This window comes from Sarcophilus harrisii, chromosome 4 (genome assembly GCF_902635505.1).
Source record: "Sarcophilus harrisii chromosome 4, mSarHar1.11, whole genome shotgun sequence".
NCBI lineage: Eukaryota > Metazoa > Chordata > Mammalia > Dasyuromorphia > Dasyuridae > Sarcophilus > Sarcophilus harrisii.
The window spans coordinates 218,911,271-218,983,359 of NC_045429.1; positions in this window are offsets into that span (position 1 = coordinate 218,911,271).

Genomic DNA, 72,089 nt, shown 5'->3' on the forward strand with positions numbered 1-72,089 from the left:
GTATTGAAAACAGAGAAAGAAAATTATAGACCAATCTCCTAATGAATATTGATGCTAAAATCTTAAATAAGATATTAGCAAAAAGACTAAGAAAATCATCCCAAGATAATACACTATGATCAAGTAGATTTATACCAGGAATGGGGGTGGTTCAATATTAGGAAACTATCAATATAATTGGCCATGTAATAACCAAATTAACAAAACCATATGATCATCTCAATAGATGCAGAAAAAGCATTTGATAAATCCAACATCCATTCCTATTAAAAACACTTGAGAGTATAGGAATAAATGGACTTTTCCTTAAAATAATCAGCAGCATCTATTTAAAACCATCAGTAAGCATCATATGTAATGGAGACAAACTGCAACCATTCCCATAAGATCTGAGGAAACAAGGTTGCCCACTATCACGTTACTATTTAATATTGTATTAGAAACGCTAGCTATAGCAATAAGAGCTGAGAAAGAGATTAAAGGAATAAGAATAGGCAATGAGGAAGCCAAATTATCACTCTTTGCCGATGACATGATGGTATACTTAGAGAACCCAGAGATTCTGCTAAAAGTTATTAGAAATAATCCACAACTTTAGCAAAGTTGCTGGTTATAAAATAAACCCACATAATCATCAGCATTCTTATATATCATAACAAAAATCCAACAGTCAGAGTTACAAAGAAAATTCCATTAAAGTAACTACTGATAATATAAAATATTTAGGAATCATCTGCCAAGGGAAAATCAGAAACTTTATGAGCAAAATTACAGACCACTTTTCACAAAAATTAAGTCTGATCTAACCAATTGAAAAATTAAATGCTCTTGGATAGGGCGAGCAAATATAAAGATGACAATATTACCTAAACTAATCTATTTATTTAGTTATACCAATCAGACTCCCAAAAAACCATTTTAATGACCTAGAAAAATAACAACAAAGTTCATATGGAAAACAAAGGTCAAGAATTTCAAGGAATTAATGAAAAAAAAAATCAAATGATGGTGGCTTAGCTGTACCAGATCTAAAAATTATATTATAGAGCAGCAGTTACCAAAACTATTTTATTGGCTAAGGAAAGATTAGTTGATCAGTGGAATAGAGTAGGTTCAAGGGATAAAACAGTCAACAAATATAGCAACCTTAGTCTTTGACAAAAACCCAAAGATCCCAGCTTTTGGGATAAGAACTTACTGTTTGATAAAAATTGTGGGAAAATTGGAAACTAATATGGCAGAAACTAGGCATTGATCCATACTTAACGTCAGACACCAAGATAAGGTCAAAATGGGTTCATGACCTAGGCATAAAGAATGAAATCATTAATAAATTAGAGGAACATAGGATAGTTTACATCTCAGACCTGGAAGGGGAAGGTCTTTATGACCAAAGCAGAACTAGAAGATCATTACTGACCACAAAATAGAAAATTTTGATTATACCAAACTGAAAAGTTTTTGTACAAACAAATCTAATGCAGACAAGATTAGAAGGGAAGCAATAAACTGGGAAAATATTTTTACAGTCAAAGGTTCTGATAAAGGCCTCATTTCCAAAATATATAGAGAATTAACTTAATTTATAAAAAAATCGCTCATTCTCCAATTGAAAATGGTCAAGGATATGAACAGACAATTCTCAGATGAAGAAATTGAAACTATTTCTAGTCATATGAAAAGATGCTCCAAGTCATTATTAATCAGAGAAATGCAAATTAAGAAACTCTAAGATACCACTACACACCGTCAGATTGGCTAAAATGACAGGAAAAATAATGATGATTGTTGGAGGGGATGGGAAAACTGGGACATTGATTCATTGTTTGGAGTTGTGAACGAATCCAACCATTTTGATAGTTTGGAACCATGCTCAAAAAGTTATCAAACTGTGCATACCCTTTGATCCAGAGTGTTACATGGGATTATATCCAAAGAGATTATAAAGAAGGAAAGGGACCTGTATTGCACGAATGTTTGTGGCAGCCCTTTGTAGTGGCTAGAAACTGGAAACTGAATGGATGTCCATCGGTTGGAGAATGGCTGAATAAATTGTGGTATATGAAAATTATGGAATATTCTGTTCTGTAAGAAATGACCAACAGGATGATTTCAGAAGGCCTGGAGAGACTTACACGAACTGATGCTGAGTGAAATGAGCAGGACCAGGAGATCATTATATACTTCAACAACAATACTAGATGATGACCAGTTCTGATGGATCAGGCCATCCTCAGCAACAAGATCAACCAAATCATTTCTAATGGAGCAGTAATGAACTGAACCAGCTATACCCAGAAAACGAACTCTGGGGGATGACTAAAACCATTACATTGAATCCCAATCTCTATATTTATGCACCTGCATTTTTGATTTCCTTCACAAGCTAATTGTACAATAATTCAGAGTCTGATTCTTTTTGTACAGCAAAATAATGTTTTGGTCATGTATACTTATTATGTATCTAAGTTATATTTTAATATATTTAACATCTACTGGTCATCCTGCCATTTAGGGAGGGTGGGGGGTAAGAGGTGAAAAATTGGAACAAGAGGTTTGGCAATTGTTAATGCTGTAAAGTTACCCATGTATATATCCTGTAAATAAAAGGCTATTAAATTAAAAAAAAAAAAAAAAAAAAAAAAGAAGGGAGGGAGGTTGTTGTTATTATCCCCATTTTATTGTTGAAACTAAATAATTTAGTACTGCCACAGCTACAGAGGCTCCTGTCTCAGCATATCCTTCCTTCTCCATCAGTCTTCTACAACTAGAGAGCACAGGTGGGAAGGTTCCATCAGTCCACAAGGGCCAGCTCCTGACATGGAGTTTCCTCTTCCCAGCAAATATCCCTTGCTTTTTAGCACTAGACATGAGAGGGACACTCTAACTTTGCTTCTTCTCTAGAATTAGATTCATAGTCCTTGTTGTCAGAGAATCCATGACCTGTAGTGGAATAAATATATAATCTGCACTGGGAAATGTCTGAAAAATAAATAATACCTCAATCTTGTATTGCCACTCAGTCCCTGGGGCTTAGGTTTGAATGTTTTTTTTTTGTCCCTAAACCTATTGTCATGCATGGAGATATGATCTAACTTGCCTTACTCTGCTTCACTGGACCATGTAAGATAAACAAGAATAAATCAGCCTCAGGAGCCAAAGCTCTAGGTCTCTCATCAGACAGTTTCTGTCTTTAAAGTTTATGCTCTATGTGCAAGATATTTTCTGAGGATGCATCATTGTCATCTTGGAAGGAATAAGAAGAAGAGACATGAGTGTCAATTCAGTTCAGTCCCCTAGGAACAGGATGATCATATTATTTAGAGGCCCAAGTTCCCAGTCCATGTAATAATGTTCCTGATAAAAAGTTCAGAGAAGAATCAGCAAGAAAAAAAGCCAGGAGGAGAATCATGAAGATTTGTTTTTGATGGATGTCCTGAATTATAGAAGTTTCATAGTTGTGGAGAGGGGTGGTTTTCTATTGACTTAGAGTCATTTTTAGCTTCTTTTTTTTTGAGAAGGGGAAAGAGTACCCAGGCTAATACTATAAATCTAATTAATGTTAACTATTTGTAATTGAAAATCCAGGATTCAGTGAGAAAACTTGACTATCAATAACCAGTGTTTCCCCTTTACGGGGATGTATTAACTGTAAAATAATACAACATATATCTGGATGATTGTAGATTCTTAAGGCAATGTGGAAGGCCACCAGAGAAAGATGAAGAATTGCCCTGGTTATCTGTAGACTTGGGTAAAAGTCATTTTCACTGAGCGTGAGTGGTTACATGGAAAATGAAGACCTTGTCCCATTTGTCATGGAAATGTAAGCACAAGTCAAGAATTTTATGATGCTAGCATAAACCTTGAATAGAAGTCAAATGGTCATACTTCCACCCATTAATTTTCTGTGATGTCTTATTTCCTCCATTGCCCTTTGGTATCTGAAATAATGATCTTTATTCTGTTCTCTCTTTCCTCTCTTCATAGTCTAAACCCAGTAATCTAACAGTTGAATTCTATATTGCCCTTTCTTCTGAAAGGTCTTGTTCTACTTCACCTTTACTCAACTTCACTCCTTTATTGCTCTCACCATTTGCTTTCTCTGTTCCAACTAAACCACTGAAGGCTTTAGTAATGAAGGTCTTTTGAAGATAATTAAACCATCCTTTTGACTATGATCTTGTGTTGAGAGGATGCTGAATCTATTTCCTTTTGTTCTTGTTCTATTTGTTTACTTGACTGAGTTTCCATGAACTCAGGTATCCAGGAACATTACTTGAACTTTTAAGTCCTTTAGTTTCAAGTCCTCCTTAAAAGTTCCTAAATGCAGCCCCTTTTCAACATAAAATCACTTGACATTTTTGAAATTCATGATTTACATTACTATTAAGAATTATAGATTTTTTGAACTCCTAGGTTATCATTCCTACATCATCTTTCAATTTGAGTACTCAAATATCACTGAAGACTCAATTTTAAAACACACATAATCTTCCAAAAATGGGTTTTCCTCTTCCAAGAAGGGAATTCTTCAAACAGGAAGGTATAATTTTCTTATCAAAAAAGCTATCTGAACATGATCCGTGATGAAAACCTAAGATTGGGTTGTTAAATACTAGTTCATATTGAATGTGGATTAATTTCATACCCCCTTAAGTAAAGGTGGCAATATAATAGTAGCTTGGGAGTTAAACAGTGATCTGTGACACTAGAAAGAATGGTCAAAATTATGGAGGATCAGAGATTTGGAACTTAGGAGAACCTTTGGGAACAATTAGCCTAATTTCTCTAATTTTACAGATAAAGAAACTAAAATAGTAAGTTGAATGAGCAGTAGCATAAGGACTGACCCTTTGATCCGGTAGTGCTACTATTGGGTCTGAATCGTGAGGAAATCATAAAGGAGGGCAAAGCAGCTATATGTGCAAAAATGTTCGCAGCAGCTCTTTTTGTGGTAGTAAACGAATTGAAAAATGAGTAGTAATGTAATAAATAATAAATAATGTAATGTAATAAGTACTGTAATAAGTAATAAGTAATGTAATAAATAATAAAGTAATGGAATATTATTGCTCTATAAAAATGATGAACAAACAGATTTGAGAAAGACCTAGAAAGATTTACATGAACTGATGCTGAGCAAAACAAGTAGAACCAGGAATACATAATAACAGAAAGGTTGTGTAATGATCTTATGAAAGACTTGTTTTTTTTCCCAGCTGTTCAGTGATCCAAGACAATCTTTGGATGGAAAATGCCATCTGTATCCAGAGAAAGAACTATGGGAACTGAATGAAAATCAACACATACCATGTTTACCTTTTTTCTATTTTTTTCTCTTGTGTTTTTTCCCTTTTGTTTTGATTTTTCTCTCTCAACATGATTATTTTTTGCTGCTGGCAATTGGGGTTAAGTGACTTGCCCAGGATCACACAACCAGAAAATGTTAAGTGTTTGAACTCAGGTCCTCCTAACTTCAAGGCTGGTGCTCTATTCACTACACCAATGAGCTGCCCCTTCCCAACATGCTTCATAAGGAAATGTGTTTTTTTTTAATGAATGTACATGAATAATCAGAAAAAATAAAAATGATTTAAATTTTAAAAAATAGTTTTGAGTTCTAAATTCTTTCTCTCCCTCCTGCCCTTCCCCCTTCTAGAGAACTTCAAAGTACATCCAAATCTATAAAAATCCAAATTTGATTAATCTGATTATTTACTAGCAGCAACAACTGCTCTTTCTCCTTTGGATAACTCAGAAGTATTCACCAGCCTGACATCAGTAACAATGTGCTGGCCCCAGCCTAGCCATAGTGCTGATTCAACTCTCAAGTTTCTATTGCTTTCCCTACCATGATACTGAAAGGGAGGAGTCAACCACCTCTTATTTCAATTTCCCTGTAGGTGAACAGGAGGGCAGGAGGGAAAATCAAGCTGTATGTAATTAGCTATTGATTTGTTCCAGAAGATTTTCACAAAAGTTTAATTTAAGAAATGAAGTCCTTAATATCTAAATTATTCTTCCAAAAAAGCTTTTCAAAACTTGGAAACACTATAAAATCAATCCACAGGAGTTTATTGATAAGCTACTACATCTCTAGCACTGTACTGGGTACTGTGGATGAAGAGGGGGAAAAAAGGAAAGAGTCAAATAAAACATCAGAAGAAAAGTAAATTCTAAGATGCAACTTAGAAAAAATTGACACCAATTGTTGCAAACTGAACACATTTCAATATTCTCTCTTTTCCTCTTTTATCCCTACATCATATAGCTGTATGTTACTTCATGCTATTCATCAGTATCAATGGACTCAAAATATGTCCTTCTGTCAATTAAATTTAATAAGTATTTATTATAGTTTTGTCATGAGTAGAGCACTATGTTAGGTACAGAGGAGAAGAGAAATACAATGATGACTAATGAAAGCTCTTTACTCCCAAGAGATTTGCAATTTAATAGGGGAGTTCCCACACATATAAAAATAATTATAATACAAAATAGAGTAAAATAAATTAATAAGGGAGACACCAACAAATTGTTATCCATATTCTGAAGAAAGATCATTTCCCATAGGAGACAATCAGAGAAGGCTTTAAAAATACATGTAAGTCCTTTATAGATTTATACAATTCTCTCTGGAAATGCTTCTGGTGCACTTAATAATTGCTTGATGATTGATTGATTGATAAGTGGTCTTTCTCTCCAACAAGATTCAATATTAATACGATCTTACATTTATATAACAATCTATGGTTTATTAAGCATATTCATACCCATTACCTCATTTGGTCCCCATGGCAACCTTGTGAGGTAGGAAGAGAGAAAAACAGAATCTTAGAGATCTCAAATGACTAGGTAGAAGTCACATAGAAAGCAATTAAAATAAAGGAATCAAGTATTTATTAAGCACCTACTAAGTGCCAAGTATTGTGTTAAGTGCTTTATAAATGTCATGTCATTTGATCCTAACAACAAGAAGATACTGTATACAAGAAGAAGATATTGTTATTATCCCTAAATTATAGTTGAGGCAACTAAGATTGGATGAGATTAAGTGTTTTGCCCAGGGTTATATAACTGGTAAATATCTGTGACTGGATTTGAACTCTATAGGCCACCATGCTCTTTTAAGAGGACACAATAGAATCCAAGTTTTCTGATATTTTCTCAGGCACTCTTTTCACATTACCTCTTATCAAATTGATGTAGTGGAAAGTGGAAAGCTCATAGGAGCTTGATTAGAATTTGAATAGTGAATGAATGCACATTTAATTTAGTGTCTGCAGTGAATCTTAGGATAAAGTAGAAAAACCAAGGAAAAGAATCCACAAGATGACATAAGGATAGCATTAGAATGCTAAAATATCAGTAAGGAGAATATCATGAAGGTCTCAGGAAAGGATAGAAAGTAACCAAAACCTGTGCCTTTCACCACATGTACTCTATAAATTTGAGTCCACTTTCTCCTGTACTCTACATACTTGTGGAAACAATATTTCAAAGACTTTTGAGGAAATAATTATTTATAGGAACTATTCTTACTATACCACTTTAGTAAATACTCATTTTCTAAAAGCTAATTGTGTCTAATTGAATAACTGATATCAACTAATAACTATGGAAAGAAATCACACTAGTGGGAGAGGGTAAATTGTGATATTAAAAAAATATTCCCCCAGTCTCTTACCCCTAGAATCTTGAGGGGAAATAGCACCTATGCTCTGGTAATTCAGTCTCCAATTATGTAGAGAGTTACAGAGTAATTTCAGAGCATTGCTTGTGTTTAGATACCATTTTTGAGGTCCCCAAAGTTCTTTTAATACAATTCTCTCATTGGATGCACACAAACTACTACAGATGGTATTCCCATTTTACAGATATGAAATCTGAGACACAGAAACTTTTAATGAATTGCTCATAATTACACAGCTAGTGGTTGAGGCAGGAGTAAAAAAAAAATCCTTTTGTTTTCTGACTGAGTCCCGTAGTCTTTTGAATGCCAACAGACTCATACATAACTAGGAATTCTGGCATCCGAGGTAAACTCAGTTAAGTTTTGCAAAAGGTCTGAGAAATGGGCATTTCTACTCATGGGTAAGGAAGGAATGGAGATAAAAGTCAGGTGAATTTAGGAAATTGGGGAAGTGGGTAATCAGTCAGCTGGAGTTAGTCTGGCAAAGATAAAAACTCCTCTTTCCCCCAAGTAATGACATTTTTTAAAGAGGAAAATGACTTCACAAGATTATAGATTTTGAGACTTAAGGGAATTTAGGAGTAATTCAATCCAATGCCCTCATTTTGCAGATGGGGAAACTAAGACATAGGACCACTAACCTAATACATTTCTGAGAAAAGAATTTTATCTCATATCATCCAGATTACAAGTTCATTATTTTATAGTCTACAAAAAGTTGGTCAGTTATTTGAGTAATGGTGACTTAAAGGAGTTTCTAAAAATCTTTGGAATTAAGGAAGGCTATGGATGAGTTTACTACTATTGGATGGGTATGTGAGAGAGGAAAGAAAAAGCATATCCTCCTCAGCTCCCCCTATTCCCTTGCTTCCCACACATGATCATCATCAGTATCTGGTCAAAGCCTGGAGACTCTAGCTCAGACCTAGTAGAAGTAGTCCTGGGCCTGAAGTCAAGTTCTTAATTCAAATTCTGCCTTACTAGCTGTATGACACAACTTCTGTTTGCTTCAGTTTCCACAGCTGCAAAATGCAGATAATAATAGCATCTACCTCACAGGGTAAGATCAAATGAGATGATAAACCCTTAGCACAGTATGTGGCGCACAGTAAGTACTCTATAAATGCTTATTCCCCTTTCTCCATAGGTCTGACTGAAAGCATCATTGCCTCTAAGTTCTCATTGTACCATTTTTCTATTCTGCCCCTAAAAACTTCATCTGATAATCCTCTAACTCAATGCACAGCCAACTACTCTTACAACAAATGCATAATAAAATCCTCAGTTACTTTTGGGCAAAAATATTTCTCTTTTCTTTAGGAAAAAAAAAAAAACCAACTCTGGCAGTAAACCCAGCCTACTATTTTCCCTTTCTCTGATCCCTTTCAAGTAATAGGTTTTCAAGGCCTTAGGTGGGGGACAGTAGTTGCTCCAAGGCGACATTGTCTGGATCTAAGACTTCTTTTTCCTCAGGCCTCCCTTGGTTACTATAGCATAAATACAGAACTGCTTCCCACTCCAGTTCCTGACAAACTGTTCCTATCCTTTTCTTTGAAGTAGAGCTTCAATTCTCACATTCCATATGTCCAATTGAAATGAGGAGATCACTTTTACTTATCTTCAATATGAATCTCTTGCCTTTTCTCTTCCCCCATTCCTGGTCATAATACTTTTTATTTATGGACTCCTGGAATATTAGAGGTAGAAGGTATTTTAAAAATTATCTCATCCTTCCCCTCCTCCCCTCATTCCTTATATAGATCCATAGAAGAAGAAATAGAGTAAATTAAAACTAGTGAGAGAAAACGTAATTTAAAAAATAAAATCCCTTTGCAATGAGAACAAAATTCTATCAAAAATGCAACAAGAATTTAAAACTCAATTGATCAATTGGTATATAGATCATTATTTTATCATTATTTCAATCCTAACTTTATTTTTTCTCTGGACTTCTCTACCTCCTTATCAGCAGCCTTCCATTTTTTTATAAGTCCTTGGCCTGGAATTTTGTTTCATAGATTGCCATATTAATTTCACTCTGTTTCCCTGATTCTCCGAACTTCTGTCTTCTCATAAGTCACCTTATCTTCTTCCTATACTGGCTTTCCAGCTCCTCTTTATATGTTGTCTTCCTTTCAATTTGGAATGTAAGAGTTTGTCTCTTTGGATGGTGTCAATAGTCCTAGCACATAATACCTGTTATAAAATAAGTGCTTGCCAAATATTCTATTGTCTGTCTATCTCTCTATCTACTTATCTATGTTCTATTTATCATTTATTTATCTATTCACCTATCCATCTATCTATCAACACCTAGTATGTTGGTAACCAGGATAAGCACAAACAAAATAAACTCTTTAAACAAAGAACTTACATTTTTATGGAGGAATAGCAAGCACATATAAAGATACACAGAATAAATATAAAGTGAATTAACACAAATATGTATCTAGTAGTTCAATACAATGTTGTTCGAGAGAGAGGGCACTGGTAAATGGATAGATGAGGGAAGGCTTAATGCAGAAAATTGTGTATATGGGATTCTATGAGACCCTAAATAGCAGAGAGAAGATTCCAACTCTGGTCATTTCATTCCAAGGGCCCCAAAATCAGAAAGTAAAAATCATCATGAACAAATATACTCTGAATGTTTAACTAAAGAAAATCTCTTCTTGTCCAATTTTGACTATCTCCTTGCCTTGTTAAGTGAGCCTTCCTTGAAAAAGGAGTAAGCCCTTGTCTCTATTTCTCTTGTTAAGTAAAAACAGGGTCATGTCAAAACTGAAGGTTTAAGGTTATCTTCTCATTGAGGCTGCCACTTGTTACCAGGTGATTGTCAGCAACAAGGGAGAGTTAATGCAAATAGTGTAATAATAGCATGTCTTCAGTGCCTTCCATTAGTGTCCCTGTTTGTTGGGTTAAATGCACTATTTTTGCATGTCACATTTCTATTGTCCTGTCTCTCTTCTGTGCCACTGTACCAAACAGAAGAGGGTCACCCAGCTGTGGATTACTTATGGACTGAAGAAGGATTGGAGGGCATTCTTTTAACCAAATGTTTCCCCTCTCTATGAAAAGCACTCAAAAAAGCTTAGATTAAGCAATTGTCAATTCAGTCGTTGACAATGCCCAGCATTTGGGGAGCAAAGGTTGCTTAGATGATTCTACCCTGCTGTCATAATCTCCCTGATGTTCTTGAAGAGTTACTGCAGACTTTTAAAGGTCAGGGAATTGGTTTACTGTCGAGGGCTGCTTCCCAGAATTCTCTCTTTGTTCTTTTAGGGAGACTACAGCCTGACAATGAGACTTCTGTGAGATGGGACAAGCCTGCATGTTGTAATTATGTGCAATCAGAAGCCTTGATTTACATTAGTCAGAAGGGTCTTAAAAGGTCACTTAACATGGACCTGTCATTCAGCAAAATAATTGTGATATCAGTCCAATTTGATTCAACCAGCAATTATTAGATACCTGCCATATGTCACCCACTGGGGACATGAAAATAAAAGCAAAACAATTTTTTTTCCTCAAGAAGATTGTGTTTTCTTAGGGGTGGAGAGCAAAACATATAAGCAGTTAAGCATATACAGATGAGTTAAAGGTAATTTTTAGAAGAGAAGATAGCATTAAAATTAGCCTTGAGGTTTCTGGGTCATGCAATAGATAAAACTTCCTGGATTGAGAAGATCTGAGATCAAATCTATCTTCAGACACTTAATAGTTGTGTGATTCTGACCTAGTCACCTTATCTCTGTCTGTCTCAGTTTCTTCATCTTTAAAATGAGGATAATAATAATACCTCACTCCCAGGATTGTTATAAAAATAAAAGGAGATAATATCTTAAAAATATTTTTCTAATTTTAAAGTGCTATATAAATGCTAGATATTGTAGTATTAATTATTATTAAAGTAAGAAGTAATATCTTATGCTGAGTAAAGGAAGAGAGGCAGTGTTGGCAGGTATGAGAAAAAGAAAGAATAATATTTGGGAGTGTAAGAGTAAGTGTAAAAGAGTCATCCTCCTGCAAGAGTAAAAATACTGTTATATAGCAGAGAGTGTCCAGTGGTGGTAAGACATTCAAGGATAGTTAACAGTATGTAGTTCAAATTGGACACTCTAAAAGAAGGTAAGGGAGGCTAGAGCAGGGATGATGGATCGAGAAAACCTTAAATCACTGGGCTGTGTATAAGAATTGTTAAGACATTTTAAAATATGAATTATAGGATTCAGAGATTGAAGGGGTTTTTGAAATTATTCAGTCTAAGTCATTGTGCATATGGGAAAGCTGAGGTTCATAGAAGTTAAATAACTTGTTCATTGTCACAAAGGCAGTAAGTGGCAGGACTGGGATTTGAAACTTATCCTTTGACTCCAAATTCATTACTTTTTCTACTACATTATAGTTACTCTTTTTCTTGGTTTAATATATGTCAGTATGTCAGAAACCATATTCTACTTCTCATTATGATCACTTTATTGGTACCACTATTTCCTTCATTGTCCATACTTGAAAACTTGAAATTATCTTATACTTCATCTTTTCTCTCCCTCACATGTCATATCCAATTAGTTACCAAAGCTTACCAATTCAACCCCCACAATTGCTCCCATATCCATCTGCTACTCTCTATTTCTATTGCTATCACCCTACCTTTATTAACTTCAGTCTTTCATTATCATTCATCTGAACTATTGCAATCGCCATCTAAAAGCTATTTCCTTTTAATCTATCTTTTATAAGAGTGCTGGACTAATCTTCATGCATCTCCTTTTGAAAGCTCTGCTTGCTCACTGACTCCTGTCTGATCACCCCTTTTTAATATGGCTTATGTCTCACTATTTTATTGAAACTCCTCTATGCATAGTTCTACTCATGTCATTCCTGGGCTCAAAAATCCTCAGTGACTATTACGTAAAGTTCATAATCTTTTGTCTAATAATAAAGGCTCTTTTTAATCTGACACCATACTATTTTCCTATCTTATGTCACATTACTTTCCCTGTGTCCTCTGTAGACCTATTGCCTAAACTGAGCTCTTCTGCCTCTGCTTTTGCTCATGTTGTTCCTCAACTTTTACTTTCTTTATCTACCAAATTCTTATCAATCTATAATAAGAGCAGTATGTATTTTATAGAAATTGGGATGGTTTTCTTTTGTACAGCCAAGGAGGTCTTCTTTTATATTTGCATGACACCTAGGTCTAGAACTTGAACAACTGTTATGGCTTCCTTGTTGCCTAAAGCATTAGCAATCAAAACCCATGGAGAGATTTTCCTTAGGTTTGACTGAATTCCCATTGCCCTGAAGGATGTCTTTCTGAGCCAGTTCTGCTGCCCTAGTGAATGTGTAGGCTGAGAAAGCAGCATATATTTGAATTGATAAATGGAAGCTTCTAAATATTTTACTGTAAATAGAATAATTATTATTTTTCTGGTAAAGAAGGATTTCATTGCCATCTACTCTCAAATCTGAATTACTGAACTTATCTGAGCTGGGTGTGGCCCCAAATACCGTCTTTGAAAGCCCAACTCAAATCCCATGTTATAAATATCATAGACTAAGAATTGAAAGGATCTCAGAGATTTCCTAGTATATGTAGCTCATTCCTCTTATAGATAAGAAAGCTAGGTAAGTTAAATAACTTTTTTTTTCTTTATCAATACTATCCCAGAAGTAATAATAGTCAAAAAATCAGTAAAGCACTTGTAGGGTGCTTTTAGACCTAGAAAATATTTCTTCCCCTCAGAAACCACATGGAAATTTTATCTCTTTCCTGACACTTTACTGCATTACTCTGCTGTCTCTTATACTTAGAAAATAGTCCCTACTTCTCTCAGCCTCAAAGAATGCTAGCTTTCTGTGTCCTACCTTCTTTCTGTTCCCCATTTGTCAGTACTTTCTCTTACTACGTGCCTCAGTAGATAGAGCACTGGGCCTGGAGTCAGGAGGACCTGAATGCAAATCCAGTCTCTGATGTTTATTTGTTGTGTGACCCTGGACAAGGTACTTACCCACGTTTGCTTCAGTTTCTTTATCTGTAATATGATCTGGAGAAGGAAATTACAAACCACTCTACTATCTTTGCCAAGAAATCCCAAAAGGGATCAAACAGGACTGAAAAATGACTAAATAAAAACAATAATCTCTTTCCTCAGATTTATTTGCCATATTCCTCCCCATACACAGTCAATTGATTATAAATTTCTTGAGGGCAGGCACTGTATCATGTTTTGTTCCTAAAACAGTATTTGGTACACAGTAGGCAATTAATGAATGTTTATTGAATTTAATTTGTTGCCTAATATGTTTGAAAGAATATATATCTTTTACACCATTTGTCATGTCTAAGGCAGTGCTTTTAATATTGCTATAGTCTGCTTAAACTCACTCTTCAGTTTGCCATTGCCCTTTGGATCACCTGCAGTTTACATCTTTCTGACATTGTGTTTCACGATTTGCAGTTGAGAAAGCAAGCCATACTTTCCCCTGTTTTGCACCTGGGGAAAAGAAAGAAAATTGAATGGAATTCTAGCACCAATAACATCAGTCACAAACAGGGTACATTCTCTACTCAAAGAAAATGTAAGCAATGGGAAATCCCAAGATCTGTTTGTCCACTATGAGGTTAAACTAAGTGTTAATGGGTCCAAATGCTTTAATTATTTACTTGATTTGGTTGGGATTGATTGCTTTTGAGAAAAGGGGAAGCAATTGCCTTCTTCTAGGTCAAGATGTACCATCAAAAACTGGCACTCTTATGGTTCTCACCCACACATTTCCTGGCTAGGTTTGCCCCAAGTGAATATGCTTTGTTCTCACTTGAGCTTGAGATCTATCATCCTTATAATGCTGTCACATTCACCTCTGCTCTGACTGCATCAACAGCTGGAAATAACATTATCCGTGCAGCATGGCCATATTTCTGCAGACTGATCTGGGTAATAGATAACTTGAACTATTCTCCCTGATAGATCTCAGAAAATTTAGATGGAATGAACCACCTTGCTCCCAGAAGTCCCCAGGCAGGCATCCCCTGGGTTGGACATTCTATTAAATGTAGCTGTGTGTCACTAAGAGGTGAGGATGCTGAAGAAATGCATGGGGAATAGAAGGGCAAGGGTCACAGCTTTTGACTAATGTAGAAAATGTAACAGTAAAGTCCAGGACATGTGTCACAGAGCCCCAGAGGTTTTATTCACATATTACATCAACAACCATATCCCTTTTCCCATATCTAATATGTGCTTAGTAAAAGCTTTATCTGTCTATCTAAATGTTTATCTATATCTATCTGTTTATATTTTTATTTTTTACCTACTTTCCTATCTACCTACCTGTTTAGCTAGCTGTCTATCATTTAACTATTTAATTTATCTATCATCTATCTAGATTCATCTTCTAGCTAGATAGCTATCATCTATTTACCTAATTTGTTGATCTAATGTCGATTATCTACTTGTCTATCATCTATCTAATCTACATCTATCATCTATCATCTATCATCTATCTATCTATCTATCTATCTATCTATCTATCCAAATCCCCTGTCTCTCATAATGTTTGAGGCTTGTTTTTTAAATAGAGGAAGAGACTAGTGATTGCCAGGCAGTTGCTGCCAACTTCTTTAGAAGCAGGATCTTTTAGCTTTCCCCTACACCACATAAAAGAATAAGAGAAAGGCTGATTTAGAACAATGACTTGCCTATGTTCTTTATCTCATTTAACTTGCACAATTAACAATAATGCACAATTATTTGCAATATCTAAATAAATCACAAATAAGTTGTTTCTTTTCCTTAAAGCAAACAATATCAGCCACCTTTGAAGTATCAAGTTTTTTTATTGTTTTAATTTTCTATTTGTTTACTTTTTAATTCATTTCATCTTTCACATTTACTGTGCTTTTGTTCTTAACCCCCTCAGTATTTGCTGAGGCTGTACCTCAATAGAAAGTTTGCTTCCATCATTTGCTAATCCATCATTGTACATTAGAAAGTGAATTAGAATTGGAATCAAAGGACCTGGATTCAAATCCTGATCTTATTATTTACTAGCTTTAAGATGTTGGGCAAGACTTTTTGCCTTTCTTGTAAAATGAAAATATTGGACTAGACAATCTCTAATATCTCATCTAGCTCGAGATTTGTGGTCCTAAGTCATTTAACCTTCTCAAGGCTCAGTTTCCTTATATGGACAATGAAGAAATTGAAAAGACATCCCCCAGCCCTAAATTAGTGATCCTATGATCTTTTCCATGTTTTTAAATATCATATTGGGTCTTGCTATTGTGGAGTCATGTCTCACTCCATTCCATTAATCAAGATGAGTCTCTTTCCTGTGAGTCTCCCAAAGGCTTTGACATTATGCTGTTTCTGTTCTCTCAATATGCTTTTTGTTTTGACGAATTGATCTTTTTCCTTAGGAGCTCATCCACCCCAATGACTTCAATTTCCATGTCAAGGCAAAATGCCTTCCAAATGACTTTCTCTTCCTTACTATCCTAACAGCCCCTCAAAATCCAATGTCTCTGGTAGGGTATAAGTGTGAGTGTAAGAAGTTGGTTGCTTCTCAGGAAAAGAAAGGAGAATGCAAGCCTCTCCAAGGCCAGTGAAGGAGTCAGGAAGCAGATTACACTGATGAAAGTAGCCAGATACAAACCGAGGAACAAAGATTTTTCTGTGCACTATTGATCCTCCTCACCCTGCAACTGCCATCCAAGAGACCAAGATCTAAGTATGGGCAAACAACAGAATCCTGTCTCAATGCTAGCAAAGAGACCCCTTACATAAATCAAAAACCAGGAGAGACCTGAGAACTCACTTTGTCCAACTCCCTAATTTTGCAGTTGAAGAAACAAAGACCCTTAGTCATTAAGTGACTTGCCCACAGTCACACAGCTGGTAAGTGATGGACAAGATTCAGATAAAGATGCAAAGTCTGATTCCAGGAAAACTGATTAGATAGTGCAACTAGAGCTAGACAGAGGTGACTTAGGGAGTCACAGCTGTCAGGACAGGTGATTTAACAGACTACCCTTTTGCTTGGCTGCTGTGTCAGTTTGTACCCTAGGGGCATGGCCATGCCCTACCTCTTCCCCTTTTATTCCTGCTTGATGTGCTGCAGCTGTGTTCTAATCTGACTCTGACACAAACTCAGTACATCCCCAAATTGATTATATTATTATTTTCCCCTCCCCCAACCCTTTGTCTCTTGGCTTTTCAATTCTTGTCAATGGCAATACAGGTTACATATCTTTATGACTCTTGGAACCACTTTTTCCTGCATTCCTTTCCTACTCAATCAGTTACCAAGTCTTATTCATTCCAATCCTGCCTATGTTTCCTTCCTTCTCTGTACCCCAGAAGAATTCTTCTCAACTGGATATCTTCATTTTGTATAATGCCTCCACATTAATATTCCACATTCACAGAGGTGATCGATCACATCATCTTGGTGCTCCAAACTCTTGCCTTTTGAATAATGGAATTGAATATTTTATATTAAATAAAAATATTTATTTTATTTGTATTATAGTTAATTTTGTTATTAATATTAATAATTTAGTAGTAGGAATTCAAAGCTTGACACAAGCTTTGAAGCTTGTGTGAAGAAGCTTTTCTTCTTCGGCTTTATCTCTTCCTACCTAATAATTAAACCATCTGGATTGTTCTTCACCTCCCATTCAAAATTAACATTTTACCATTTTTATACTTTTATTCATATAATTATCTATACCTTCAATAGTCCCATTGCCCCCATCTCTAACTATTGAATCCTTACCCATTATGCAAAATGCAATATAAATGCCATTTCCTTATTGAAGTCTTCCATGACCCATCCTAGTCAGAAATGATCCTTGGTAAAGGGGATGGATTGGAGGTAATTATGATAATAATGATAACTAACATTTATATAGCACTTAATATATGACAGATACTGTTCCAAGCACTTGGCAAATAATTTAGTTATGTAAAATGAGACATATTTTCAGATGTGTCTAATGTGCTGATTTATTTTTCTTGACATTACTTATGTGGTTATAAGAGAAAAGTTCTATGGGAAGAGGGTGATCAACAAGTAATGATAGAGATACAAAAAAGCATGAAAGAGTATGGTGACAAGGAAGATCAAAACACATACTCACTAAAAGATAACAAAGTAAAAATTCTTACATCCAAAGCCTCCAAGTAAATTAATAATTGGTTTCAAATCATGAAAGAACTCAAAAGAATTGTGGATTGATTCAATCATTCTGGAGAACAATTTGGAGCTATTCCTAAAGCTCTATAAAATTACGGACTATAAAATCTTTTGACCTAGTATTACCACTACTAGTCTATATACCAAAAGATTTTTTTAAAGGCAAAGGTTCTATATGTACATAAATATTTACAGTAGCACTTTTCTGGCAAAGAATTGAAAATTTAGGGAATGCCATCATTTGGGGAATGGCTGAACAAATTGTGGTATATTATTATGATGGAATGGTATTGTGCTATAAGAAATTATAAGTAGGAAGTTCTCAGAAAAAACCTATAAAGATTTCCATCAGCTGATGCAAAGTGAAATGTACTGTGTCCAAGTAACAGCAATATTGTAACATGGCCAACTGTGATTACTTAGTTATTCTAAGTAATACAATGATTCAAGAAAAGTGAAGGATTTATGATGAAAAATGCTATCTATACTCTCTAAAAAGAACTGATGTCTAAATGCAAATTGAAACATACTTTTTTGCATTTTTTATTTTCTTGAGGGTTTGGTTTTATGGGTTTTGGGGGGAATCTATGTTTTCTTTCACATCATGACTTATGGGAATGTTTTGCATAATGACCACATGCATCCATAATTGAAAAGGTTTGCCATTTTTCACAAAAGTAGATGATACTCAAGTTAGTCTAGTGTAAAAAGTAATAAGAAGTTGGTTGCTTGATTGGTTGGTTGTTGCCTTTACTTTCTAAGAGGACTAAAATTACATCATTATTGAGAGAGCAACAATATGTTTGCCTGTGGCCAATCAGACCAGCCACAGGTCGGATACAGACAGTGCATATGAATATTTGGGGTAGACTCTAACTTTGAACATTTCACATTTCTTTTGAGCTAATTCAATTCCGCTTTGCTCTTAGAGTATAGCACATTCTTTTATGAGGGCATCATCAGATGATCCTATGCCAATGTCTTTTGTGTTATATAATCAACTCTAAAGTTCTTGAGAGACCTTAAGACTGTTCTTTTATGGCTTTTTCTGATTACCTTGTAAGTGCTTATCCTGTGAGTTCTCCATACCTGTAATAAGCAGTACAACTCATTACAAATAAAAAAAAACACCAAATGGGATCACAAAGAGTGAAATATGACTGAAAACAACTGAACAAGAACAAAGACAAATTATTTTTTTAGGTTCAAGTTGAGGTCCTGTTCACTATCTAATGAGGGAAAACTCCAAGTTATCTATACAAGGCTTGACTTCCTTCCCATGAAAAATTAGCTCCACAAAGAAGACATATAACAAATAGCAATGAAATCTTATTTATCCAGGTTGATACCAAACAAATCAGAGAAGGTACACAGATGGTATACCAAAAAATATACAAAGTGAATAAACTCTTCCACCTGGAATGATGTACCTAAGCTCACCTGAAGTTTCCAAATCCTACCCATGGAGAAATTCCCCAAAGTTATTAGTATAGTAATCTAAGAATAGGATATGGACCATGTTACACATCTGCTTCTTCACAGAGTCTTTGTATCCCTTCAACTCTCCTTGATAAGCCTCAGAAACCCTAAAGAATTATCTCTCTTAAATTGGAAGCCAGTAGACAAAGAAGTCTTTTCTTTCAAGCTTTCCCCAATTTTGCCCCTCAGGCAAGCTTGGAGCTAGGAGTAACCAAGCTATACCTGAAAGTAAGTCTTATGTAAATGTAGTTTGCCCTGAGGCTATCCACACACAGGCTGTGTATTGAGAGCTCAAAGGAGACCATTGACTTTAACTCCTTTATTTTAGGGATTTAGTAGCTGAGATTTAGAGACTTTAAATGACTTGGTCAAGGTCAGGTAGGCAGTTAAGAAAGAATCAAGATTTGAACTTAATCTCAGGTTAAATAAAATGTGCATGAGATCTCCTTATTCCTCTGCATTGATTTATATTCAGATCAAGTCTCATCTTTTTTCTTTTTAATTTTTAAATTTATATCTTTTGTGTTGTTATATTTCTCTTAGAGAGCCATTCCTTATAACAAAAAAATTAAAAAAGAGGGAAGCAGTTTTACAAAGCTTATCGATCTATCTGACAGCATATGTAATGTTCTATACTCATTAGATCTTCAACTCTCTTAAGAGGGTATTTTTCTCTTGATCATTATAATTACATAACTTTTAATTCAGTGTTTTTTTTCCCCTTTCCTAATGTACTGTTGTATTCACTTAGTGTATCATTTTCTGTGTTCTGCTTACTTTGCATCAGTTCATATAAATCTTCTAATGCTTCTCTTTGTTTATATCCAGCTCTTCTTTCATTACAATATATCTATGTGTCACAGTTTAGCCACTCCCCAATAATGTACATGTACTTTGTGTTATTAGTTTTTTGCTATTATATAGTATCAAGTCCATTTTCACATTGAAGATTTCTCTCATAACTTCAACCCATATTGATGCCTTGCTTTTAAAAGTCATTTTAAAAACAAATTTCTGTATTGTGCAATCTAATTGAATGTTAAAGTACTAGAGTGAAAAAAATAGTGGACTTGGAGTTAAGAAACATGGGGCTCAAATCTCGCCTCCAATATTTAATGTAACTTTAAATTTAATTTCCTCTTTTATAAAATGGAGGTAATACTCATATTACTTATCTCATAGAAATGTTCTGAGGAAATTGCTTTGTGAAATTTTAAAATGCTATATAAATTTCAGTAGACTATCTCATAGGGGGTTTAAATCCTTTAAAGTTGAAATAGTTCCAAAACCATGACAACTGTACTCAGCCAGAGAACTAGCTAGCTGATGCCCTCAGGCATTTTATTTTATTCTATTTTTATTCTATTTTATTCTATTTTTCTGCTATTTTATTCTAACTGGGAGTTCTTGACAACAATTTATTATCATACCTTGCATTAATTTTTTAACCCCTTTCAATTCTCTCAAGCCATTATTGGAGATATGACTTAATAAATATACACATGATAAATATTTGATTGATTAATTAATTGAATAAATAGTGGAAGAAAGACTAGATCTGAAGTCATAGAATCATAGTTTTAGAAATAAAAGAAAAAAATCAACCAATGTTTTCATTTTACAGTTAAGGATAGTGAAGCTTACAAAGATTGGGGTTGGGAGTAGAACTTGAACCCTAGGGTCTTGACAATGTTGTTTTCACCTAGGAATTTTGGTTGTTATTCACTGCTTCTGTCATTTTAGGAAACTTATTTTCCTCTTCTAAACTTCAGTTTTTAATGAATGAGTTGGGTTACATAATATCTAAGGTGGCTTCTGAGGCCAATGGTATGCTGAGTTAGCTCAAAAACCAAATTGTAGAGGTGGAGCCAAAATGGCAAAGAGGGTACATGTTTCTTTCTGACCTCTTCCCACAACCCTCAGATTAACTAGCAAATTCAACCTCTGAATTAGTTCTGGACTGGCAGAACCCACAAATACAGGAAGTATAACAAATTACCAACAGAAAACAATTTTGAAGATCTCCAGAAAAGGTCTGTTTCAATTGGGCACAGAGGGAGGCAGGCCAAGCTCAAGTAGGTTGAGCACAGATGCAGAGTGCAGACAGTGCAGAGTCCAAGAGGCATGCACTCCACATGCTGGAGAATTTATGGGAAAGTAACTACTACAGCAGTGTTGGCTACTCTACCCTGGTTGCAAGCCAGTAGATCAGCAGAGAAGTTATAAAACATCCAACACAAACACAAAAGGTAAATAGTGAATTCCAAAATGCCAGGATTTCATGGGACCTGACCATGCCTATCCCAGCACTGGAAGTCAGGCAGCACTGACCTAGCATAGCCTCTGCCACTTGTAGAGGAAGCTTAGACAATTTCCCTTGCTCTAAAAGCAGATTTCAACTTTAAAAATAAATGAGTAAAAAAGCAAAGAGAACTCTGACCGTAGATAGTTTTTATGGTGAAAGAGAAGAACAGATTTCAAACCCTGAGGAAACTAAAAGCAGATCATCTCCAGATGAAGCCCCAAAGGGTGATATAAATTGTTCGCCATAACACAAGGCTCTCCTAGAAGAAATTAAAAATGATCTTTAAAGAGAATTTGAAGAAAAATGGGAAAGGAAATGAGGACTTTGCAAGAGGGTTTGGAAAAGGAATCAAAGAAATTGTCTAAAGAAAATTCATGGCAAAATAGACTTAGTGAAATGGGAAAAGCATATAACTCCTTAAAAAACAGATTTGACAAAATGGAAAAAGAAAATACTCCCTGAAAAACAGAATTTGTGAAATGGAAAAAAGAATCCATAGAACAAAACAACTCATTTAAAAATTCAATTGAGTAAATACAAAAAAGTAAATGAAGAAAATAATTCACTAAAAGTCAGAACTGAACAAATGGAAATGAATGACTCAATGAGACATCAAGAATCAGTCAAACAAAACCAAAAAAATGAAAAAATAGAAGAAAATGTAAAATACCTATTAGGGAAGACAACAGACCTGGAAAATAGATTTAGGAGAGACAATCTAAGAATTACTGGACTTCCTAAAAACAATGATGAAAAAAGAGCCTAAATATTATTTTTCAGTAAATCATCAAACAGAACTGCCCCAATGCTCTAAAATCAGAAGGTAAAATAGCCATTGAAAGAATTCAACGAACATCTCCTGAAAGAGACCCCAAAAGTAAAACCCCAAGAAACATCACGGCTAAATTTCAGAACCATAGGACCAAGGGGAAAATATTGCAAGCAGCCAGGAAGAAACAATTCAAATATCAAGGAGCCACAATAAGCATTATCCAGGACTTAGTAGCTTCCACCTTAAAGAACTGAAGGGCCTAGAATCTGATATTCTGAAAGGCAAAGGAACTTGGATTCCAGTCAAAAATAAACTACCCCACTAAATTGAACATTTTCTTTCAGTGAAGATGATGGACATGCAATGAAACAGATGAATTCCATTTATTTCTGATGAAAAGACCAGACCTGAACAAAAAAATTGATCTCCAAATATAAAACTTAAGAGAAGCATAAAAAGGTAAAGAGAAAAGAACTCTTGAGAACTGCATCTCTGTTATGGGTGTACACAGAGAGTGCAGGTATAATTTGATTTTACTGTTATAATATAAAAAAGAAACTAGAGGTGGAAAGGGGATGTACTGAAAAAGGGGGAAAGTGGAGGTAAAATGAGGAAAATTACATCTCACGAAGAGGCCAAGAAAACCTATTATAATTGAGACAAAGAAGGGAGGTAGATGAATATTGTGTGACTCTTACTCTCATCAGATTTGGCTCAAAAAGAGAATATCAGAAATATTTGGCTCCATAGAGAAACTAGTCTCACCCTATAGCCAAGTGGGAGGGGAAAGGGGAAAAGAAAGGGGAAGGCTAATAGAAGGGAAGGGGAAAGGTATAAGAAAGGAGGGGAGGCTATAAAGGGGGAAGGTTGTTTGAGGGAGATGGTGGTCAGAAGCAAATTACTGGGGAGAGGGAAAGGGGAAAGGAAAAAGAAAAGCCTAACTTGGGGGTAAATAAAATGGTGGGAAATACAGAATTAGTTGTGAATGTGAATGGGATGAACTCTCCCATAAAATGGAAGCAAAGAGCAAACTGGAATCATCACTAACAAAATCAAACAGCAAGAGATATAAAGCGAAATTCCATTTAAAATAACTGTCAATAGGATAAAATATTTGGGAATCTAGCTGCCAAGGGAAAGTTTATGAACAAAACTACAAAATACTTTCCACACAAATAAGGTCAGATCTAAGCAATTGGAAAAATATCAAGTTTTTTTGAATAGGTTGAGCAAATATAATAAAGATGACAATACTACCAAACTAATCTATTTATTTAGTGCCATACCAAACTCCCAAGAAACTCTCTTACTGACCTAGAAAAAAATAACAACAAAATTTATCTGGAAGAACAAAAGGTCAAGAATTTCAAGGGAATTGATGAAATAAAATGCAAATGAAGGTAGCCTAGCTGTTCCAGATCTAAAACTATATTATAAAGCACTGGTCACCAAAACCATTTTGGTACTGGCTAATAAATAGATTGATTGATCAGTGGAATAGGTTAGGTTCACAGGACAAAATTATCAATGACTATAGTAATCTGGTGTTTGTCAAACCAAAAGGATAGTAATCTGGTGTTTGTCAAACCAAAAGGCCCCAACTTGGGGGATAAGAATTTACTATTTGACAAAAATTGTTGGGAAAATTGGAAACTCATATGGCAGAAACTAAATACTGACACACATGTAACACCATATATCAAGATAAGATCAAAATGGGTTCATAATCTTGACATAAATAATGTTATTATAAAAAAAATTAGAAGAACATAGGATAGTTTACATCTCAGACCTGTGGAGGAAGAAGAAATTTGTGACCAAAGAAGAACTAGAGATCCTCACTGATCACAAATAAACAATTTTGATTATATTAAGTGAAAAAGTTTTTGTACGAACAAAACTAATGCTGACAAAATTAGAAGGGAAGCAATAAACTGGGAAAACATTTTTACATTCAAATGTTCTGATAAAGGCCTCATTTCTAAAATATGTAGAGAACTGTTTCAAATTTATAAGAATTTAAGTCATTCTCCAATTTATAAATTGTCAAAGGATATGAACAGACAATTTTCAGATGAAGAAATTGAAACTATTTCTAGTCATATGAAAAGGTGCTCTAAATCATTATCAATCAGAGAAATGCAAATTCAGATAACCCTAAGATATCACTACATTTCTCTCAGATTGGCTAAGATGACAGGAAAAGATAATGACTAATGTTGGAAGGAATGTGGGAAAACTGGGACACTGATACATTGTTGGAGGAACTGTGAACAGATCCAACCATTCTGGAAAGCAATTTGGAACTGCTCAAAAGCCTATCAAACTGTGCTTACCCTTTGATCCAGCAGTGCTTATACTGGGCTTATATCCCAAGAGAGCTTAAAGGAGAGAAAGGAATCCACATATGCAAAAATGTTTGTGGCAGTCCTTTTTGCAGTGTCAAGAAAATGGAAACTGAATAGACACCCATCAGTTGGAGAATAGTTGAGTAAATTATGGTATTTGAATGTTATGAATTATTACTGTTCTGTAAGAAATAACCAACAGGATGATTTCAGAGAAGCTTGGAGAGACTTACATGAACTGATGCTAAGTAAAATGAGCAGAATCAGGAGATTATTATACACGGCAACAACAAGATTATATGAGGATTAATTCTGATGGACATGGCTGTCTTTCAACAATGAGATGCTTCAAACCAGTTCCAATTGATTAGTGATGAAGAGAGCCATCTACACCCAGAGAGAAGACTGTGAGAATTGAGTGTGGTTCACAACATAGCATTTTTGCTCTTTTTGTTGTTGTTTGCTTGCATTTTGTTTTGCTTCTCTCTCTCTCTCTCTCTCTCTCTCTCTCTCTCTCTCTCTCTCTCTCTCTCTTTCTCTCTACCCCTCTGTCTCTGTCTCTCTTGTGTCTCTGTCTCTGTCTCTGTCTTCTCTCTCTCTCTCTCTCTCTCTCTCTCTCTCTCTCTCTCTCCTGGTTTGATTTGATTTTTCTTGTGTGGCAAAATAATTGTATAAATAAGTATGTATATATTAGATTTAACATATTCTACCATGTTTAACATATATTGAACTACTTGCCATTTAGGGGAGCACGTGGCAGAAGGAAGGGAAATTGAAACACAAGGTTTTGCAAGGGCTAATGTTGAAGAATTGACCACACATATGTTTTGAAAAATAAAAAAACTTTAATTAAAAAAAAAACAAATTGTGAAGTTTTCAGTGTGAGTATTTACAACCTTGGAAGTCTGCAAAGAGCACAAATCAAGCTTGATTTATTGTTTTGTTGATTTCTAAATTACCTTAAGAAAGCTATAGAGAAAATTTTTAGTAAGCAAATAAATCATAAATGCTACAAATCAGGACTAGATTTATTGTTTTGTTGGTTGTCTAAACTTAAGAAAGTGATGGAGAAAATATTAATAAATTAATAACTCATAAATGCTACAAATCACAGCTTGCTTTATTGCTTTGTTGATTGTCTAAACTTAGTAATGGCATAAATGTTAACAAATTAATAAATCATAAATGCCACAAATCAAGGCTTGATTTATCATTTTATTAGTTGTCTGAATTTAAGAAATGATGGAGAAAATGTTAATGCTACAGTTTAAATTTAAATGGATATTGTACGTGTATTTTATTTTTTGGAGGAGTCAGTTGTTAAACATTTCCCAGCAACTCACCCCTGAAAGCATTTTGTGGCAAGTCATAGACAGGAGGTTGAGAGTAGAGAGAAGAAAAATATTGCTCCTCTAATAGTGCTAAAAAAAAAAATCTGAAATATGCACACTTCACCATCAAGACAAGTAATTGGAAATCCTTTCCCTTTCACATCTCTTTCTTTTCCCCACCTCACTTCTCCAAAAAAAATAGAAGATGGAAATCCATCTTCTTTTTCTTTTCTTTTCTTTTTTTGGTGGTTGCTTTTCTCCTTTCAAGGATGCCTGTAGAATTTCAAACTGATTTTACCTGTACAAATATGGTAGGAAGTTCCCACTCAGACATTCTTAGATATCATTGCCCTGACTAGGGCAAAACACAAAGCTCACTGAGTTTCTTTTTCATGAATGCCAGCTCAGAAAGCCTAGAAGCTTTTCTCCTCCAACTATTGTCGTTATCATCCAGTTATTAAATGTTTTTCTACACTTGATCTATCAGATTCTAGAAAAGAGGTACCAGTAAGAAATCACTTAGCAGGAAAGAGACCATGTCTGTACTGGCTCTGCTTGCAAGGAGAGCCTAATACAAACTAGATATGAAGAAGAATAGTGATATCAGTGATAAACTCTGCTGGAAGACTTCAGAAAAAAATAGAATTTATAAGCAACTATCAGGACACAAAAGATTTCTGTGATAAAATTATATTAGCAGTTAATAATCTCACTAGCAGTAGAAAGCTTTCATCTCTGACTATGTGTATATTGGAGATAACTTCAAATTGAATGATATCTCCCTTGAGGGTACTACATTAAATTCAAGAGTAGTGAAAAAGTATAATCTTAAGACATTTAAGAAAAAGCAGAGATATTAGAATGGAAAAGAGATGTAGAGAAATAAAGAGGTCAAGTGTGCATGTAGATATAGGCATATGTTACCTAGATGACGGGGAGAAATGAAGAAGAAATGTGAAAGATGTGGTTTTACCCCAGATAGAAACTTGAGGAAATACTTAATTACATATGGGATTCCTAGAAAGGAAATTGGACCATCAATTGAGTTCATAGGAGCTGAGGTGGGGAAATCTGATTAATCAACTAGGAAGTCCTTAAATTAGTAACTAATGAGAAACAAATTTGCTTTTTTCTCTCCTCATTAATTTGTATTATTTGAAGGAAATTGCATTGACAGTAAACAGTAAAGAACTTAGTATTCTGCTAAAAATAGAGAATACCATTGGATTATTAAATAAATATACAACACTCTTCTCCAATTAGTTACTATTTATAAAGTGCAATGAGATTCTCAGATGAAAGGTGCTATAACATTATAAACTATCCTTGCCATTATTTCAATCACAACATTACAAATGAAAAAAAAAAAGGATATTTAGAATATATAGAAATGAATGCTTGTACAAAAAAGACATGTAAATGGCGGGGAGGGGACAGGATAATGATTATTATCTTCTGGTTCCTAGGAACTAAAATTCCCTCAGGGAGAATTGCAAATTCATATGCTCCCTATGACAGATGCATTCTGTCTACGTGTTCTAAGGGCAAGGGGTGAGGGAAGAGAGGTTAAAGAGTACTGGTTAACAGCTGTACCACCTATGGATTGTTGAGATTTTTTTTTCCATTCTGTTTCCCTCACTAGGGAATGGGGAAATTGACACAGATTCTGATAAATGTGCCAGGAGCACAGGAAATCTGATCAGTGTCACAAGGCTGCTATTCACATAGGGAGAATCAAAGAGTTAAGTCAAATAGAATCATGGGATGTTAAGGGGGAAAGGACTTTCAGAGGTCATGTAACATTCCCGAATGGGGAATTAACTGTGTGGATCTAGTAATAAAGTCATGAGTAAAGTGGAAGATTGTTGAAGCAATGAGCCAGTAAAAAGAACTCTCTAAGCAAAGAAACAGATATAATTGGGTGGAATACCATGGAAGGCAATTTGGTATCTGCCTATATGTACTTTTAAATTCATACATTCATTCTTCATTTATTAGGTAAATTCATACATTCATTCTTCATTTATTAGGTACCTATATTTGCAAACCACTATGCTTTGTGCATAGGGAGGGCATTTGGGGGGAAAAAACCGACATTGAATTTGTAATCAAATTACCTAGATCTGGATTTGGGATGCTCCTGTGTGATCTGGGGCAAGTCAATTAACTTCTCTGAGCCTCAATTGTCTCATAAGCAAAATCAGAAATTTAGACTAACATTTTTTCTAAGATTTTTTTTTATGTAAATCTTATGATCCTAAGATACTAAAACACATTGTCTACCATCAAGGAGTTTATAATCTAATGAGGAAGATTAAAAATTCAGAATGAAAAACCATTAGAAATATAATCTAATCTTATCCTCTCTTTGTAGAGATGGAGAAACTGAGTACTAGAAAGCTCAGATAACAGTACCTTTAAAAGGCATACCAGTTTTCACAAAGACTATGCAAGTTATATTTCTTCCAAGCTTGATTAAAGGGAAGTCAAGAACAGGAGCAGTATTGAGGATCTCTCAAAAAAGGAGAGAGAGAAAAAGGGTAAAGTAAAGGGGATTTCCTACATATCAAGCAATAGTATGATGCACACAGCAGCTAGTGACAATGACTCTGGTAGTCTCTTTCTTCAAATCCAAACTTCTAGAGGATGTCATAAGGAATTACCTCAAAATTGAAAATTTATAATTTTCTTAAATTGTAATTCCAACTCTGGTAGAGACTGATGTTTCTTATCTCACTGTATCTAATTTTGACCCTAATTCTGTTTTTCTGTATTCTCTTATGAAGGAATGTCATTTCTCATAAACATTTGTGGGTAACCCTATCCTTGTGTTGCCTGATATCCCTTTATTTACAATATTGTAGTCACAGAACTACCACAGGAGCCACAGAGCAGAAGTTGACTTTTCTTAACTCTAGACTCTAGAGAGTCTTTATTCTTAACTCTAGAGTCTAGAGAGTCTTTATTCTTTGACTGAGATTATCCACCTGATTCATTTAATTCTTCCAAGGGCAGAGTGATCATGAATTTGAGCTACTAAGAAAAAAAAATTATCTCATACATGTCATCTCAATAGTGACCATAGGTAATGGTTATTGTTATCATTTATCCTTTGTTTTCAAAGAGGACTATTACTTCAGGGAGATGATATCAAGGCATGTAAGTGAGTTGGATTTAAGTGAGGATGAATGAATGTTTGAGATGCTATAGCTGGAAAGCAGGACAACAGAGCCCAGGTCTTCTAATTCCCAGTCTAGATATCTTCCCATTTTACCTAACATGTTGCCTAACATGTATACTAACAACCATATTAGGTAGATTATTCTAAGAGTCATGAGATGAGTTGTAAACAAGTCCTATTAGAGACCAAGTGCTACTAGAAACCATGAAAAAAAAAAAAAAAGGTTACACGTGACTGGTAGAATCAGGGATTCTGTGATCTTATGATCAGCTTTTTGTTGGGTCAGTAAAGGTATGTATGGAGAAATGGCAGTGGCCTGTGACCTTAAAAGTACTTTAAAGCTGCTTATTGACAAAGTAGTATGGGACTTCTGATCCACCTGCTTTATGAAGTTGGAGGGTTTGAGAGGGATGGCAGGGAGACAAGGTGTTAATGAAAAAAAGTGGGAACAGGAAAGAAAATGCACAAAGTGAAAATTAGAAGACAAACAACAAGAAGATTTTGCAGAGCTTCATGTATTGATTATTTTTATGGTAATTAAGAGAAGAAACATTCAACCTGGTTTTTTTTTTAAACAGGCTATATAACTTCATTAACATATCTGGGACACAGGCTCAGCTATGGTAAAGTGATGAAATATCATGAATAATTGATCTTAACCTTATTCCTCCATATTTGGATAAAATTCTATCTTTTTGACTTCTTTAATCTGACATTTATATTGCACTAACTTATATGATCACAATGATCAAAGTTGTTTTCTTTTGGATTCGTGCTAATTTACTGTTAAGCAGAGCAACCATGCTGAAGAGGCTATTGTATATATCATCATCTGGATAAGAAAAGAACCATTTCACCTGAGGGAGAGTGATTAGTGGAAAGATTCTTCCATTCACAATATCTCACAACTAAATAGTTCCTTGGTGTGGTCCCCATACTTTTTTTTAATCATGTTCTTTCAGCAAACATTTTTGATCTCACACCTTATATATGTATAAACCACACACACACACACACACACACACACACACACATATATATATATATATATATATATATATATATATATATATATATGACTGTTAACAATTATATTAATATATTATCATACTTCCACAAAAAAGATAATTTAAAAGGGATGAGCTAGAGATGTAATATTGGATCTTAGAGTTAACAGGGAGACTTGTAATTTATTGTGACATGGACAAAACTTTGTCAATTATGTGGAGAATGAATTGAAATAGAAATAGATGAGTCAGGAAGATAAATCTAAAGACCACTGCAATAGTTTAAGGGAGAGATGATAAGGCGCTGAACTAGGGTGGTGGCCATTTGAGTGGAGAATAAAGACCCAATGTGAGATATGGGAAGACAGAAAATAATTTGGCATCTAAATATGTGGATGTGAAGGTAAGGAAAGTAGGGGATCGAAGAAGGTGCTGAAGTTGTGAGAAGCTGGTGAATGGTAATACTAGAAGGATGACATTGCTCTAGACATGCATAGGGAAAGTTGGAAGAGGGGTATGTTTGTGGAGGGGTGGAAGATGAATAATGATATTTTTCAATCCAGATATTATCCATCCATACACATTTGTACTGTGTGATTCCCCCATCCCATCCAAATAATAAAAGGGAGATAGGGCTCTTATTTAAGCCATGGAAATATGTGTCATCTGAGGGACACCTGCTATAGCTACAAAGTGATCGAGGAAAGGAACAAAAAAAAATGTAAAAGGAAGGAAAAGAAAAAAAGGTGGGAAAAGGGGGGAAGAAAAGGAATGCTAAAGACAGGGAAAAGAGAAAAAGATACAGAGAGAAGGAGAAAGGGGAGGAATAAAGGAGAGAATAAAAACAATAATAGAAAATTCAAGGCAAAAAATTATGTGTATGTGTACACACATGTGTATACACATATACATGCACACACATATATACATAATGCATTCATGTATATACACACATATAAAATATTGTAAATATTTTACCATATGATACACATATGTGTATATGTACACGCATACACATATGCATGTGTGTATGTGTATATGCACACATATATGAAGTAAAGAAATAGTAGACCTAAAGACAAAACAAAATGATAAAGACAGGTAAGTTAAAAAGAAAACAGAGAAGGGAAAAAGGAGTTGTATTTTTATTATAGCAAAATTTAGAAAAGTTATAAAATATAGCATAAATGGGGGGGAAAGATGCTATACAGTAGTGAATTTTTTTTCCCAAAAGCATCTCATCTTCTAGTGGCCATCTCTCAAGAAAATCTATTTCTTATTTTAATACTTGTTTTTAGCACAGCAGAAATAACTGGCTTTGCTTCATTAAGAGAAAAGCCATATGAATAGATTGTCCACAACTTAGAGGATACTAAGGAAGGACCACTGAGAGAAATGAGTTCATAATTCTTTAAATATCTTGTAGTTTTGAACAATTACTTCAAAATTGTATGTCTCTGAACTATTCATAAAACTAACATCAAAGGACATAAGCTTTCTTGGAGGTATGATATATACATGCAATATACTTATCACTGTATAGTTTAAGAGTTATAAAATTCCGTTCTCAAGTCACAGAATCCTGACCTTGCATCTCTCCCATTCTCTTATTCCTGATGACCTCACTTTTCATATCTAATATGACTTCCAAAATCATTTTAAAATTTACAAAATTAATTTTTTAAAATTTATCAAAATGTACAGCAGAGTAAACTGTGACTCAGTTATATCTCAGTTCCAAACAACTTTTAAATCACCAAGTAATGCACCAGATATAGTTATTAAAACTGCAAGAAGAGAAGACTGGCAAATACTTTTGTAATGAGGGTTATACTCCATTTAACCTGCATTGGTTTCCTTAGACCTGAACAAGGGGAACAAAGTAATCTCAGTCCCAGCTCCCTCCCTCTTGGGAAGACATCACTCTTCACAGACAAAAAAAAATTATGAAGATAAAAATGAAATATGAATTATAAAACATATATTTATGAGTAACCTATACAAAAAAATGAATGTTATCATGGGATATATTATAGGAGAGAGAAACATCTGAATACACCTAAATTAAGTCAGGCTTGGATTATGTAGTGCAAAGATGGTATAAAGGCAGGTGGTAGAATAAAGCTGCAGATGGAAAAACTGAGGCTGCTCATTTCTGAGGCTGTACATATGAAAAGATCAGCTCCATACTAGCAGGTTCTTCATTCCCACCTTCATCAATATAAGTGAGAAGGGCTTATCTAAATGAATTTAATTCACCCCCCCTCCACCACTTAGGATGGAGCTGGGGGAAGGAAGAAGGAAATTATCACACTGGCTCCGAATCCTTGGTCCACACTGGATGAGATTTCTCTAGTGAGTGCCCTGGAAATGAGATGGTACCTGAAAAAAGGAGACTAAACTTGAGGCAACAACAATAACCATGATGTTTTAGTCATCATGGGACCTTCTCTGCTATTGGGGAACTCTCTAGGTACTGGGGTACTGCAGAGACACACCCTCTCCTTGGATAAAATGGAGGTATTCTATAGGTTTTGCAATTCCTTTGTTTGTAGGAGAAAAATGACCAAAGGCATGGATGTTCCCTTGAACAGAACCAAACGTTGCATTTAATGCATTTACCTAAAGGACTGAGGTTGCCCAGGTTCACACAATCTGTAGATGTCAGAGGTAGCATCTGAAACCTGGGGCTTCCTGCCTCTGGGGCTAGATCTCTATTTACTATACCAAACTTGCTTAATACTTTTTTCTCCTTTTTATATTGTTTCGTTGGTGGAATATTTCTTTCTATCCTTAATATAAAGTTGTGTAATTGTTATTATTACATTGTATTTACATAACTCAATACAATTATATTTTGTTCACAAAGAACAAGGAACTATTCTTCAATCTTTCTCTGCTCTCCCACTTTTGTACTTCTATGTAGTCTATCCTCTAAGTCTGAAATTCATCGCCCCCTTCATGTCAAGCCTGTCAAAAGCCTCTTTCTTTCTCTTCCAATAATGTTTTATTTTCCAAAAACATGTAAAGATAATTTTCAGCATTCATTTTTGTAATACTTTGTGTTCCAAATTTTTTCTTTTTCTCTCTTTTCCTGACCTCTCCCCAAGACATCAAGCAATCTGATAGAGGTTAAATATGTACAATCCTTCAAAAGCCTTTTTTTCCCTCAAGGTTCAATTTAGAGATCAGCATTAACAGTGATCTGTAAAAAGTAGGGACTTAATATACATTTATTCTTATAAATAACAAATGGAACAGTTGGCTGTTATTCAGTCATTTTTCAGTCATGTCTGATTCTTTGTGACCCCATTTAGAGGTTTCTTGACGAAGATACTAAAGTGGTTTGCTATTTTCTTCTCCATTTAATTTTTACATAAGAATAAATGAGCCAAGCAGGGTTAAGTGACTTGTCCAGGATCACACAGATAGTGTCTGAGTCTGGATTTGAACTAATAAAAATAAGTCTTCCTGATTCTAAGCCCAGTATTCTATCTACTCTGACACCTACCTACACCTGTGCCTCCTTGCTGCCCTTGATTCACCTAGTTGTAAATTCTCACCTAAATTTTTCTTGAGCTCTTTGTATCTTTACCTTGTATTCACCATAGCCTACTTATTCTACATGAAAATTATTTTGAATGACTTGTAAACTCAGGGAGTATATCCTTATTTTACTTACCCCACATGTTCTCATTCAGTAACACTCACTTTCTTTCTCTTTTTCATACAAGATACTCTGTCTTCAGATTTCCAGAATCTTCAGTGGTTATCTCCCCAGTTTTTCCCCCAGTTTTTAAAAGTTGAACACCTAATTCATCGATTAGTTTTCTCTTTCATTAATGTACGCATTTAGAGATATAAATATTTTTATAAATACTGCTTTGATTGTATCCCATAAATTTTGGAATGTTGTTTTATTGTTGTCATTTTCTTTAATGAAATTATTTTTATGAAATTCTATGATTTATTACTTGAACACTTATTTTTAGGATTAGATTATTTTGTTTCCAATTAGCTTTTAACATATGCTTCCACAGCTCTTCTTTGAATATAATTTTTGTTTTGTTGTGGTTTGGAAAAGGTGCATTAAACATTTTTTCTTGATAATTTTTTGAAACATGATGTTTATGGTCTTTCTTTGATCCTAATTTTCAAGTAATCCAATTATTCTCAAATTGTATCTCCTTAAAATATTTTGTAGGTCAGTTGTTTTTCTGATGAGATATTTCATATTTAATACAATATTTTCCTTCTTTTAACTTTGTTTTATTGTTTCTTGATGTCTCATGGAGTCAATAATTTCCACTTGCTTAGGTCTAATTTTTAAGGAATTATTTCTTTAGTGACTTTTTGTACTTCTCTTTCCACTTATCTGGTTCTGCTTTTTAAGGAGTTATTTTCATCAATATTTTTGTGTCTCTTTTGCCAACCTCTTTGTTTTCCCTCACCCCCACAATTTTCATCCTTTGGTTTAATTTCTTTACTTCATATTTCTTCTATCAGTGTAATTTTATTTTAAAAAAATAGTTCTTCCAGGAATTCTTGTTGGGTTTGTGTCCAATTCACATTGTTTTCCTTTGAGGTTTTGCTTGTGGCTATTTGACTTTATTGTCTTCTTCTGAGGTTATATCTTGATCTTCTCAGTCTGCATAGTTGATTTTAATGGTCATGTTCTTTTTATTTAATTTTTACAAATACATGTAAAGATAGTTTTCAAATTTTATTTTTATAAAATTTTGTGTTCCAATTTTTTCTCCCTCCCTTATCTCCTCCTTCCTAAGACAGCAAATAATCAGATGTAGGTTATACATGTACAGTGCCTTAAAACATATATTTATTTGTCGAGAAAAAATCAGATATGGCCACGTTCTTTGTTGTTAATTTTTAAACCCAATTTCTTAATTTGGAATTTTATGTTAATGTTGGACTGTATTCTTGGAGTGGGGGAAGGTATAGGGGAGATAAGGGTTTTGTCTCAAGCTTCAGGATTCTTCACACTGAAATTTCAAAGTAAGTTCTGAGGGTTTGGAAGTGTTTTGAAGGTGATATGATCTGAGAAGAGATATGATGACTGCTATCTTGATCTGTACTGTGGTCCTTACCAGACAGACTCCTGATCCTTTGGGTTTGTAAGTACTGCTCCTTGGTATCCCTCCTCCCTCGGAACCCAAAATGATACTGTTCCTGAGCATCCCTGATCCCTTGGGATCAGAAATGATACTGCCCTCTCAGAGTTCCCACTCTCTCCTGGCTGAAAGTACTCTCTCTGCCCTTGAACTGTGTCCCAGAAGTATTATCAAGTGAGCTGCCAAACATTATCTCATATCCAGTGCTAACACAGGGGTTCCGTGTCATCTCTTTTTGACCAGTTGCCACATTCCCTTACCATCTCTGTCTCGAGAACTCTTAAAATTGCTACTGCTTCTGTCATCACCACCTAGTTCCCTAGTAACTTCATCCATGTAGACTGTTCTCCTGTGTTATAAATCTCTCTTTTGGACCTCCTATATTGTCTGGGCCTTGGAGAATGTTTCACTCTGGTCTTTTGTCTGCTCTGCCACTTCAAAATCTATTTGAGGTATTATTTTAAAGTTGTTTGGAGGGGAATGATAGGAAAGCTCAACTTTATTTACTCTACCATATTGATTTAATTCCTGGATGGCTCTACATCTATTGTTCTCCTTCATGAAAGGTAGGCAATATAGCTCTCAAAATACAGGTGATGACCTTGGAGATATAAGACAACACAATTGTCTGTGCAGCAACAATAAGCTATACTAGACCACAGTGATAGCAAGAGTAACACTGAGGAGACTTCTTTCAGATAAAACTAATAAAAAAGCAGAATTGATTAGAAAGACAATCTTAAAGACACTATAGAAACAACACATAAACTATGTAAAGACTTAGACTTCTGAAGGAAGATGCTACTCACCTCCAGAGAAAGAAATGACAAATGTGTATATAAACATATGTGTGTATATGTATACACATTTAATTGTAGCCCTTGGGGAGAGGAGAAAAAATAAAATAAAAAGTACACAGCTGAGAACAAAAGAAAACCTAGAAGGAAACAAAGAAAAGCTGGGTAACTTTGAAATGTCTAGTATTTAATACATAGGTTTTCTTGAAATGAGAACTTATTGTTTTAACATTGAATCCTCTGTTATATTCTGCTGTATACATGGAAATGTTCTCTTTTTTTCAAAATTTTATATTTAAGTTTAAAATGAATTTCAAAATTTACACACAAAAAACTATGAAAAGATAATAGCTTTTAAAAAACCCCAAACCCAAATCTAGCCTTGGATCTAAAGAGGACTTAAAGAAAGAAATAAAACTTAGAACAGTCTTAGGAGAAACTAAGCACTTCATTTTGCTCCATTTTCATTGCATTTACAGGAGCTTTGGGTGACTGCAAGATTACCAGAATACCGCATTTTAAGGTATAGATTAAGGTCTAGATTAAGGCAATTTGTGGGTACAAAGGAAGATAATTAAGAACTCAAATTGATTTATGCATTACTTCAAAGTTTGCAAATATTTTGCACATTCTCTTGATCACTTCTTCCAACAAACCTATTATGATTCCCATTTTACAAATAAGAACATCTGATTTATATTTGGGGTATAAGATTCCTCCAAGAATATGGAAATGTCTGAAAAAAAGACAAAGTTTGGGGAGCAGGGAGGTGAGGTGGTATCAGAGAAATAGTCAATAAAGATAAAGGAATAAGGAGAAAGGAAAAGGGACAGAAGAAAGTTTTGATAAGAAATGTTTCATTACATAAGTTCCTAAAATAAGACCTTCTGAAGAGAAACCCTATGATGAAAAAGTCAGAGAAGAAAGAGAGAAGAGATTGTGCAGGCAGAATTTATGGTGAGTCCTAGAAGCAAGGGTGAATAAATTTACAATAAGGAGTCAATGAAATGTTTTCAGAGGGAATAAAATGGCCAAAGTACTGTTTAGGAAAAGGTATCATTTGTAGTTGCACTATGAACTAGTTGGAGATCATAAAAACTCTGTTGATTATCTTAAAATCATTGTAGATAGACTACTTGAAAATAGTTGGGACCAGGAAATCATTGGTATGAGTATTCACATGTATTTTGTGTTCCTTTTAATAATTCACTGAAGGAAGAAAAAAAGATAGATAGGAACAGGAAATTCTATAAAGAAAATATTGCCATTGTTCAGATGTGAGACTACACCATTTAACTGTGAGCATGGAGAGAAATAAATACAAACACATGAATTTAAACCGAAAAAGCCAATTTTACTGTAAACCCAAAGGAACTAAGGAGCAACTAAATAAGTCCAGTGATTTTCTAAAGCTTCTAGGATCAGCTATAAATGGTCGCAGTAGATAAATTATCAGGTTTGTAATCAGAAAGGTTCATTTTCCTGAGTTCAAATTTGGCCTCAGACACTTATTAGCTATGTGATTCTGGGCAAGTCATTAACTTTTTTTCACCTCAGTTTCCTCATTGGTAAAGTGGGCTAGAGAAGGAAGTGGCAAACCACTGCAATATCTTTACCTAATAATAATAATAATAACAATAGGATTACTAATGTTGAACAAGACAAACTCTAAACAATAACAACTTGGGCTGAACATATCTTTCTAGTCTCGTTGGATTTTATTTCTCTTCCTGAATTCTGTTAGAATTAAATTGACATTTTTCTTGTTTCTCAAGCAGTAAATTATATGTCCCATTTCTATAACTTTGCACCAGTCATTTCTCCAAGCCTGAAATTCACTCTCTCCTTATATCAGCTTCAGAGAAAGCCTTTCTTACTTTAAGATGCAGCTTAGGCACCATCTTCTGAATAAAATTTTTTGTGATTCTCCCAACTGCTAGTTTCCTCCCAAACGATTATATTTGTATGTATGCACATGCACATGTGTGTTTGTACACACATGTATGCATGCATACCAGGCACATGTATTTGTTCATTTATGGCATGTGTGTGTGCTATGTGGGAATTACAACCATATGTATGTATGCATGTGTATATGCATACTTGTGAATGTGCATGCATATGTACATATATATATATAAATATGTATACACATGCTATTTATATACATATATGAATTCAGTTTAATTTATGCTGTTTATATTTATATGTGTATTTATTGTTTCTCCCACTAAAATGTAGATTCTTTCCCATTCTTTGTACTTAGTACTTGTATCCCTGGTACCTGGCTTAATAAATACTTGATTCATTAACAGTCAAGAAGGAACCTCAGAAAAAGCAAGACCTAAGTTAATTGGGATTAAGTAAATTGTCCAGAGTTACATAGTTAATGTGTCAAGTGTCTGAGGCTGGATTTGAACTCAGATTCTCCTGATTTCAGGGCCAGTGCTCTGTCAACTGATCCTATGGTCTTTCTAATATATTCTGATCAGATCTGGGTTTCATAAGCCCCAGGTTACATCTGTGCAAAGTTACTCATTTCTGGACATCTTACCCAATTTCTACTTTTACTCCTTGGTGAGGGTTGGGGAGAACATTCTATGGGTTCCCGTCACCTTTATCTTTTCTCCTGTCTCAATTAGCTTACCATTAGAAGTTCCTTGTGCCCTATCAGTAATCAGTATTCATATAGGTAAATCAATTAATCTCTCCATCGATGTTTATGAAGCACCTATATTATAGGTACTGGGAACACAAAAAGAGGCAAAAGACAGTCCTTTTGCTCAAGGAATTCATAATCCAGTGGAGAAGACAACATGGAAGTAAATCTATGCAAGTTTTATATAAGCTAAATAGGAAATAATTAAAAGAGGGAAAGCACAGGAATTAAGAGAGGTTAAGAAAGGGTTTTTTGTCAGCCTTCAAATGAAGGGCTATATCTGATGGTCTCCTCAGGTTGAGTGGAGAACTCAACAAATTAAGCAAGAATTTTCCTGAATGGTCTCATTATACTTGGGTTTCACTTCTAATTAGTCAGTTAATTTTAGATAGACACTAAACATGAGCAACGAGATGGACCGAAGGTGAAAGTAAGAGAAAGTAAGCTGACTGGATTACCTTGAGGAGATGACACAGTGCTTTTAATGACCCCAAACATATTAATGATACTTTCCTAGTGATGCTGTATGGCTACAAATGATAGAATGATGTTATAATGATGGGTAGCATTTATATAACTCTTTAAGATTTGTGCAATACATATATTAACTCATTTGATCTTCACAACAACCCTGAGATGGGTGCCATTCTTATCCCAATTTACAAGCGAGGAAACAGGCACAAAGAGCTTAAGTGATTTGCCTGTGATAAACAAAATGTGTCTAAGGTAGGGTTGGAACTCAGGTCTCAAGTCTAGCACTTTATCCACTAGAGTGCCAAATAATTAAAAGTTGTACATCCTATTCCAAGGATAATGTGAAAGTGTATGGTGATTATGAATAAAGTAGAATACATCACCAATCAACAATTATGCAAGAGAAAATGGCATAAAATAGTTCAACAATGACATATATGACAGAAAAGGAAGGTTGATTCATGTGGCAAGAGTAAAGAATAACTGATAGATTGTCAAATTAGATAAAAGTCAAAAGAAGCAAAGAAAGCCCTATAAGAATTTGGACCTCGTGAAAGTTAACAAGACATAGCCAAGAATAAGGTAGAATAAAAACATATAAGTAGATTGTAATCTTTATCATTGAGGCAATGGCCTATATAATTAAGACACAAATCCATAGAAATCTCAAAGTAACTTTGCCTGATTACTTGACTATTTGTCCTTCTTGGGTTTCCAAAGCTGATTGGATATGCTAAATTGATATACTGTACTCTTCCCAATATCTTGGATTAGGAACACATGGTATCAAGCTAGGTTTTAGTAGGTGGCTATTTTAGACTGTGAGTAAGGAGTATTTTTTTTTTATTTTCACATTCTGATTTGTTATTATTAACCCTATTAGATTACAAGCTCTTTTGGTCACAGGAACTAAGTCTCCATCACTTAATATTATGCCTGGCATACAATTGGCACTTGCCAAATTCTTATTAACTAACTGAATGAATTAGAATATAGAAGGATGAAATAAGACAGAAGAAAAGCAAATATGCCTACATTCCAGTGATGGGAAAGTAGTGTTTCTTCCTTTCATTTTCAGTTCCCTAATATGCAACTAATCTTATCCTACAGTACTACCTGATGTTCTCATAATAAAGACAATAATTTTCACTGTTGTTTAGGATTAGTTTGTACTCTAGATTATTTTAATCCAAGCACCTCTCTCTAGGTTATGCAGGTATTTATTATACCTGCATTATAAAGATAATTATTATAAAGATATAGAAAGATTATATTATAAAGATAAAGAAATCTAACAAAGCATGAAGATCTTTCAACTTTTAAGTTTCAAAAATGTCACAGAAATATTTTAAAGAACAAATTTTGGTTTCTAGCACTTGTTCAATTTGCATTATACTTATTTTAATATGACTATTATTAGTTTATCTTATTTTATATTATCCCCATTATTCCCTTCCTTCACACACTCTCTCTCTCTCTTTTTCTTCCTCTCTCTCTCTCTCTCTCTCTCTCTCTCTCTCTCTCCTTCTCTCTGCTCCTGCCCCCCACCTTCTCCCCAGCTGGCAGGTAGTCTGATACATGTTAAATATTTAAAATACATGTTAAATCCAATATATGTATACATATTTTTACAGTTATCTTGCTGCATAAGAAAAATCAGATCAAGAAGGAAGAAAAAGAAAAACTGAGAAAGAAAACAAAATGCAAGCAAATAACAACAGAGCGAGTGAGAATGCTATGTTGTGTTCCACACTCAGTTCTCACAGGTCTCTCTCTGGGTGTAGATGGCTCTGTTCATTACTGAACAAGTGGAACTGGTTTGAATCATCTCATTTTTGAAGAGAACCATGTCTATCAGAATTGATCTTTGTATAGTCTTGTTATTGCTGTATATAGTGATCTCCTGATTCTGCTCATTTCACTTAACATCAGTTCATGTAGGTCTCTCCAAGCCCCTCTGAAATTATCCTGCTGGATAATTGGTGGTATCCTGTTGGATAATGAAGGTGGCCTATCTGTACCAGACCACTGCTTTATAATATAGTTTTAGATCTGGCACAGATTAATTTTGTTGTTATTTTTTCTAGGGCAGTAAAATAGTTTCTTGAGGGTTTGAATGGCATAATACTAAATAAATAGGTTAGTTTAGTGATTATTGTGATCTTTATTATATTTGCTCAACCTATCCAAGAGCACTTAATATTTTTCCAATTGTTTAGATCTGACTTTATTTTTGTGGAAGGTGTTTTGTGGTCTTGCTCATGTAGTTCCTAACTTTCCCTGGGTAGATAGATTCCCAAATATTTCATCCTATCAATAATTATTTTAAATGTAATTTCTCTTTGTATCTTTTGCTGTTGGATTTTGTTAGTGATATATAAGAATGCTGATAAGTTATGTGGATTTATTTTGTATCAGGCAACTTTGCTAAAGTTGTGGATTATTTCTAGTAGTTTTTTAGCTGATTCTCTAGGGTTCTCTAAGTATACCATCATATCATCTGCAAAGTGATAATCTGGTTTCCTCATTACCTACTCTAATTCCTTTAATCTCTTTTTCTTCTTTTATTGCCAAAGCTAGAAATTCTAATATAATATTGAATAGTAATGGTGATAGTGGGCAAACTTGTTTCACCCCTGATCTTACTGTTTATCCCCATTACATATGATGCTTGCTGATGGTTTTAAATAGATGCTATTGACTATTTTTAAAGAAAAGTCCATTTATTCCTATACTCTCTAGTATTTTTAATAGAAATGGATGTTGAATTTTATCAAATGCTTTTTCTGCATCTATTGAGATAGTCATATGTTTTTTGTTAATTTGGTTATTGATATAGTCAATTATGCTGATAGTTTTCCTAATATTGAACCAGCCCTGCATTTCTGGTATAAATCCTACTTGGTTATGCTGTATTATCCTGGGGATGATTTGTTGTAATATTTTTGCTAATATTTTCTTTAAGATATTTTGCATCAATATTCATTATGGAGATTAGTCTATAATTTTCTTTCTATGTTTTCATCCTACCTGGTTTAGGTATCAGTACCATGTCTGTGTCATAAAAGGAATTTGGTAGGAGTCCTTCATTCCCTAATTTTCAAGTAGTGTATATATTATTGAGTTAATTGTTCTTTAAATGTTTGATAGAATTCACATGTAAATCCATCTGGTTCTGGGGATTTTTTCTTAGGGAGTTGATTAATAGCTTGTTCTATTTATTTTTTTTAATGGAACTATTTAAATAATTTACTTTTTGTTTTGTTAATCTGGGCAATCTATATTTTTGTAGTTATTCCTCCATTTCACTTAGATTGCCAAATTTATTGGCATAAAGTTGGCAAAGTGGCTCCTCATTATTGTTCTAATTTCCTCTTTATTAGTGGATAGTTCTCCATTTTCATTTATGAGACTAACAATTTGATTTTTCTCATTCCTTTTTCTAATCAAATTAACTAAAGGTTTATCTATTTTGTTGGTTTTTCATACAATCAACTCTTAGTTTTATTTATTAATTTAGTTTTTTTTTTACTTTCGATTTTATTGATCTCTTCTTTTATTTTTAGAATTTCAAGTCAAGTTGGGAGTTTTTAATATATTCTTTTTCTAGCTTTTTAAGTTGCAAGCCCAATTCATTGATCTGGGCGTGGCTAGGTCCCATGAGATTCTAGCATTTGGGAGTTCTCTATTGACCTGTTGTGTTTGTTGGATGTTTTATAACTTCTCTGCTGATCTAGTAGCTTGCAACCAGGACAGAATGGCCAACACTGCTGTAGATTCCTGTAGATTCCTCCCCATAAACTCTTTACCATGTAGCGTCTGCACCACCTTGAAGAGTCCATAATGCCCATGGAATTCACACCACTCCAGGACTCTGCACTGTCTGAGCTGGCATCTGTGCTCAGCTGCTTGCACTTAGCTGCCACCCTACCATTTCCAATTGAAACAGACCTTTTCTGGCGATCTTCGAAATTATCTTTTGCTGATAATTTGTTGCACTCTCAATATTTGTGGTTTCTGCCAGTCCAGAACTAATTCAGAGGCTGGATTTGCTAATTAGTCTGAGGGTTGTAGGAAGAGATCAGAAAAAAAAATGTGTCCTTTCTGCCATCTTGGCTCTCCCTTCATTCTCTCTCAAAGAAATATCCCTTATAATAAAGGATAAAAAAGAAAATTTTATTTAGCAAACTAAACACATCAAAAAAAAAAAAAGTCTGACTCTATCTATACTGTCCCACACCCACAGTAACCCATCTCTGCAAAGAAAGCAGGGAAAGGTATTCTCTCATATCTCTTCTCTGGGGTTCATCCCATTCATTACAATTTTGAAGCATACAGCCTTGATTTTTTAAATATTACTTCTGTCATTTCTATTTTCATTGTTATAGCCATTGTGCATCTTGTTTTTCTCATCTTGACCACTTCATTTCATATCAGTCTATGGAAATCTTTCATGCTTTTCTGTATTGTTGTTCATTGTTTCTTATAGCATAGCATATTTCATTAAATAAATATACCACAAATTGTTTATTCATTTCCTAATTATTGCATATTTATTTCCAATTCCTCACCACTGAAAAAAAAAATGCTACTGTAGATATTCTGATATAAATAAGGCCCTTCTTTTTATCTTTTTTCTCCTTGGGGTATATGCTTAGCAGTCAAATTCTTTAAGTCAAAGAGTAAGGATATTTTAGGCACTTTGTTTGCCTAACTTTAGATAGCTTTCCAGAATGGTTGTACTTCACAATTCTATCAACAATGTACTAGTGTGCCTATGTTTACACAATCTCTCCAGAACTAACTATTCAATCTTGCAATCAACAAACATTTATTAAGTGCTTACTATGTCCTTACTATTCCCATCTTTGTTTTATCTTTTGTCTTTAGTGTAATTAACTAATATATCCACATATCTATTTGTTTTTAGCCTAATCAAATAACATATCCACATACTGATAGCAAAAAAACTGGTTATCTTTGTGATGACCCTTCAAGAAAGATCTTGAAGTATCTTTTGAATCACTCATAACTCAATCTACTGTGGTGAGGAGAAAAGAATTTAATATAGTTTATTGAATTTTTCTGGCCTGTTCAGTTGGAACTGGTAATAAGTGACAAACGGAATTCTTCATTAACTAGAATATTTTCTGTTAACCTAAATATCTAGTTAATTGAATGCTATACTTTCTGACTATTAGGATAAGAATGTTTACTGAAAATAACTTACTCTTTTATATTGTCCTAATGAATTGAATGATAGCTCTAAAAATTATGAGGTTCAACTAATTAATATCATTAAGGTGGTATTCTCTGAGATGTTGAGGTTGTGAAAAATTTTAAATAGTTTCATAGATCGATGAAGCTAACAAAGTAAGTTAATTGTACAATCATTTGTTACATATTGGGGGATTGTTAGAATTAGGAAGCCCTTAAATTTTGACTTTGTAGCAGAATTTCAGTCCTGGCTCAACCACCTATGCCCCTGGAAATACAGTGGATAGAAATACAGTGGAATCAGAAAGACCTCAACTCCAATTCTAATTCTCATGAACATTTATTAAACACCTACTACTTACTAAGCACTGTGTCTAGCCTCCAGACAAAATCCAGCCTCTGATATATCTGTGTGACACTGGTCAAATCAGTTTACTTTTGTTTACCTCAGTTTTCTCAATTATAAATTGAGAATAATAAAAATACCTACCTTTCGGGGTTGTGGTGAGGTTCAAATGAGATTTATCTTTTAAAAGTTCTCAGCATAGTGCCTGGCACATAGTGGAATCTATACAGATACTTATTCTTTTTCATTTACTCTAAGGTTCAGTTTCTTCATCTGTTAAGTGAAACTAAGGATACCATCCTTCCTACTGTGCATGATTGTTATGAGCATAAACAAAGAAGATATTTTTGTGAAGGTATTTTGAGAACTACAAAGTGATTTCCATATAGAAGCTTTTATTGTTTCTGTTATCAGTAGATTTATAATAGTGTAATCTTATTTGGAGTTTTCTTGGTAAAGTTATTGGAGTTGATTTGCCATTTCCTTTTCTAGCTTATTTGATCGACAAACTGACATAAATAAAATTAAGTGACTCACCTAGAATCACACAATTAATAAGTATCGGAAGCCAAATTTAAACTCAGAAAGATAAATTTTCCTTATTTTAGGCCAGGTACTCTGTTCACTTTACCACCTAACTGCCTTTGTTGATTATTGTTTCCTAGCCTAGTTTGTGATTTGGTAGTAAAGATAAAGTTTTCTCAGATCTTCTCCAGGTCAAACTTGGATTGCAAATCTGTTTCATTATATTCTTTCTTTTCTAATAGGTACAATCATAGTATATCTCTCTTTTTGTATCCCCAGCACTTAGCAGAGTGCATGGCACATGATAAATGTTAAATAATTGTTTACTGATTGTGCTATTTTCTTGGTTCTGCTTAATTCTGTATGTAGCAAATAAATCTTTTCATGTTTCTTTGAATTATTTATATTTCGTTTTTTGACAACACAGAGATGTTTCTCTATATCCATGTACTTTGATTTGTTTAGCCTTTCCACAATTGATGGCCACCTATCAGAGCTCTGTTTTGAACTAAACACTCACTAATTTGTGAGAGTCATTTGTTAAATATTAAGTCTAAGTATCTTATTCATGCAACAGCCAGGAATTGAGTGTCACTGGATCAAAGAGTACATGATGGGGAGTGAAGTATAAGAAGACTGGAAAGGTGAAAGGGGACTAAGTTATGAAGGGCTTTGGATGAAAGAGGATTTTGTATTTGATCCTGGAGGCAATAGGAAACCACTGGAGTTTATTGAGTACAGAGTTGATGTGATGAACCTGAGCTTGAAGAAAATCACTTTGGTGCTTAAATGGAGGATCAGTTGGAATGGAAAAGAGACTTAAGGGAGACATCCACTAGCAGACTACTACAATAGTCCAGGTTTAAATTGATAAGGCCGGCATCAAAGCAGTACCATCATCAGAGGAGAGAAGGGGATATGTTCAAGAGATGTTCCAAAAGATATAGTTAGGGAAGTGATAGTATTTTCATAAGCATAAACCTATAATGGGCAAATAAATCTTAGTGTCATAAAAATAATTTTGACTTTGTAAAGTCAAAATAATTGTTCCTGAAAAAGAACAAGGGACCTCTAACAATCCCCAGGTCATACCTTGAGCACTCTTTAGTAGGTAATCTATGCTTGTCTGAGAAAGCCTACTTTGATTAAAATGGAGGCATCCTGAGTGTTCTTTGGAGCATGTCCAGATCAAGGCCATTAGGTTCCACTCAAATAAGTGTAGCCTCCTGTGATTGTCTGTCTTTTGAATGAAAAGAGTAAGGCACTGACTTTGCATAGCTCTGCCTTATTCAAATTCAGTCCTCTTGCAGTTCAAGACATCATCGGTTCTCTTCGAGAATACAACAATAACAACAACAAACAAGAAGATTCAGTCTAATCATCTATACATCAAAAATCTGCAGACACTACAAATCAGGACTTGATACATTGTTTTGTTGATTGTCTAGATTTCAGTGATGGAAAAAATCTTAATGTAGATAAAATGATATACATTTGTATATCATGTGCATTGTTTTGTTGCACCCAGTAGATTGTTACTTATTAGCACATCCCTGGTACCTACCTGTTTTCTGTTCTTTTAGCATGACCTGGTATTGATGATGATGCCCTGTTGGCTCTGAGAAAACAAAAAACTGAAGTTTCAAAATTGTAGGTAAAATAGAAATAAAAGTCTTAATAGTATAGCTAAGAAAATAGTTTCCAGACTGTAAAATACGCTTTATTGACTAATGATGGTTTGAAGGATATCAAAGATGATAAGGATACACCGGATGCTGTTTATTCTGTCTGTATTAAGATTCTAAGGTGTTTGTTCTAGTGATTTGCAATGCTTTAGGTCTCATCCTAGAATCCTTGTGTAGACTTTATATTCCCTGGGTATCTTTATACCAGTTCCTGCTCTAAGCAAGACTAGTTATATCTCTTCCTCAGGGTTTCAGGGGCATGTTTGAGAAGCAGGGCAAGGGGGTGGGTTGAGGGAAGAGGATAAAGGGAAGGGGACAGAGGAGAGCAGAAGAGGGGGAATCTTTCTATTGATATTGGCTTGAATCTCTATTCTAATATGTTCTCCGTTAAATCAATCACCAGAGTAAGGCCCAGTATTTTTTAAATAATTAGCATGAATTTACTTTCCAAAGGAATATTTGCTGAGTAGATATACAAGAAGAGAAGTATAAATATTACCCCTACTCCTCAATTAGGGGAAAACTTTCTCTTCTACCACCTCAATTAGTGGAAATAGTAAGCTCAAAATTAAAGAATTGACTACAAATCATTTACCCCATTGAGTTTGCTTCTAAATGGAGCATAACCAATGGGTGAAGTTAATTGTTTGCTGCATAAGGATCCAGAGTCAAATATCAAAATCAGACTCCTTTGTCATCTAACGTCCTCCATAACTTTGCTCACACCTGGCTTTCCTGACTTATTCAATGCTCCTCTCTTTCACACACTCTCATTGAACCAAGTTGACCTACTTACTGCTCCTCACAGGTGATATTTCATCTTTTTCATCCATGTCTTTGCATTGGTCAGTTTCTGTGCTTGAAATGGACTTTTCCCCCTTCTCTACCTCTAAAAATCATAGGTTTCCTTTAAGGCTTAAGTCAAAATACATAAAGGAATAGGGAGAAGGGGAGGGAAGATGAGAAGGGGAAGGGAGGGAAAGAAGAGAAGGAGACAATTTGGAACTCACTTTTTGAAAAAAGAAATTATTTTTACATGCAATTGTTAAAAAAATAAATTGAAAAACTCAATTCCCACCTTCTCTAGGAAGCTTTAAGTGATTCTCCCAGGTACCAGTATTTTCCATTAAAATTACTTTTAAAAATCATTTCTTGAATATATTTGTGTATATATGTTGTTGCTTTTATTATTTTCAGTAGAATTAGAATACAGACTGTTACAACATTTAGGCAGTTTCATTTTTGTCTTTGTAGTCCCAGTGCTTAGGCCATAGTAAGTATTTAATAAATGCTTGTTGATTGATTATTCGAGTATGAACTTTGGAAGATCAGAAATTATATTTTATATTTCACTATAATCCCCTTAATGTCCTTCACATAGTAGTTGCTTGCTAAACCTTTGTTGAATGAATGAATCCTTGAGAAAACAAACCTTCCTAAAATTAACTTCCTCAATGAACCATATTGTGACAAATTCAGAGAAGTGTTAGAATAGGGGCATACAAAGGGAGACATGTTTTGTTAAAGAGTAAATGGAGAGTAAAAACATGCAAAAGCTGCATGACAGAGATACAACCACTGGCTGCTTTTTTTTTTTATAAAGTATCTGAGTGGTTTGATTTTATGTGAATTCCAAACTCAGTACTACATATCTTTCTCCAAAAGCACATTGCATTGACACTAGTTTTAAAAAAAAAATCATAAAACAATAACCCCCTAAATAAGCTAAGCTTATTTTGCCCTAATACTAACATGACTGTAGTAAATTTTAACATATTAATTGTAGAGCAAATTTGATTATTTGGTGTTTGCCAGAAGCAAGTAAAATAATTGTGATCACTTTTTAAAAACCTTTTTATTATTCTATTGAGGTTTTCTTTGGTATGTTAATTCAATTCAGAGTAGCATGCATAAATATTTATAAAAATGAGGCATACCTTTTACAAGAACCTAATTTCTACATATTCTGACTCATACATTTTATTTTGTTAAAGATGAATATGAAGGGTAAATAAAAAAAGTATGTGTATAGTTGCTCTCTGAGAAGTATGTTTACTATCATGTCATTGTGAATCTTTATAAATCAATAAACATTTATTAAACACCTACTATGAATCAGGCATGCTACTAATCACTATGGAAAAGAAGAACAGCAAAATACAGTCCCTATTCTCAAGAATCTCACAGTATAATAGGAGAAATAACATATAATAGATAAATTGGAGCTAATTAACAGAAAGAAGGCATTAGAACTAAGATGGATTAAGAAAGACTTCTCACAGAAAGTGAGAATTTATCTGGGACTTGAAAGAACTAGGGAAGCCAGGATACAAAGATGAGGAGAGGGAAAATTACACCAAGTATGAAAGATAACCAGTGAAAATGAATGGAGTCAGGAAGTATCTCTTGCATGAGTAACAATGAGAAGCCTACAATCACTGAATCTAAGAGAACATAGTGGTGAAGGGAAGGGACCTAAGGCATAAGAAGACTATAATGATATGTGTATAAGGGTAGGTTATGAAAGGCTTTGAATACCAAAGAGAGAACTTACATCGGATCTAGAAGGTGAGAGAGAGCCACTTGAATTTATTAAATGATGGCAAGGGGAGTGTCCTGCACTTTAGGAAAATATTGATAGCTATGTGAAGGTTGGACTGGATTCTGGATGGAGTTTGTCAGGGAGACCATCCAGAAGTCATCACAAACAAAGGACACTGGGGCTATCTCACACATAATACCAAGAACACTTACATTTCAATGGGTCCATGGTTTCATTCTTTTCACACACACATCATGGCCCTCATTCATACCCATTAACTTTCTTTAAATTTTCCACTGGAGATGTACCCAATCCAGAAATTTTCCTTCAGTTCAGTATAATTCATGTCAATCCAACAAGCATTAATTAAAGGCCTATTATTCAGGGCAGTGTGGTAGGAATTAAAAATACAAAATGAAAAACAATTTCCTCAAGCAACTTGCATTGAATTTAGATTTCTTGAGCTTGCCATAGATTCCAAGTCAAGGCTAGGAGGTTAAAGGTAACAACATGCTGAGAATCAAGGAGAAATACACAGAGGATTATTCAACAAACAGGATGTATTGCAAATGACTTTTGGTAATGCCAAGCTATAAAAAAAATGCAATTGCTTTGGGAACAAAGAGGATGAAGAAAGGAAGGCAAAAGTCAAGTTGCTTTTATAAAGGTCAAGGGAAAAGTCACTGAATGGTGCAAACTCTTTGACCTAGATATATCTCTACTAGATTTATACTTTCAAAGAGATCAAAGAAAGATTAAAAAGGACCTGAATGTAAAAAAAAAAAAAATTTAAAGCAGCACTTTTTTGTGGTCACAAAGAACTCGAAACAAAAGGAGTGCCCATCAATTGGTGAATGACAGAGCAAACTATAGTATGTGGATGTAATTAAATACTCTTTTGCTCTTTAGAAGTAAAGAAAGGGTTGGTTTCAGAAAAACCTTAGAAGGTTGTTTGAGCTATTCCAGCGTAAAGTGAGCAGAACCAAAATTAAGCAAAAATGTTGTAAAGACAGCTTCTAAAAACTTAAAATCCTTGGTCAACACAATGACCAATCAGGATTCTGAAGGATTCTAATCATGAAGCATGCGACCAAACCTCCTGACAAAGAAGTAATAGACCCAGGGTGTAGAATGAGATAGATTTTTTAGAAATAGCCAATATAGAAATTTGTGTTCCTTGACTATGTAAGTTTGTTTTAAAAGGGTTTGTGTTTTTTCTTTATTTCCCCCAAAGTAGGAGAGTAATGGTGGGAAAGGGAGAAGATACATTTTTGCTTAGTGAAAAAATTTTTTAAAAATTTAAGGGGAGAAATTATTTCTATTGACTTTGTTTCTAATTGAGAATAATCCAATTTAATAAATATTTATTGAGTAACTGTTTAGCACTGTTAAGCAACAGTTTCTAGACCTATAATTTCATTGGCATGAGAAACTCCTAGAAGTGCCCTCGACTAATGTAATTTATTAAGATCCTCCTATGCTCCAGGCATTGAACAAAAGAACAAAATCCTTACCCTTAAGGATCTCCCATTCTACCAGGGAAGACAACAAGTACATAAATTAGCATATATAATTAATTAGCAGAGAATTACCATAGAAATCAGAAAGGCTTAGTTTAGAAGGTAGCCCTTGAATTGAACTTAATATAGTAGGGATTTTAAGAAGGTGACATGAAAAGGGAATGCATTCCAGACCTCTGAGTCATCTAGTTCAAGGGTACAGAGAAAAGAAATGGAATATTGTAGATGAAGAATAGTAAGAAAGACTATTTGATTGAACAATGGAGTTTAAATGGAGATAATGTTAACAATGTTGGGAAGATAGAAAGAATTTTAAATGCCAAACAGAGGAGTTTATAGGAGCCAGTGGGGAATAAGGAACCAATGAAGTTTACTGAACAAGTGGAGATGACATGAGGCAGAAGAGACTTGAGGTAGTAAGACCAGTTAGGAAGGTACTATAATAGTCTAGGTGACAGGTAATGAGTGTCTGAATTAAGTTAATAAATGATCATAAAAATTTCTCCTGCTTTGCTTGTATGCAAATACCATGGAAGACAAAGTTTAAGATTTATTCCATACATTCAAAGAGAGAAACAGATGGGAAATAACTAGAGAAATTTAATTACATTCTGCCATTACTCCTGTTGATCAGTTAAATAGTGATTCCTGATGTTAAAAACAAGGAAAGAAATAAATGATTCTCATTCATCACTTCAAAGCATCTGTGTTTCCCTAAATATGGGTTTCCTTACCACAGGGACAGATCACATCCACTCTGTACCTTAGTATATGACCTTCATGAGTTGTGACTAAAAAAAAAAATTTATATCCTGCTAGTCAACTTTCTGACTATGAACCTCTCCTCTCCAATTTTAGCTATATTGGTCATTGACCAACAGAATACAGTTTATTGTGGGGCCTGTATTCAAAGTCTTTCCAGATTGGTAGAGCTTTTTCTCTCTGCTGGCATAACCTATGATGGAAAGTGAATACCTTCTAAAGTAATTATTTTATGATGATTCACAGTAAACATGAAACTGCTCTTGGCAATCCTCAAATCATTTAATCATTTTCATAACATAATACAATAAAAAAAGATGATTACACATGAAATCACAAACCCAACACGTAACAACTTGCTATTCCTTTTAAATGCACAAGAAAGTTGTGTAAATTCCCCCCACCCTTTGTATTCTTCCCTTCCTCCACCCCTGGCTCAGAGATGGCTATCATTGGACACAAATCAGTATACATATCCAAAATTCTTCTAAACATTCAACTGTTTCTTTGAATGTAATTAGTGTCTTTCTTCATATATCCTTTATAATTAATTTAGGTATTTATAAGTAAAAATAACTTATTTGCTCAAAGCCATTCTTAAAACAATATTGTTGTTACTGCATACAATGATCTCTTGGTTATGCTAATTTAGCTCTTCATTATTTTGTATGTTTTTCTAAAACCGTTGAGTCCATCATCAAATAACAATTTTCTTAGTTGAAATTGATGCCAACTAGTTGTGTAAGTCAATACAAACCTTACCAATGCTCATAATGCCATTCCTTTTAATAACTCCCAATATGAATTGGTAAGTTATATGAATAATTATACGAATGGAAAGCATCTAGCAAAAGAAGACTTAAAATAAGACTACAAAACTTGCAGGGGAGAAAAGACCTAAGGAATTCCAGTCATTGAATGTGAGAGCTTGAAGAGATAATCAAAGAGATTATCTAATCTAGCCCTCTCAGTTTAAAGATGAAGAAACCGATGTTCAGAGTGGTAAAAAGATTTGAGCAAAGACACACAACTATCTGGCTCATACTGATAATATTTTGAAAAATAGTAAACCAAGTGAAGGGGGTGGCTAATTGACCAATTACTCATGAAAAATTAGTTCAAATGGAAAAAAGGTAAAACACTTTTGAGAACAAATTGTCATGTATATAAGCATATATATATATATATATATATATACTTACATATATATAAAAACATATATGTAAGTATATATATGTATATAATATGGAATGAAATTGAACCTGTGATATTATTTGTAAAAGGAAGTCCTGGGAGAGAAAATTACTCTATTATCTTTTCTATAATTTAGAATTACAGAGTATTGAAAATATAATAGACTTTCCAAGTCACAAATTATTATGTTTCAGAGAAAGGATTTGAAACTGGATCTTTCTTATTTCAAATTCAGCTCTACCCACTGGTCAACATTGCTTCTCATATTTTATAATGGGAAATTGTAAAATGTGTATATGCATATATATTTAAAATATTTAAATAGAATTAATTTGTTGACAAGATTGTTTCTAGCATTCTCCTGCACTGTATTCATACTGAATACAGTTTCAAAACACATTAGGCAATGTGCTGAACCATTAAGCAATTATAACTTTAAAATGTGGGTTATGGAAGAACAGAAATAGTTCAGATTGTAACTATGGTAGAAGAGCAAAGGAACATATGTGAGTCTCCCAGATGGGCTTTATCTCAAGGGAATGTATGTGTATGTAAATTTACTACAAGATCATCAGAATTGAAGATTAAGAAATTTTCTGAGTTCTTTATGTGTGTAATAAACTCAACTCATTGAAGCTTTTAAAAATTGAATTAAAAACAACTCCTCAAATCTTTTCATCATGATTTAATAGCAGGCATGACATTATGAATTGATTTACTTATTGCTTTAAGCCACCATAGGACTTTAGGAAATTGAGGCCCAGATATGTTTAAGTTTTTCAAAAACAATTTAAAACCTTAAGAAGAAACATAAACATATATTACTATATTATATATATAATACTATAGACGTGTATATTGTATATATATGCACATATATGCATGCATATATCTATGTGTTATGCAATATGGTGGTATATGTGTGGTATTCCTTTCATTCACATTTCTTTATATAAAAGAAGAGAAAACAAAAAATAATGAAGAAAATTAAAGAAAAAACATCTCTGATTTAAATGCAGGCTTTACTAATTCTTATAAGTCCTGCCAAATTGTCTTGGATCATTAGATTATTGAGAATAACTAAGTCATTCATATAATACTGTTCTTCTGGTTCTGATCATTTCACTTTGCATCAGTTGATAGAAGGTGTTCCATGTTTTTCTGAGAGCACCCTACTCATCATTTCTTTCTTTCTTTTTTTTTTTTTTTATATTAAAGCCTTTTATTTACAAAACATATGCATGGGTAATTTTTTCAACATTGACCCTTGCAAAACATTTTGTTTCAAATTTTCCCCTCCTTCCCCCTACCCAATCCTCTAGTTGGCAGGTAGGCCAATACATGTTAAATATGTTAAAAATACATGTGAAATCCAATATATGTATACATATTTCTACAGTTATCTTGCTGCACGAGAAAAATCAGATCAAGAAGGAAGAAAAAGAAAAACAGAAAGAAAACAAAATGCAAGCAAATAACAACAGAGAGAGAATGCTATGTTGTAGTCCACAATCCATTCCTACGGTTCTCTCTCTGGGTGTAGATGGCTCTCTTCATCACTGAACAAGTGGAACTGTTTTGATTCATCTCATTGTTGAAGAGATCCACATCCATCAGAATTGATCATCATATAGTCTTGTTGTTGGCATGTATAAAGATCTCCTGGTTCTGCTCATCTCAATTAGGATCAGTTCATATAGGTCTCTCCAAGCTTCGTTGATATCAATCTGCTGGTCATTTTTTTACAACAATAATATTCCATAACATCCATATTCCATAATTTATTCAGCCATTCTCCAATTGCTGGGCATCCACTCAGTTTCCAATTTCTGTCCACTACAACAGGGCTGCCACAAAGATTTTTGTACATGTGGGTCCCTTTCCCTACTTTAAGATCTCTTTGGGATATAATCCCAATAGAAACATTGTTGGATCAAAGGGTATGCACAGTTTGATAACTTTTTGAGCATAGTTCAAAACTGTTCTCCCCCATGGCTGGATCCGTTCACAGGTCCGCCAACAATGTATCAGTGTCCCAATTTTCCCACCTCCCCTCCAACATTCCTCATTATCTTTTCCTGTTATTTTAGCCAATCTGACAGTTGTGTGACAGGTATCTCAGAGTTGTATTAATTGGCATTTTTCTGATCAATCGTGATTTGGAGTACCTTTATATGTGATTGCAAATAGTTTCAATTTCTTCATCTGATAATTGTTTGTTCATATCCTTTGACTACGTGTCAATTGGAGAATGGCTTGAACTATTATAAATTTGAGCCAATTCTCTATTTATTTTAGAAATGAGGCCTTTATCAGCTCCTTTGGATGTAAAAAATGTTTTCCCAGCTTATTGCTTCCCTAATAATCTTGTTTGTATTAATTTTGTTTATACAGAAACTTTTATACTTAATATAATCAAAATAATCTATTTTGTGATCATTAATGATCTCTAATTCTTCTTGGTCACAAATTCCTTCCTCCTCCCCAAATCTGAGAGGTGAACTATCCAATGTTCTTCTAATTTGTTTATAATATCATTCTTTATGTCTAGATCATGAACCCACTTCAACCTGATCTTGGTAAATGGTGTTAGGTGTGTGTCTATGCCTACTTTCTGCCATACTAGTTTCCAATTTTCCCAGAAGTTTTTGTCAAATAGTGAATTCTTTTCCAAAAAGCTGAGGTCTTGGGGTTTGTCAAAACACTAAATTGCTATAGTTATTGACTGTTTTATTCTGTGAATCTAACCTACTCCACTGATCACCTGCTCTTTTTCTTAGCCAGTACTAAATGGTTTTGATGACTGCTGCTTTATGATATAGTTTCATATAAAATAAAAATAAAAATAAAATAAAATAAAACTATAATATAGTTTTAGATCTGGTACAGATAGACCACCTTCTATTGCTTTTCTCTTCATTAATTCCCTTGAAATTCTTGACCTTTTGTTCTTCCAGATAAATTTTGGTGTTATTTTTTCTAGGACAGTAAAATAGTTTCTTGGGAGTTTGATTGGCATAGCAATAAATAAATAGATTAGTTTAGGTAGTATTGTCATCTTTATTTATATTCTCTCAACTTATCCAACAGCACTTGATATTTTTCCAATTGCTTATATCTAACTTTCTTTATGTGGAAAATGTTTTGTAGTTTTGTTCATAAAGTTCCTGATCCTCCCTTGGCAGACAGATTGCCAAATATTTTATCATACTGACAATTATTTTAAATGTAATTTCTCTTTGTATCTCACTGTTGGATTTTGTTAGTGATGTATAAAAATGCTGATGATTTATGTGGATTTATTTTGTATCCTGCAACTTTGCTAAAGTTGTGAATTATTTTCTAATAGTTTTTTAGTTGATTCTTTAGGGTTCTCCAGGTATACCATCATATCATCTGCAAAGAGTGATAATTTGGTTCCCTTATTACCTACTCTAATTCCTTTAATCTCTTTTTCTTCTCTTATTCCCCAAGCTAGCATTTTTAACACAATATTGAATAGTAAGGATGATATTGGATCTTATTGGAAATAGTTCCAGTTTATCCTCATTATATGAGATGCTTGCTGATGGTTTTAAATAGATGCTACTGACTGTTTTAAAGAAAAGTCCAATTATTCTTATGCTCTCTGGTATTTTTAATAGGAATGGGTGTTGGATTTCATCAAATGCTTTTTTTGCATCTATTGAGATAATCATGTGGTTTTTCTTAGTTTGCTTATTGATATAGTCAATTATGCTAATAGTTTTTCTAATATTGAACCAATCCTGCATTCCTGGTATAAATCCTACTTGATCATGGTGTATTATTCTGGGGATGATTTGTTGTAATCTCTTTGCCAATATATATTTTTTAATATTTTTGCAACAATATTCATTAGGGAAATTGGTCTATAATTTTCTTTCTCTGTTTTTATCTTACTTGGTTTAGGTATCAGTACCATGTCTGTGTCATAAAAGGAATTTGGTAGGAATCCTTCATTCCCTATTTTTTCAAATAGTTTATATAGTATTGGAGTTAATTGTTTTTTAAATGGTTGGTAGAATTCACATGTAAATCCATCTGGTCCTGGGGATTTTTTCTTAGGGAATTGATTAATAGCTTGTTCTATTTATTTTTCCAAAATGGGACTATTTAAGTAATTTATTTTCTCTTCTGTTAATCTGGGCAATCTATATTTTTGTAGGTATTCCTCCATTTTGCTTAGGTTGTCAAATTTATTGGCATAAATTTGGACAAAGTACCTTCTAATTATTGCTCTAATTTTCTCTTCATTTGGTGGAAAGTTCTCCCTTTTCATTTTTAAGACTAACAATTTGATTTCTCTTTCCTTTTTCTAATCAAATTAATTGAAGCTTTATCTATTTTGTTGTTTTTCCATAAAACCAACTCTTAGTTTTGTTTATTAATTCAATAGTTTTTTTTACTTTTAATTTTATTGATCTCTCCTTTTGTTTTTAGAATTTCAAGTTTAGTCTTTAGACTGGGGGGGTGTTATTTGTTCTTTTTCCAGATTTTTTAATTGCCAAGCCCAATTCATTGCACTTGTCTTTCTCTATTTTATTTAAGTAAGAATTTAGAGATATAAAATTTCCCCTTATTACTGCTTTGGCTGCATCCCACAAATTTTGGTATGTTGTCTCATTATTGTCATTCTCTTGGATGAAATTATTGATTGTATTTATGATTTGCTGTTTCACCCATTCATTCTTTAAGATGAGAATATTTAGTTTCCTAGTACTTTTTGGTCTATTTTCCTCTGGCCTTTTATTCTTCATATTCTGAAAAAAATACATTTACTATTTCTGCTTTTCTACATTTGATTTTAAGGTCTTCATGTCCTAATATATAATCAATTTTTGTATAGGTTCCATGAACTGTCGAGAAAAAAGGTGTACTTCTTTCAATCACCATTCAGTTTTCCCCAAAGATCTATTATATCTAGCTTTTCCAGTATTCTATTTACCTCTTTAACTTCTTTCTTATTTATTTTTTGGTTTGATTTATCTAGTTCTGAGAGAACAAAGTTGAGATCTCCCATTATTATAGTTTTGCTGTCTATTTCTTCTTGCAGCTCTCTTAACTTCTCCTTTAAGAATTTCCATGCTATGCCATTTGGTGCATATATTTTTAGTATTTATATTGCTTCATTATCTATGCTATCCTTTAGCAAGATATAGTTTCCTTCCTTATCTCTTTTAACTAGATCAGTTTTTGCTTTTGCTTGATCTGAAATCAGAATGGCTACTCCTGCTTTTTTTTTTACTTCACTTGAAGCATAATAGATTCTGCTCCAGCCTTTTACCTTTACACTGTATGTATCACTTTGCTTTACCTGCGTTTCTTGTAAACAACATATTGTAGGATTTTGGCTTTTAATCCAGTCTGCTGTGCACTTATGCTTTATGGGAGAGTTCACCCCATACAAATTTACAGTTAAAACTACTAATTATGTATTTTCTGCCATCTTATTAACCTCAAATTATACTTTTCTCTTTCCTTTTCCTCTTTCCCACATCCCCAGTATTTTACTTATGAGCACTATTTACCTCAAGCAATCCTCCCCCTTTAAAGACTCTTCCCTTTGTTAAACCTTTCCCCTACAATTTCTGTTTTCCCTTCTATTTCGTTTACCCCTTCCTTTTTCTCTTTTCCCCCTTTCCCTTCCCACTTTTCTATAGGATGAGATAAGTTTCTTGTGAAACTGTATATGTCTAATATTCTTTCTTTGAGCCAAATCTGATGAGAGTAAGATTCATACAATATTCATCACTCTCCCTTCTTTCCCTCAAATATAACAGATTTTTTTTTCCTCTTCCTGAGATGTAATTTCCCTCATTTTACCTCTACTTTCCCCTTTTTTCTGTTGCAATCCTCTTTCTTTTTTATGTTATAACAGTAAAATCAGATTATACATGTACTCTCTATGTATACCCCCAACAGAAATCCAGTTCTCAAGAGTTTTTTTCCCTTTTTATCTTTTTATACTTTTCTTGAGTTCTATATTTGGATATCATTTTTTTTTGTTTAGCTCTGGTCTTTTCATTAAAAATAAATGGAATTCACCAGTTTTATTGAATGTCCATTTCTTCCCTGAAGGAAAATGCTCAGTTTAGCAGGGTGATTTATTCTTGTCTGCGTTCAAGTTCTTTCACTTTCAGGAATATCAGATTCCAGGCCCTTCAATCCTTTAAAATGGAAGCTTCTAGATCCTGAGTAATCCTTATTGTAGCTTCTTGGTATTTGAATTGTTTCTTTCTAGCTGCTTGTAATATTTTTTCCTTGGTCAGATAGTTCTGAAATTTAGTCACAATATTCCCTGGAGTTTTAATTTTGGGATCTTTTTCAGGAGATGTTTGGTGAATTCTTTCAATGGTCATTTTATCTTCTAATTCTATGATATCAGGGCAGTTCTCTGTTGATTTCCTGAAAAACAGTGTCTAGGCTCTTTTTCTCATCATGGTTTGCAGGGAGTCGAATAATCCTTAGATTATCTCCCCTAGATCAGTTTTCCAGATCAGTTGTTTTCCCAATTAGATATTTTAAATTTTTCCTATTTTTTTAGTTTTTCCTTGATTGATTCTTGTTGTCTTATTGAGTCATTCATTTCCATTTGTTCAGTTCTGAATTTTAGTGAATTATTTTCTTCATTTACTTTTTTAACTTCTTTTTGTATTTGTCCAATTGAATTTTTAAATGAGTTCCCTTGTTCTATGGAATTTTTTTCCATTTCACAAATTCTGTTTTTTAATGAGTTATTTTTTTTTCTGTTTCTTTATTTCACAAATTCTGTTTTTCTGGGAGTTGTTTTATTTTTCCATTTTATCAAATCTATCTTTTAGTGAGTTATATACCTTTTCCAAATCCTCTTGCAATGTTTTCATTTCCTTTCCCCATTTTTCTTCTAGCTCTCTTTTGAGATCTTTTTAAATTTCTTCTAGGAAACCTTTGTGTGATGGGAACCAGGTTATATCAACTTTTGGAGCTTCATCTGAAGATGATCTGCTTTTAGTCTCCTCAGGGTTTGAAATCTGTTCTCTTTCACCATAAAAGCTGTCTATGATCAGAGTTCTCTTTACTTTTTTACTCATTTTTTTTAAGTTAAGGTCTGCTTTTAGGGCAGGGGAGATTTTCCAAGCTTCCTATATAAGCTGCTCTGGGTCAGTGCTGAATAATTCCCAGCACTGGATGAGCATAGCCAGGTCTTGGGAGATTCTGGCATTTTGGAATTCACTATTTACCTTTTGTGTTTGTTTTGGATATTTTATAACTTCTCTGCTGATCTACTGGCTATCAACCAGGGCAGAGTGGCCAACACTGCTGTAGATTCCTCCCCATAGATTCTCCACCATGCAGAGTCTGCATCATCTTGCACCGCCCCTGGCCTCTGTGTTATTTGCACAGGTATCTATGCTCAACCTGCTTGCGCTTGGCTGCCTCCCTCCTGTTTTCCATTGAAACAGACTTTTTCTGGCAAACTTCTAAATTCTCTTCTGGTAATTTGTTGCACTCCCAATATTCTTGGATTCTGCTGGTCCAAAGCTAATTCAGAGGCTGGAATTAATTAGTCTGAGAATTGTAGAAGGTTAGAAAGAAACGTGTGTCCTCTCTACCATCTTGGGTGTACTCCTGGAAGTTCTCTCATCATTTCTTAAAGTACAGTTGCATTCAGCCATTCCTAAATTGATGGACATCTCCTCAATTTATACCAAGTTGCTACCACTAAAAGAATTGCTATAAATATTTTTGTACAAAAAGTTCTTTTCCTTTTTTATGTCTTTGGGATACATATCTAGTAATAGTATTGTTTGGTCAGAGTACGCATGGTTTTGTAGGCCTTTGGGCATAGTTACAAATTGTACTGCATAATGGTTAAATCAGTATATAACTTCACCAATTGAACTTTAGTGCTTTAATTTTCTCACACTCCCTCCAATATTTATAATTTCTCTTTTCTGTCATATTAGCCAATCTGACAGGTATAAGGCAGCATTTTAGAGTTGTTTTAATTTGCATTTCTTCAGTCAATAATGATTTAAAGCATTTTTCTCATGTGATTATAAACAGTTTTGAATACTTTGAAAACTGTTCATGTTTTTTGACCATTTATTGTTTAAGAAATGGCTTTTATTTCTATAAATTTGAGTCCATTTTCTATGTTTGAAGAATGAAGTCTTTATCAGAGAAACTGACTATAAAATTTTTTGTAGTAATGATTACCATCTATGTATTTCCCTTTATCTTATTTCCCCCATTTATCCTATTTTCTCATTTTACCCTGTCCATTCTCAAAAGTATTTTGCTTCTGACTTTTACCTTCCCCAAATTGCCCTCTCTTCTATCAATCCCTCCTTTCTTATCCTCTTCCCTTTCTACTTTCTTGTACAGTAAGATAGATTTCTACATATAGCTGAGAGTATATATTTTTTCCTCTGTGAACCAATTCTTATGAGAGTAAGGTTCATGTGCTTCTCTCCCCACTTTGCTCATTTTCCCCTCCACTGTAAACTCTTTTTGAGACCTCTTTTATGTCAAATCATTTATCTTATTCTCCCTTTTCTTTTCCCCTTCTCTGGCAGCTAAGGAAGCTTTGTAAACCTTCTTTTGACCAGTAGTTCAATCTTCTTATCATCTGTGACCTGAGAGTTCTGAAAACTGCCACTACTGCCACTGTTTTCAGTTGCCTCAAATCTGTTCCTGGTTTGTTGGGGTCTGGTCTACACTGGCACAGTCTTGTCTGGACTGATCTCCTCTCTCTCCCTGGTGCAAAAGACCATTCCTACCAATCTTCAAAGTTGTCTTGGGCTAGAGAATTATTTCTCTCAGTCTTTTTGTGGTTTCTGCCACTCAAGAATTGTTTTAGAGTCATTGTTTAGCAGTATTTGGGGAGGTTTAAGGAAAAATTCAGATAGTTTACTTCCTTTATTCTGCCATCTTGGCTCCACCTCCCATTTGCGGTTTTCTTGGCAAAGATATTAGAATGGTTTGCCATTTCCTTCCCCTGGTTATTTTACAGATTAGGAAAATGGGACAGTCAGTATCAGAGGCAGGTGTTTAATCTAGGTCTTTCTTGCTGCAACTTCATGATATGCTAATATAAACAAGCCACCTAACCAGTGTGAAAAAATCTATGGATTAACTTGTCATACTTGACCCTTCCAGCATAGTCCTTTCATCCAGTATTTCTATTTGCCATCACCCAGCTCATTTATTTTTCTCCTCTGTTCAAAGAATTTGTATCTTCTGCTATATTCTGGGAAAACTCTATTCTCTGATTCAGAGGTATTTGACATGACATTATATGAACAGTTTCTTCAGTAATGATCCATTCAGCAAGTAAGAATTTAGCAGTTCTCTCCTACTACTGATAGCATATCAATGTCCATTACTTAATTACTCTCAAATATTAATGTCTTAGCCTCCTGACAAGATCATGAACTTTGAGGACATGGACTAGCTCTTCTGCTTCTCTATATCAACTGAATAAGTGTGGTCAACAAATTTGCTATATGTTAAGCCTTGGGGAAGGGGGGGGGGGGGGGGGGGGGGGGGGGGGGGGGGGGGGGGGGGGGGGGGGGGGGGGGGGGGGGGGGGGGGGGGGGGGGGGGGGGGGGGGGGGGGGGGGGGGGGGGGGGGGGGGGGGGGGGGGGGGGGGGGGGGGGGGGGGGGGGGGGGGGGGGGGGGGGGGGGGGGGGGGGGGGGGGGGGGGGGGGGGGGGGGGGGGGGGGGGGGGGGGGGGGGGGGGGGAGGGGGGGAGGAAGGAAGGAAGGAAGGAAGGAAGGAAGGAAGGAAGGAAGGAAAGAAGGAAGGAAGGAAAGAACCCTGAATTCCTCTTGCCCTCAAGGAGGTTACATTTAGCTAGGAGATTCCAACTATAAACATGGATTTTCTTACCAAAAAACTCAAAATAATTTTTGAAAGATCAATATGCTAATAATGAGGGTGATTTGGGAATCAAAAGAGGCTCTGTATAAGGGGTAGTAACTGGGCAATTCTTTGAAGTATAGCACTTAAGCACACCCAATCTTAAACAGTGTATTGACCAGGCGATTCAGAGTACTTAATAAATCTATAATCTAATAAACCATAGCCCATATGTACCCAATTCATTTACTTTTATTAGTTAGGGAAAGGACACAATTTAGTTTAAAGTGAAGACATTTAATAAAATAGCACAATATGAAAGGAGTAATAAAATACTTCTATGGCACATCCTCTGACAATTATATATGTCATCAATGGGATGAATAGATTCATGTAGCAAACGCATTTAAGGAGTTCAGTTTTAGGGAACATTTATATTCAGGACACACTTTCAGGGGGATATACAGGACTGCTGATATTTTCTGATGATGTTGTGCCACTCTCAGTAGACTCACTTCCATGATCTCTCCCAGATTCATAGCGTCTGTTGGTCAAGAAATCTCCACTCTACTGCATATTTTGCCTATCATGTTGTCCCTATTTTTGTTGTTGTTGTTGAGGCTATCAGGGTTAAGTCACTTGCCCAGAGTCACACAGATAGTAAATGTCAAGTGTCTGAAGCCAGATTTAAACTGAGATCTTCTGGACTCCAGAGCCAGTGCTCTATCCATTGTGCCACCTAGCTTCCCCCATTTCTATCTTTTATTTCTACCCTTCTACTTTTAATTTAGAGCCCTAAGTGAGTACCAGCAAAAAGTCTGGGAAGGGGGAAATGGACAGGAAAATTTACCACGTTTTTTTTCCATGACCTTCCATTTAGAGCAGAAGAGACTTTGCCCCAGGTGCTAAACATGTTAGGACATAAAGCAAAGTCCTCACAGCTAGCAAGTGTATTCAATTTTAATTTTTATCTGACCTAATTGTGTCCTCTGGCTAATGTTTTGAAGTAAACACACAGGGAGGATTCTGACATTCAGAACTACCAACAACAGAAAAAAAGATATTATTTCCTGTTTTTGAGAATGATAAGTATTTCCCATCATAGTGATTTATAGTTATAAGTGGTGGGATCAAGCTCAAATTGAAATTGGGAGCCACTAAACTGTACATAAAGATTCCTAAGTTCTGCATATTGACTTTAAAAGCCACATTTTAACATTATGTTCTATTTTACTTTTATTTATTGTGTTAAACATTTCACAATCGCATTTTAATCTGTTTCTGGGGGTACTTAGGAGAATTACCAGACTAATGTATTGGACACCTCTGATTTTGAGTGAGTTGTGGTTCTAAGTGGGAGTAGACCCACAGAGTACCTTTAAATTGGGTTAGCATTATCAGATGAGCCACTTCAAAAGTGCTGGCTTCCCTCCAGGTATTCCACTATGGAGGCTTATCTAGATTCTTCATCTTGAATGCTTAGGTATTATAGGAACTCACTGGGGGAAAAAAAAAATCTTTATTTTCAGACTATAATTAGACAACCAGTTTTGTAATGTGTCTCCTTTATAAGCCAGGTCAGTTGCTGAAGTCAAAGTAGCTTATATGGTTGACTGTTTAAATGATTATATCTTACCACCTCTCTTCTCACTCTGTTTCCTTTTAAATATTTCAAGATTACTATCATGTACCTCCAAGAGTCTCCTCTTCTCTAGACTAAATATTTCTGATTCCTTCAACTGATAGCTTCATATACCATGAGCTCAGATCTATTCTGGCCACCTTGTTCTCAATATCATCAACACCCTTCCAAAAATATCATTATCATCCTCTTCCCTAAGAAAAATTCCCAACATACATCTTTATATCCATCATATTTCCATAATCACACAGAGCAAATCAATACTGAAGGATGAGGTGTGCATTTCTACTTGTCCTTTCAGATCCTTTTACAATTTTTTTTTATTCTTACAAATAAATGGACCATAGCAAAATCAATATGTTAAGGAAGAATATCTCTACATTTCTCAGTTTCTTTTGCAACAGTTCCTAGATATTTTCAAGGAGAATTCAGAGACTGAAAAATGAATACCCCAAGGAACAACACAACCACAGTTGATAACCCCCAAAATGAACTTTATGTTTTATTTTTCTGTCTTTATGTTGTTGTTTCTTACCCCCACCCCCACCCCTGCCCCCCAGAACAAATTATGCTGACATTTTGAACAGGGCTGTTCAGATACTGTACTGATACTCTGTATGCAAATTAGGTAAATGTAGAGGGCTGAAACTCTGAAAAAGTGTGTTTGAATCAGACAAACAAAGCACTTAAGGCTAATTACCTATTTGATGTGAAATAATGGCTCTATATACATATATTTAGATGAGATGGTGATGTGAAGCAGCATTGGTGCTTGCAAATGCTTGCTGGTGAGGTAATCATAGGCAAGGATTGGAGGGCTGAGGGAGAAAAGTCAGAGTCACTTGGCTACAGGAGGAGGAGAGAGACTGGAGACTCCGAGCTCCAGAATCCAGGATACATCTTTGGCAAGCTGTGCAGCAGCTTGCATGCTCTTTCACTTCTCCCCCTAAAGACCAATGACTTTAATTGATCCTGACTCTGACTGATCCTGAGGCCCTCCAGAGAAATAGCTCGGACATTATAGGTAAAAATGCCAAAATATAATCCATGAAAAAGCTAAAACTAGGGAACAAAAAGTTAGTCATTTAAAATATTGATATTTAAGCCAGTCTTCTGTCTATCTTTGACTAAGCAGAAAGGCATCCCTGATTCTCACATTGCCCCCCTTACTTTACCTAAATCTATTTGTGTGCATTGGTATATATGTGTGTTTGTAAGTATCTGTATTTGTTTGCCTGGAATGCACACTATGCAGAGCCTTCCTTAAGACATGATCATTGTTGTCCCTAAGAATATCAAATAAACTACTTCTAGGGCCCCATTAGTATACAATTCAGCGTGAAGTTTTGCTGACAAGATAATCAATATTTTACATACTTTTCTACCTTAAGGAATATTGATGATACTTCATTCAAATGCTAATTGTTTGGGAGGTCAGGAAAAAAAAAGGAAAGGAATTGGAAATTTTTTCTAGGTAGCAACCATAGCAAAATTAGGAAATTCTTACCTTTGAAGGTGAATCTCAAGGACCTCATGAGGGGGAATTTTCAGGGGGAAGCAATAGAAAGAATACAATTAAAACCCAAATTTTCTGATTACACATTTAATTTATTTCCACATAAAAATTCCTTCCTCCTTCCCTTCTTTCACATCTTTTCTATATTCCCCAGCAGAAAATGCCCTAAGAAATGGCATAGTACTATATCTTCACCCTACTACATGCATCATTAATTGGGATATTTGAAAAGTAGTTAAGTGGAAGAATGAGGTGCCTATTACTGGATTCTGTGGCTCAGGAGTTGCCAACTTTTTATGCTTCCTGTGCCCTCTGGTTTTCATGAGACTTTCCTATTATTTTCTATTTAGCATGAAAAGAAATATATTCTAAAGGAAATAAATTCTGTATTTATCATGCATATGCTCAAGAAATAAAATACAGGGGTTAATTAATCTTTTATAAAAGCAGAGTTGTTTCCAAGGGCACACATAGAAGCTTGTGTCTTTATTTAATGGAAATCAGTTTAAGAAATAAAATAAAATTATTTTCCTTGCTTCTTTGACAAACTTCTTATATGGATGTATACATACATTAGATTTGGAACTCCTTCCTAGGGTTTCTGGAAAAAGTAATTTGACATTTGTGTGTTCTCTTTAGACCTGGAGTGAATTTGGAACATATCCATATCTGAGAGCAACATTTTTGTGACTTTGTTGTTCAGTCATTTTAGTGGTGTCTGACTTCATGACTCCATTTGGGGTTGTCTTAGCAAAGGTACTCAAGTGTTTTGCCTGTTCCTTCTCCAGCTCATTTTATAAACGAGGAAACTTAAACAAACAGGATTAAGTGACTTACTTGGGGGTCACACAGGTAGTAAGTGTCTGAGACCAGATTTTAATTTAGCAAGATGAGTGTTCCTATCTCCAGGTTGACACTCTATCCACTGTGCTATTATGTGGTTTAAGGGATTTAAAAAGTTGCCTAAGATTGGAAAACTCATGGCCTTTTATTTATTTCTCATCTGCTTCTCAATCTCTCAACATGAGTGTTCCAAGGCTCCTCTCTTTTTCTCTTTACTTCACTTCCTCAGCTTTTTCATTCATTCCCATTTTTAATTTCCACTTTTATGAAGGTGATTCCCCTATTCTTATCTCCAGTTCTGCCTTTTTTGTGAGTACCAGGCCAGCACCTTTCATTGCCCTCAAAATATTATAATTTATTTTTCACCAACACCTTTCACCCCATTCCTACTATCAGGGCTCTAATATATATATATATATATATATATATATATATATATATATATATATGTGTGTGTGCGTGTGTATAATTTATATGTATATATATATATACATACATATATGTGAATGCAATATAACTATAACATGACATAATATAACCTAATATGATAACATAACACATTATATATTATATTATATATATTATAACACTATACTATAATATGATCAATTCATAGTATTATATAATTATGATATATAATTATGTAAAATAGCATATTAAAATAAATTCTATATTATAAATTATGTTGTTGCATGCTATATTAGAACATGCTGTTCTAATGTAAATTATTAATTTATATTAATTAATTAAATTAATGTAAAATTTAATGTAAAAATTCACATGTAAATTATATCATAAATATATCATATATTAATTATTTCTTTTATGAACTATTGTAATGACCTCTTTAAAGGTATTCCTGCCTCCCTTCTCTCATTTTCATTCTAACCTTCATCTTCTTCTAAAATAATTTTTTTTATGCCTTAATTGGAGCACATTACGGCTTAAATATTTACTACAATTCTCTATTACCTACTAAACAAAATCTAACTAGCTCTGTCGAAGAGGCACCATTCTGCTTTTCCAGTACTCTCATTATTACTCTTTATCCATGGTGCTCGAAATACAAGATAAATTGAACTCAAATCTCTTCCTTTCATACCTCTGATCATGTTGGTCCTTGTGTCTAGGATGCCCTCCTATCCATTCTTTGGCTTAATTTTTATTCAAGTAGAAAATTCAACCCAGAAGGAACTTACCTCAATGCCTTCTCTGATTACCTGGTCATTTTGACCTTTGTCCTAAAACTTCAGATGGAGGCTTGGTTTTTAACTCTAAAATGTACTTATATGATGGCCTGGGATGTTATATAGAGAAAATACCCCCCAAATCAGGAAGATTTGAATTTAAGAGAACAGTAATGTGGTGCAGTGGATAGAGCGCCAGCCCTGATGTCAGGAGAACCTGAGTTCAAATCTGTCCTCAGACATTTAATACTTACTAACTGTGTGACCCTTAGCAAATCACTTAAACTCTATTGCCTTGCCAAAAAAAATTAAAAGATTTGAATTTAAGGTCTGCCTCTGACACATGTGAGAATAATTTTATACTCTTACTCAATTTAATCAGTAGTTACTCAATCTATTGTGATTTATGGGTATCAGTGGTTGTCTATAAGTAAGACAAATAGGATATAATTATATTTAATTATGAGAATAAAAATTACGTGGGTTAAAATTAATTAACTCATTATGTATTGATGATTTATAAGACAAATTTATGTGATAGTTTGTTATTTAGTCCAGAGATAGACATTTGCTTGAGAATCACTCTCCTCCCTCCATACACATACATACACTGTACCCTGAAAGTTTCTGTGTTTTAGAACACCACAGTTTCCCTATCATCTTGCACCTGATGGTTATAACAAAGAAGCCTCAGAATCCTGTTGCCTAGTCACCAATTAAACACTCATGAGTGATAACATGTAAAAAACTTGATTAAACCTTGGTGATTAATGGACATTCTCCCTTGACCAAATGGGAGTTCCTTTCTTTAGCCAAACATGAAATTGTACTTGTTCCCTTTGACCAATTATGTAGATTAATCTCTTCTGACATTGATCAATAGAAGAGCTATCTCACCAAAATCTATTTTTTGGAGTCCCCTAGGTTATAAAAAAAAAGCCTAGCCACATGGTAGAGGGGTTGATATTTGCAGAAAAGAGTTTTAGATCCCATTTCTTAGGGGCCATGAGTTTTCCTAATAAATTAAAAATTATCAGAGTGCCTTAGTATTCTTTTGTTGCACAATGGATTGGAATTTTGAGGCCCCAGACCTTGAGCAAAATATTTAATTTTTCAGTGCCTCAGTTAACTAAGATTATAAGTTGCACAATGGAGACCAATCTACACTAATAGAATGATTTTTTTCATTGGAATTTCCCTACATCCAAGGATCATAGGATCTAGATCTGGAAAAGACCTCATCCAATTCTGTATAGTCTGTGGGGGACACCCCCACTCATATGAACTTTGTTGCTGTTGTTCAGTTATTCTACCTGCCCATTACCTCTGTACCCATATATGATGTTTTAGGGATTTTCCTTTATGATTTAGGACTTGCTGATGTCCTCTTGTTATGGCATCACAATGGTTTTGGCTGGGTGCCACATCTTTGAATTATTATTTCTGTGGATATTTCTATTGAGATCATAGAAATTAAGCTGCTTTTTACTACTATCTGCTGAGCTTCAAAACCTTTGGGACTATTGCTCCTGTCTATTGAAGTTGTTGTGGTTCAGTCATTCCAATCATGTTTGATTATTCATGATCCCATTTGGGATTTTCTAGGAAAGATACTGGACGGGTCTACCATTTCCTTTTCCAGCCCATTTTATAGATGAGAAAGCTAAGTGACTTTGCCCAAAGTGGATACAGGCAATAAGTGTATGAAGCCAAATTTAAACTCAGGTCTTCCTGACTGTAGGCCTGGTTCTCTATCCACTGCACTATGTAGCTGCCCTATATATCAAAGTCAAGGACAGATTGTTGCTCTTTAACTTTAGAACTAAACCAATAGTTAGTCAGACAGGCGGCTAACAGAAACCAGAAGGCTTCTCCTACACTATGATCAAATCTATTCTTCATACTGCTTTTGTCTGTTTAGAATCAAGGCCTATAGTCCCTGACAGCAAATGGAAATAGGACCAAAGAATTCCGTGGAACTACCATTATATCCCTGGTTTTAACCTTTAAGAATAATAAAAACCTATTTGGACAATCTATGAAAATGGACCCTTAAAGAGCTATATAGAGTCTAAAGCAATGAGGTGAGCCTCAGATCAAGTCTCTAGTCCCCTTTTGATTGCTTTTCAAAGAAAACTAGGGTCCAAAACAAAAGTCAAATGAAGAAGGTAAGCTGATCTCCTTTACTACATTTGGTCCATGTTCCTACCTTTACTATGAATATATGTCAACAACAAAACCTTCATTAGTTTTCCCATGATAACGCTTTCCACTAACATCTCCACTGATGTCTAACTGGTGTTTGCTCTTGGTGCAATCAATAACTCCCAGGAATTAGGAATAATGTGGTTTTAAAAATTTTGCCAGTAGTACAAAAACTCTGATAAGTTCCACACAAGAGTAATAAAGGTGTCATTATCGATCTGGTGATGGACAGTGCATCTATATTCTACAAGGTTTGATTGAGTCAAATACAAAATTACCAAGCAGATTGATTGTTTGCGGTTGTAGTGGTTGGAGTAGGGCAGGAATTCTGGGAAGAGGAAGAGTTTTTCAGTTACATTAATTCTGAAATATTATTTACTATGTCACGAAAAGTGTTATGATATAATTCAAGAGAGGGAGTACCCAGACCAATGAGAGCACCAAGTCTGCAAATGATAGTACCATCCCTCTAATGATTATTAGCTCCACAAAAAAGGTCATATCTTACCTAAGTTTTGAACATATTAAAATGCACAGAATAGTATTCTTGTATCCTATATATATATATATATATATATATATATATATATATATATCTTGTTTGTATATAGCTGATTGCATGATGTCAATCTCCTCTATGAAATTTATGAAATCAAGACTACTTTTTGCTTTTGTTGTTTATAACCTATAATGCCTAACACATAGTAAATGCATATAAGTATTCAATTAATTGCATGCTGAATAGTGGAAGGAAAAAAATTTATTCTCAGAATAGCATGGTTAGAGAATAAATCTGTGATTTCATCATTATAGGGAAATTCAAGATGAAGAAAATCACTACAAGTCAGAACCTTCTTGCAACTTATGTAAGTGACTCAGAGTAATTGGAGGTTAAGTGACTTGCCAAAAGTGATCCAACCTATATCTATTAAAGGAAAAAACTGAACCAAAGTCTTCACGATTCTAAACCTAGCTGTCTATCCACTCACTCATGATCCCTTTAAGAATGTCACGGAAGTGCTAAATTCTTAATTTTAATTTAATTTTAAGTAGAATTTCTTGTTTTCAAAACCTTATTTTCCTTACTTGCAAATAATATTTAAAAATAAAGAACTTCTATATATTTAAATATATTAATTGTTCATGAACTCAAGTTTTAAAAAATGGACACCAGGTAGTTTGTGAAAGGTTGCCAATCTCTCTCTTATTAGATACTAGTATAAAATATTAATATTACATCTTTAAGTTATCCTTACTTTAAAAGTAATGGAAATGATTTCAGAAGAAATTCCAGAATACTTTAGAAATGGCTTAGTCATTTATTCAACAAACATTTATTAAGCTTTCACTATGTATCAGGCATTATGATATGTGCTGGTAACAAAAATAAAGGCAAAAACACTGTTCTCTCCCTCAAGGAGTTCACATTCTAATGGAAGGGAGTGGGAAAATATGTTAAGAATTGTATACACATACCACACACCTATCTATGCAGATACATAATATGTGTGTACATCCATATATATATATATATATATATATATATATGTATTTGCACATATATACATTGCATACCTAGATATATGTATACACACAAGATATATTCAGAATAGATGGAAAACAATATTAGAGGGAAGTCACTATCAATGACAAGAACAGA